Source organism: Lepidochelys kempii, chromosome 2 (assembly GCF_965140285.1).
Source record: "Lepidochelys kempii isolate rLepKem1 chromosome 2, rLepKem1.hap1, whole genome shotgun sequence".
In the NCBI taxonomy this organism is placed as follows: domain Eukaryota; kingdom Metazoa; phylum Chordata; order Testudines; family Cheloniidae; genus Lepidochelys; species Lepidochelys kempii.
Genome location: NC_136381.1, coordinates 84041016 through 84113104, shown reverse-complemented (window position 1 = coordinate 84113104; position 72089 = coordinate 84041016).

Genomic DNA, 72089 nt, shown 5'->3' with positions numbered 1-72089 from the left:
AGTGGATGTTTTCAAAGAACTGTCCACAATGACTCCAAGATCTCTTTCTTGAGTGGTAACACCTAATTTAGACCCCATCATTTTATAGGTATAGTTGGGATTATGTTTTCCAATGTGCATTACTTTGCATTTATCAACACTGAATTTCATCTGCCATTTTGTTGCCCAGTCAACAGGATAAAAGATTAAAGATAAAACCTGCCAAAAAACCACCACCAAAACACACATGCTTCTTAAACCAAAAGTAATGACCATTACTAAACATCTGTGCATGCATAAAGCACCAAGGGCCAGTGCAGATCACACCACATGTAGAGAGACATGTAGGCCATATGCTCTGGCCTAGAAAGTTTCTTGCAGCCAATTATGTGAATATGGGGGGGTGAGAATGTTTGTTTCCCCCCCCCCCCCACATCTCTGCAGGAGTGTGATTATGGCTGGGGCTATTGTGCACAGAGTTTTCAGTGTGTACTAGAGCAAAACCCAATATATTTGTAAAGTATAAGTATGGGCTCATAAGTAATTTCCATCAATGCCTTACTCTGGCTAACAGTGACATGAATGAGAAATACATGGATAGAGCACAGAGTATGATCGTACATATTGTGAACTGTTATGATTTGGAAACATCCCACCATTAAAGCATGTTGTTATCTATAACAGGTGCAAGGGAAAGCCCCATGGTGCTCCATTTACACTCCAGCTGGCTGCCTGAGGCACACCAGAATTGAATATGTGATTTCCCCATGAATAAAATATATTTATAAGTGTTATTTTGTTCTGAAGTTTTTCATTTGTGATTTGATGTGAGAGAAGTCAAGTAGCACAGTTTGGACTCCTAGCATATGCTATAATATTTAAAATATATTAAATATCTGTATTACTAGTGCTTAAGATCCCCAAGAGGCTTTTTTAAACATCTGAGCACAAGTCTTGGAGTATTAATATTTGTTAGTGTGACATGATGTTCTCAGGTACTACTAATACTGATCATGTAAAAAGTTTGACTATTCAAAATTAGAGCTGAGTGTAGGTGGCATTATTTTCTTTCTATCTTTGCTTAACTTTAAGTCCCTGTGGGGAGATAAGCATACCCCCCATGGGCTATCCCATGTTGTAATCCTGGTTAGGGATGTTTTGCTGAAGAAGGACATTAGTAGTCTATGTAAGCAAGGTCCTAACTCTAAGGGCATGAGTAGTCCCAATGGCACAACTCTTATTCTTAAAGATATACAACTTTCTGAATCAGGACCATAAGGAGAATACTCTGAATAGCTTATTCTCAGTCCATGTTTTTCAGGCCAATAAGTTGAATTCCAGTAAGTATAAGAAGAAAAGGAGGACTTGTCACCTTAGAGAATAACCAATTTTGTTAGTCTCTAAGGTGCCACAAGTCCTCCTTTTCTTTTTGTGGATACAGACTAACACGGCTGCTACTCTGAAACCAGTAAAGGTGTGTGTGTGTATGTCTCACACACGTAGAAAGCATGGAGGAAGAGAAAGAAACAGCGGTAGGAGGTTAGACTGTGCTGCTGCTTATCTGTAAGCTTGACAAAACTACACACAAACACCTTTGCCAAATTATGTCCCCAAGTATGAATGCAAAAAGGATAAAGTGGCCTCAAATAATTTCATTTACTTATATTTCCATTTTACAGACTCATTCCTGAATTGATTTATACAGACGTAAAATTCAAGTATGATCCTCCCAGAATTTTGTTTTCCTTAAAATATTTTCAAGATGTTGTGTCCCTTTATGGGCTATGAATAAATCCTGTGTTCAGAGACAGTGCAGCTGTTCAAATTGAAGCTGATTTCTGAATGGTTTTGCCAGGACATTTTTTCCCCCTTTCAGAAGTAAATTCTAGATAAGCAAAACTGCAAAATATAGAAATCTAATCAATGGTTTGTTTTGTTTTTTTAATTAAAAGACATGCTTGCTTCAACTAAATTATGGTGTACGTCAGTCACAGTTTAGATGCTAATAACTGATTATGGCACATTGAGACAAGAGGTTGCTTTTGGAAACATATTGGAGCTCCTGTTATTATTAGGAATAGTAGTATTACCATGGCACTTAGGAGCCCTAGTCACAGATGCCATTGTACTAGCTGAAGTACAAACATAGAACAAAGGAAGATGGCCCCTGCCCCAAAGAGTTTACAATCTAATTAAGGATCCTGTCTCTACAAGTGTTCCCCCCTTTCACTAGTGAATAAAGGCTTCAGGCTCCGCGTGCTCCAGCTTTGGCATTTTAAATAAATAGTGAATAGAGAAGTTGTAGAAGTCTGAGCATTTACAAGCTTTGCTATGATTGATCAAAACAACCTGTCTGACTGACCCTCTATTTTATTCCTTAGAATCTATCACCAGCTGGGAACTCCCTGCCCATCACCAGATCACATGGAAAGACCATCCCACCCAGGACATTAGGTCTGAAATGGCCCCCTGTGGGCAGGAGAGGGGGTGGCTAAGAGCAGGGCAGAGTAAGCCCTGGCATTAGTGGTTGGGGAGCGCTAGGACCCTGCAGCAGCAGTTGATGCTGGGAGCCAGCAGAGAGAAGCACAGCATGGAGCTGTAGGGGTCAGCAATGGGCTTGAGGCAGGGATGCTCCGCGGGGCACCAGGGAGGTGCACGGGAGGTGGCTGGCGGTGCTGGGGGAAAGACCTGGCCCCAAACATTGGTGCATCTGGACCCCAAGGTGCTGAATATTGCTGGAGGCCAGGCACCACAGGCCTATATAACTTGCCTCCCCTGCCTTTGAGCCTATTTCTATCTTCAGATGGTGGGAGTGGGGAAGGGATGTAGCAGAGTCATCTCAGTAATCTGTGGCAAACTCCATCTTTATATATAAACCCACCTTAAGAAATACAGTTTGTTCTATATGATGATTTTGAATGCACTATGAGGGAAGGGAGTGAGAGGGGGAAGCAGACGATTACTACAACATACCCTCTCTTGATAATGGGGACAGTTAGCACTTCAGAGCAGGGATATTTCTTTTGATAAGTTTGTACAGGGTCTAGCACAATGGAGCCCCAAGGCTGGTTGGTGCCTTTCGGGGCTATGGCAATACAGATAGAAAATAATAACCACTGCTAAAGCTAAAGGATCATTTTTGTTTAAAGGAAATTTGTACCTCAAACTTTTAAACAAGGAAAAATATTTAAATGTACAAATCAAGCTACAGCCTTCTTATGAGAGGCCAGAGAGAAACAGTTCTAACTCAGAAAATCTTTGCAAGTTTCATCAGCTTCTGAGCAGAATTCCTTAAATGTGCCCTGCCTTGCATACACAGTGCATGTAATATGTCATTTAAATGATTCACTCTCACACAACCATCTGTTACTGGGTCAGCAAAGAAATGCTTTCAACTATATTGTGCTAACAATTCCCGCATGACCCTTCACAGATGTCTGATTTATTTAGGGTTTTTTGTTTGTTTTTAAGACAGTGGGCCAAATCCTCTTATCTTACTCATGGAGGTAGCTCCCTCTAGTCAGATTATTTGTGTGAGTAAGGCAAATGAGATTTGGCCCCTTAGATTTAACAGTCTGCTGAATAACTGGACTGACATGAAATCTCAGTTAAGGATAGTCTGGTGACTGTACCTTATTAGTATGCTTCTGTAAATACAAGAAGAAAATTCAAACCTCATTCAACAGAAGGACCTCCTGAGGATTTTTCATCTTAGTAACTAGTTACACAGATGTACTGCAAGTTTCCCCCCGCCCATCTGAACAGAGCCCAAAATGAGATTTCAGTTACACAACTTGAGTCTGTTTTGTGAAATCTCTTCCCCTCTTAACGTTTACATATTGATTTTCTGAGGGAAAAAAAAAATCAATTAAAAAATATTTTTCTATCAAAAGCAAAGATGGTGATAGGCAAACAAGAAAGAATGTAAGAGAACCTTGTTCTGTTATAATTGTTCTATTCTTTAGGCCAGGGCCTTTGAATTTTATAAGTGGCATGCACAGCTATTGCACTGTATCAATAATTAGAATCATGGAATATTAGGGTTGGAAGAGAGCTCAGGAGGTCATGTAGTCCAACCCCCTGCTCAAAGCAGGACCAACAGCAACTAAATCAGATTTAGGGATTTAACTAAAAATCTAAGATGCTAAAATAAATACCAAACTATATAATGTATTTTTAAAAGTTAGCATGTTAAGAATTCAGAGCCACATACCCACTTCATCATTTGAAAAGCTTGGCAACAGAGACTATTATTTTTATTATCCATGGCCAGCTGGTGAGCAATGTTATCTTGAGTTAATACATTTTTGACCCATATTTGTTCAGTGTTGTTCTCCATGGGGAAGACTCAGGAAATAGAGAGGGTCCTTATTAATACAGCTATGTTTAGGGTGATGGTTAATTTGTATTATTTAGAATTGTGCCATGGATGTTATGATAGTTTCCCCATAGGGGGGCATTATAGTATACTTATGTGTAGGGTAATGTCTAGGAATTTTGAAAATCTACTTTCAGGAAGAGCTTGACAAGAGAGGATTGCACATGTGGAGGAAGAAATAATGCCTAAGTGTTGCATTGTCTTGGCTCACTCTTTTTTAATGTTTGAACATGGTGTCATGGGTGACTAAGTTCCTACAAATACATTAAATCAGAAACTAAAATATTGCAAAATGCAAATACACACCATCTTGGCAGCATACCAGATTCCTGTTTCTGCGCATGACAGGATGTGCTGAGCAACTGGACATTCTTAGATCACAATGGGAAAGCTACAAAATTGCAAAGGGCCTGGATTAAAAAAAAGCAAAACAAGCTAAGAGCAAGCATGCTATTATCTGATAAGGGCAAAGATTGCCATGTACTCCAGCACTATCTGGGTATGTTAGCAGCAGACCAGGAGGACCCATGGAAAATTCTATAAGGGCTTCAGAAGTATTTTCAACAACTGTTATCTGAGGAATGGAAAACCTACCTTATGAAAGGAGACTCAAAGAGCTTGGCTTGTTTAGCCTGACCAAAAGAAGGCTGAGGGGAGATATGATTGCTCTCTATAAATACATCAGATGGATAAATACAAGGGAGGGAGAGTAGTTATTTAAGTTAAGCGCCAGTGTGGACGCAAGAACAAATGGATATAAACTGACCATCAGAAATTTAGGCTTGAAATTAGACAAAGGTTTCTAACCATCAGAGGAGTGAAGTTCTGGAACAGCCTTCCAAGAGGAACAGTGCAGGCCAAAAAACTTAACTGGCTTCAAGATTGAACTTGATAAGTTTATGGAGGAGATAGTATGATGAGATTGATTACAATGGCATGTCGCACATTGGTGACTGCCAGTAGCAAAAATCCCCAATGGCTGGAGACAGGACACTAGATGGGGAGAGCTCTGAGTTACTACAGAGAATTCTTTCCCACATGTCTGCCTGGTGGGTCTTGCCCACGTGCTCAGGGTCTAACTGATCACCATATTTGGGGTCAGGACGGAATTTTCCCCTGGGTCAGATTGGTAGAGACCCTGGTGGCTTTTTGCCTTCCTCTGCAGCATGGGGCATGAGTCACTTACACATTTAAACAAGTGTAAATGGTTAATTCTCTGTAACTTGTAGTTTTTAAACCAGGATTTGAGGACCTCAGTAACTCAGCCAGAGGTTAGGGATCTATTTCAGGAGTGGGGGAGGTTCTGTGGCCTGCAACGTGCAGGAGGCCAGACTAGATGATCATGGCAGTCCCTTCTGACTAAAGTCTGTGAGTTTATGATCAAAACTCTAGATAACCAGTATATCAGTCTATTGGCAAACTATTAGCAATATGTCTGACTCATGTGATTATCAAATCGTAAAAGAGGAACAAATTTGTGATAGATTAGTAATAGGGATCAAAGATGCAGGACCTTGACTGAGAACGCTCAGGAGAGTCCACACTAACCAAGAGTTGTGGACATGTGCAATGCTAGTGAACAATTTCACACCCAAATGAAGAGAACAAATGAAACAGACAAAAAGATAATTCACCAAGTACCATGAAAATGAGGTAAAATATATCAAGAATTGTGCAAAAGAAAATGTATAAATACAAAGCAGAAGAAAAACAAAATACAGAGGATGACTTGTGGGCACTGTGGAGAAAAACATGATAATGGAAAAAGGCCTGCACATGGGGTCATATACAATAACTATGGCAAGAGAAATCATGCCAAAGCTTACAGATAAGAAGAGCAAAGAAAAAATGCACCAGATTCAGGAAGCAAGCAGTGACTCAGAGGAGGAGAATTTGCATGTGTATGACGACATTAATGAAGTGCAAAACATCAAAAATAAATGGTTTAAAAAGTTCTGATTAGCTCCAGATGCTAAGACAAGCAGCAGCACATAAATAGGAAATTGAATGCTAACTAGACAGTGAGGCATCAGTGAATGTGCTAGGCTACAAAAGGCTTCCTCCCCATTAAGAAAAAGCAAAAGCAAAATTACAACCAATCAAAGCCAAACTAAAAATATACAATGGCATGATCATAATGCAACTAGGATAATATAAATTACAAGCAGAATACCAAAGGAGATTATGCAGGTTGAAATTTCAGGTAGTGCAGATAACACAGAAGCCATTGCTTTCCGCTACAGCAAGTGAATTACGAAACCTAAACCTGAGACAGGACCTGATGCTATTTTTGTCTCTATACCTCCAGAATGACATGGCAGAAGTTGTGGGCAGATACCAACCACAACCTCATCTATCTTCTAGAAAGACTCAAAGTTTAAAATATAATAAAAATGACCTGAAATTGCAACTGCTGGGGACACTGGGGCATGGCCACTAGGTAACTCGAGGAGATGGAAGACCACAAGTGTCGATGAAGCCCCCTCGCACTAGGCCCAGGTGTCCTTGGCCCCCCCTCCCGCCTGGAGGCACTCGCAGCAGCTATGCTGAGGATCTGCAACAGTATGTTGCAGAGTCAGACTGCTGAAACTAAACAAGGCCAAACGGCAGACATGGAAGAACAATGCTCAATAAAGCAGCTTTATGTATAGTTTAACAAATGATAAAAAAAAACAAGGGAACTAGCTGCTAACTGGATTGGCTGGCTATATGGATACTTAGGGCAGCTTGCTATTGGATAAGTATGCTGAAGAAAGGATGTATAAAAGCCTGTGTAACTTCCTGCTCTGGGTGCAAGATTTGAGATTCTATTCTCCCTGTACCTTGTTTGCAGCTGCAAATAAACTTTTCTGCTTCTCCACCCCGTTATGATTATTGGGTGACGCACACCGGGTAACGAACCCCCGCTGTTTTGCTTCTCGGCACTGCGTGCCGGCAACACGACTGACCGCAGTACCATATATGGGACTCTTGCTGACCTCCCCAGGGTGTGACCTGACCCTGAAAAGGTAAAAGCAATTAGAAGCTGTAATGGGCGCTGGGCTTAGCATCACCTAGTGGTTAGGCCACTGGGCCTCCACTTTTTGTTGTCACAAAACAGACCCGCAATAACTCAAACCTTCTGCAAGATATACACAATACATTGTACTATATTAAGGTGTGAAAGAACAATCCTCCAAAACCCAAAAGAAAATGCCTTGGTTCTCAAGTAAGTTAAGAGTTAGCACCAACATTTTTTTAAGTTATGTTAAATTATGTATGCCGATATAAGGTAGTATAATAGAATCCTAAATATGTAAGCAAGTTATGGTATGTGTGTTTAATTTTGCTACCTCAAATAAATGACAAAAAGAGAGGTTATGATATAGTTAACTTCACAATAGGGGGTGTTATAGTATGCTTATGTATATAGGGCAACATCTAGGAGCTCTGGGTCCATCTACCTGTGGCAGCAAGCTTCCCAGTCCACATAGATAGACTTGGGCTCGCAGGGCTCACACTAGTGCTCTAAAAATAGCTGTGTAGACAGCACTTTGAAGTTGCAACTTGGGTTCTGAAGCCTAGGGATGGAGCTTCTGCTCAAGCCACAACTTCATGTGCTATCTACACAACTATTTTTAAGAGTGCTAGCACAAGTCCAAATCTGTCAATCCAGGCTGGGAGACTTGCTCCCACAGGCTGCGTAATACCCTTTGACAACTCAACTTTTAGGAGGCGTTTGATGACAGAGGACTGTCTATGTGAAGGAAGTTATAAAGCCTGAACGTTGCACTAGCTTTTCTCTCTCTTCTAATACTTGAACATGGAAGAGAACAGGGTCCTGAAGTCCTTTCTTAAAAGAGGACATGCCTCCCCTTCCCCATTGCAGAGCCATGTGACTGTCACATTTGGGAGTGCAATCCAGACTGTTCCAGAGAAGTTGTGTCACAGAACGCCCATACCCCTAGGTGCCTTAAATGCTCTGCGGCTGTGGCTCACAGCCTGGACCCCAGCAGCCTGCCTACAACACAACAGCCCCACCCTAGTCTCCACTAGCCTTGGTTACTATATACAGAGTGACTCTAGTACACCCTCAGACCCAGATTTTCCCAAAACTGACTGCCCAGAAGCATCTAGCCCTCACCAGGAACACTCAGAGAATTAATATGGTTTGTTGCTCCTTTAAAGAGACAAAAAACTCCACAGTTTATCACTTTAACTAGAGTTAATAATATTTTCAATTCAAACATGGCACTGAGTTCAATTATAGTAAAAATAAAACAAGTTTATTAACAAAAGGACATAGGTTAAGTGATACCAAGTAGAAAGGATTGACAGTAGAATGGGTTACCAACAAACAAAAGGAGAAATATACTTCCTAGTGACTATGACTTAACAAGTTACAGCCTTGGTTCAAGGTAGATTTCTTACCAATCTTTTTCTTTCCAGCCATGGCTGACTTTCTCTTAGTCAGAACCTTCCACAGAAGTAGAAGCTGCTGGTTTCCCTGGTCTTCACAAGTGAAAGATCTTTGCCTAAGCTGGTTACACACCTATATTCAGTTCCCAAAGACTTCAAACCCCTTAGTTGAAGGGCCTATCTTTTTCAGCTTGAAAGTACTCTGGCCCCTTATGGCTGCCCAGTGATAGATGCCAAGATGGCTTCTTCTCCCTCCTTATATCTTCCCAAGTTCACTATTGTGTCCCCAGACTCAGGATAACCTCATGCTGTTCTTCCCTGACTGTGGACTTCCTTCTCCCTTGCTGATTCCTGTTTAAATGAGACTTTCATTGTTCATGGTCACACCCTGATTAATTTCATTGGAGACAGTTAGATAACTGCTTTCCCTCCTGTCTGCTGGAAAATCTTTTTCTCCCTGTGTTTGGACACAGACTTTAATATCATTAAGTATCCATAATTCCTCAGGTAGTGTTAATAAATACACTTTACAATTATATTAATCACCAGCGTGTCACAGGCTTTCATAAAATACCTTACTTGATACACTTCTAGAACACAGTAATATTGCATACAATCAGTTGATTCAATTGCTTATCATTTGAGGTTAGGACCCTGCAAGACAATATCTTCCCACTTGCTAGGCTCATGGCTTTGTTTACCTTTTATATAAATAGACATTCATTGTCTAGGGCAGGTCAGGCAAACAAATATACCTTCCTTTGTCTAGGGCAGACTGGGCTTTTATGCATTGCTTACCAAACACATTTTAAAAACATAAGTCTAGCATATATTCATAACTCTGTACATACCCCATACGTACATGAAGCAAGAATATTAATGATCAGTGAATTATTAGTTTTCCAAAGATATATTGCATGCCACGTTTTGGGTGTATATCATGACAGGAGTGTGTTAGGTGCAGTGAGTATGTCAGGCCTGACTAGAGTTGCTGACACAGAATAGTGAACCACCAATGGGCCTCAAAAATAACTGAGAGTGAGAGCACACAATGAGAAACCCCTTTACATTTCCTGATGGAATGAAAGGGCAGCAAGAGCCATGTTATCTGGAGCCAATGGGAGTTCTATCCTACAGAATCATGTTCTAAGATTTTATACCTGATAAATTAAGAGACTATTACAGACTGGCTGGCCCCTTAAGGCAAGCCAAGCTCAGCCTTGTCTGTGACATAGCAGCTAGCCCCAAGCTGATGGTGATATGGCAACTTAGTGATAACTAAGAACCCCACCTGTGAAAGAGTTAGAACAAAGACTGTACAATCAGAGTAGAAAACTCAGGGAGGAGGTATGAACAGATAGGAAGTCAGACAGGAGGTCCTACAAGGGGCAGTATAGCCTCCTGTAGGGGAAACCCTGCGCTGGGGCCTACAAGAAGCAGGGATATCCTAATAGAAGTTGCCAGAGTCCCTGGGGAAGGTAGGCAGTAAGGAAAGCCTACTAAGACAAGGAGCAACACAGGAAAAATTCTGCAGGAGCCGGTAAGGCTCTAAGGTAGAGTCAGAAAAAGCACTTTGATGTAGCCTGAGAGGGGTGGAAGATTTATTAGTGGAGCAGAGAAGGGGGAAGCCAGAAGCCTGAGGCTATGGCTACACTAGAGAGCTTACAGCAGTTCACCGATGCAGCTGGACCACTATAAGCCCTTTAGTGTAGCTCGCTAAGCCAAAGGGAGAGAGCTCTCTCATCAACTTAATTAATCCAGCTCTCCTGCTGATACAGACCTGTCCTGTCCACACTAGTGCTTAGGTCGGTGTAATTTATGTCCTGCAGGGGTGTGTCTTATTCACACCCCTAGCTCTATAAGTTGTACCAACATAAGTAGGGCTCTACCAAATTCAACGCCATGAAAAACGTGTCACAGACCATGAAATCTGGTGTCCCCCGATGAAATCTGGTCTTTTGTGTACTTTTACCCTGTACTATACAGATTTCACAGGGGATGACCAGTGTTTCCCAAATTGGGGGTCCTGACCCAAAAAGGAGAGGCAGGGGAGTCGTAGCCAGCAGCCACTGCTCTCCTGCTGCGCAGCTCTGAAGGCAGCGCTGCCATGAACATTGACACAGAAGTAAGGGTGGCAATACTGCAACCCTCCTACAGTAACCTTGTGACTCTCCCAAGGCCCCCTTTTGAGTCAGAACCCCTACAATTACAACCACGTGAAATTTCAGATTTTAATAGCTGGACTCATGAAATTTACAATTTTGAAAATCCTATGACTGTGAAATTGACCAAAATGGACTGTGAATTCGGTAGGGCCCTAAATCTAAGTGATAGTGTAGACATAGCCTGAAACTCAAAGAAGGGCTCTGTTAAGCACAGGCTCTGAGGAAGCAGCATAAGGGGGTTTAGAGGTAGGAAGGTGCCCAGGGAAATAACAGCATATCTGAAAAAAAGCAGACCTAGCTGTTTAATCCTGGGCAGAAGGCCAGACCCCAGAGTAGAGTGTGGGCCTAGGTTCCCCTCCCAGCCTCTGAGGAAGGGATATGCAAACCCAGCTGCAGGAGTAGATCAGGCCCTGAGGTAGAGCCTGCCAAAATACTTCAGTGTAGCCTGAGAGGGATGGAAGAATTATTATTTGGATGGTTAGCTTAGTCTTTCAGATAGACCTTTCGTTACCCTGGAAGGAGACTGTACTTGGCCAGAGGGCTAAGCAATGGAAGACATAGCAGGAGGCGCCAGAAATGAGACCCCCTTGCAGCATTGCCCCCTGACACCAGGGGATGCTCCAGGTAGTGAGTACACCACCTTACAGAGACATAACCCTAATGAAAAACACAATACAGCAGAGCCACACCCTCAAACACAAAAGTATTATATGAAATTGTAACCTTTGGAGAGGATATAGATACAAATTTAGTCCACTGAATTTTGGTCCTTGTGTCTTTCTGCCAAACAAAATTAGAATCAATGAGGGAAAAGGCAATGGCATTCTTTAGTTTTCTGCGCATAGGTCTCCTATATGGCTTTTTTAATGTCAAAAAGCACTCTTCCATTAATGACTAACTTATTCTTACAGTTTCACACTGTATGTAGTGAGAGAGAGAGAGTTAGTTCTGTTATTACCATTAGATATGCAGACTACTTGACTGTACGCAATGTTTCAGGATGTGGGGGAGGGGTGCTTGATTTCAAGTTGAATTCACAGTACTCCTGGTGTTAATTAGTGATGTCTGAGCCACAGAATAACGATTCATCCTGCCAGACTCTTGCATCTGTTTGTAAACGTAATTGCCAAGATATAGTTATGTATTTCATTATCATGTACTGCCTGAAAACAGTTTAAGCAAAAAACAATAAGTGGGGGAAGAGGCTGAAAACACTATTGCTCAAAGATGTGTGAAGTCTGCTGGGAAAATCACCATAAAGACAGATTGTCAGTAGATCAAATCACATCAAACAGAACCTAAGACCTGTAACTATCCTGAATTTTGCACATTTCTCCATACCAATATAAAGATACAGAGAAAAAATATTTTTATTCTGCTGATATTTTTTCAACTTCATTTAAAACCACAACCCTTCCTCTCTGTCTGTATTGCAAATACATTGGTCTGTTATGTCCAACTTTGTCTAATTCTCTTGCCTGCCCAATTCCCATCTTCAACCCCTACTTTGCTCCATTCAGAAAGTGTTGCTGAACTCATCATCTTTATCTGCCATTTGGCCCATGTCAGACAGGTCCCTCATCAAATCCATCCACTGGTTTCTTCTCACCTCTTATATTAAATTCAAGTTTTTCATCTTCCACTTCTAATTCTCTGCACAACTCTGCTGCTTCTCTCTGCATCTCACACCTCTGCTTTGTAACAAGGTGGCAGACTCTGGGAGGGCTTTTCTGTTGAATCATGCAGTGTTCAGTTACTAAAACGCTGCATGAAAATGCAGTGCAACGACTGCTGAGCCATGCTTAGGGGCAGACTTGTTTGCAACCTTGGCTGTAGTGATGGCTACCCCAGCAACCACTCTATTGTATATTTACTTTTCTGAACTGTTGAAAATCTTTACAAATGTTCAATGCAGAAAGTAAAAAGAGATTAACAATCTTAAACATAATAATGAAAACTACAAAGGCCACTTCTGTGACACATGAATAACATCTCAGATTCTCAGAGACAAATAGACTTTAAGGTCAGAAGGGACCATCATAATCATCTAGTCTGACCTCCTGCACATTGCAGGCCACAGAACCTCACCCACCCACCCACTCCTGCGATAGCTGGTTTGTCTAAAACTGACTACTCTAAATCTATCTTTCTGAAGCTTGCTGCAGCCAGTTTTGCTGACAAATGCTAGCTTGATGTCCTCAGAAAATAGAACGTGGAATTGTCATCTAATAATCACCTATGTTTTAAGCAAGTTTAATTTAATTTAAATATCATTTCTACTTGAATTCCCTTAACAGGTAGAATGATTAAGAAAGTCATGCCCTTTTATTAAAGAGTTTTAAAGCCTATTTTTTAAAATAATTTTGTTAGTTCCTGGAGATATTTTCTAGGTCTGATTTTCTTAAGAAGTTCAAAGTACAGTCATAATGTGAATGGGAAAGCTAACATGGATTCTGCTCAAGCCAACAAAATGGGACATTACAGGATGTCTGTAGCAGGGACCAAGTATCAAGATAAGTTAGGCGGAAACACTTCTGTATGCATTTCTCTACAAACTAGTTAATTTATATTACTCTCTTTACTGTGCAGTGCAAAGAAGAATATATTAGCTGGCGGTTAAACCTAAAATAGATATATCCTCAACTTGCATATTGTATATCTGTCACAGAATATTTAAAGGCAACATTTTAGTTTAGGAACATCAAAGGTCAAACCTTGCTAACTTTACTCATGCAACTGAAATCTTGTGTAAGGCAAGCAGGATTTGACCTCAGAAAGAACACACAAAAAATACTCCCTCACAAGGAAGAAATGCTTTTCTAGCTTTACAATTCAACTTTATGATCATCAAAACAGCAGAAGTCTGAACACAATTTGATTCCCCTAAGAAAAGCTTTAGTATTGTGTTCTTAAAAGAGTAGGAGGAACCAAAGATCAGATTCTGGTTTTGCTAGAGTAAAATCAAATGATATAAAATCCAGTAAACTGCTGTAGAAGAGGTTAGGCATCCACTGTAAGAACTTTGCAATCAGTTTGCAAAGCCACTAATCTTGAGCAACCAAGCAACATGCTATAAAAAGAAAAAAGGTAAAAGCTGGATAATACTGTTTCCCTCTGGCACTGAATATTTTGACTGTCAATTTTGATTGCACCACTTTCTTTTAACTGAACTGTTTACAAGGAGAAAATTGTACTGTATGCATTTGTGCTGGAGTGCAATGTTTACTGACACGTTCAGTGAGGTCAGGTGTGTTTTCCCCCATTGGAATGCAAATATATCTGTCTGCATTCAGGAAGGACCACTGTTTCTCATGCCTTCCTTTCACGTGTGGCACCACAGCCTCAAAACCATGGCAATTTTTCCTCTTATTTACCACTAGTACAAAATAATAATCTAAAAACACTTAAAGTTATAAGATACTCCATTTACCAGAAAGAAAATATCTGTTTTAAAGTGAATGAGTGTTATTTTACTCAGCAGAGTGACTATTTCATGTGTTAATGCAGTCACTGGAATTCATTCATTATTTTCAAGTGCTTTCATTGCTGGTGAACGGTCCCCTGTTGCCTGCTCTGGAAATGGTGGTCTTAGAACAGGTATCATAGAGCACAGCTGGTAGTAAGCAGTGCACGTTTACCCACACTGCCACACCAAGGCCCCTTAACCTACCAAAGGGGAAAGATGAGGTTTCAGTTTCTATGTTCATCCAATACTTGAGCTCTCTGCTAAGACAACATTAGTCCTATTGTTATATGGGACTTTTAAAAGCCTGTTAATGACTGGACTGCCACCACACATTTGTCTCACACAGGGTGGGATACCCAATATTTGTCTGATGGTAATGGTCATTGTCAACAGCGACACAAATCTAGATTCAGATCCAAAGCGTAGAGGCTGTTAGTATCCCTTCAAACCCCCTTCAGAAATAAATGCTCTGTGCTCCAATGGTAACTTTAGTGGGGGAAACGTGTGCATCCCACCCATAATGACCTGACCTATATGGCCACAATAGGGAACCCCTGGGAAGTAGTCTCCTTAGTTTAGTAATCTTCTTAGTCCGTGCCCCACTCACATCTATCTTTTTGTTTTGTTTTTACATCACCTAGCACAGTGGGGGTCCCAGCCCATGACTGGGGATCCTAAGTCCAGTAGATGTATTAAAATTACTATTTTGAAAGGTCATGTTCACACAAGGCATCACAATGACACGGAGGGACAATCAGAAACTAAAGATGTAATTAAGATTGTAAGGCAAGATGTAAAAAAACTGTGATTACTTAGCATGTAGGGGGAAGATAGCTTTGCATATAAAACGAAGCATTTAAGAAAGAGGGCTCTGTGGAGAGATGCATGGAGGGTAGAGAGAAATCCAAGGCTGAAGGAGCAGAGTGGTTGGCCAAGAGAGGCTTGTGAAACTTGCTGGGTTGATGAGTTCATAGGAGTTAGAGCATATTCTGTCTACAATATTATTGGCCTTCTGAAGTTTCTTGAAATTGCATTTGCTCTCCAGGAGACTTGAACTCTTTAAATCAGGATCAGATGCCTTTCTGAAAGATCTTCTCTAGCTCAGCTACAAGTTATTGGGCTTGATACAGGAATTACTGGGTATCGCAGGAGGTCAGACTAGATGATCACAGTGGTCCCACCTGAATTTAAAGCAATAAATCTGAGACCCAGCTGGCTTCTAAGGGTTGGTTCAATTCTTTCTGTACACGTAAAAGGTTCATAAACTAAAATGCACTAGGATTTTGATATGGGAATGTACCTGAGGGAATGCCCTGAGCAATGGGAAGGTACTTAACAGCATAAGTGGAGCATTTTCTTTTCTATACAGAATAAGACATGATTTAGAGGACAAGCTGCTACACGTGCCATCTTTCAGCAGTGCACATGCTTTTCTGTTCAATACGTGCTACGTGCAGTTCTCACATATTTTACCTGTCATGTTGAATCTTTTTCTCATTTCTGCCCAGCATGAGACCACAAGAGGGGTTTCAGCCTCACCTTTCTGACTGAAAAAACAGGAAATCTTGAAAGACAACAGAAGGTTTCTCACTACTTGCGCTTCTGTATAAAATGCTTTTACGAGCTGAACAGGAGAATGATAGATTATTAAATGAAGGTAAGAGACAGGTTAGTCGGGGGGAGAGGAGGAAAAGACAAAGTAAGAAATAGATGCCCCAGACTTACATTTCTATTACGTCTCCCCCTGCAGGAGGTGCTTATGGAAGCCTGTCTCATCTTCATCCTGCATATCAGAAAGTGGTCAGAGAATATGGACAAGCAGCATAAGAGATTTATTCCCATTTTAATGGGAATTGGGCACCCAAATCTCTTAGTGTCTTTGAAAATCTTAGCCTACCAGTGATTTGCCTACACACCCCTGAATTTCCCCAACATCCCCCCCCCAGTTTTGTGAACTAGTTACATGGCAATTTACTGACTGGAAATTTTAATTGAAATTGAAACATTAATACACACTTTAAAAGCATATACAGTGTATGATAAAATATGTGTATCTGCAAAAGTATAATAGATTTGAAAAGTATGTGTCATAAATATAAAGGGAAGAGTAAACCCCTTTAAAATCCCTCCTGGCCAGAGGAAAAATCCTCTCACCTGTAAAGGGCTAAGAAGCTAAAGGTAACCTCGCTGGCACCTGACCAAAATGACCAATGAGGAGACAAGATACTTTCAAAAGCTGGGAGGAGGGAGAAAAACAAAGGGTCTGAGTCTGTCTGTATGATGCTTTTGCTGGGGACAGAACAGGAATGGAGTCTTAGAACTTAGTAAGTAATCTAGCTAGGTATGTGTTAGATTATGATTTCTTTAAATGGCTGAGAAAATAGCTGTGCTGAATAGAATGAATATTCTTGTCTGTGTGTCTTTTTTGTAACTTAAGGTTTTTGCCTAGAGGGATTCTCTATGTTTTGAATCTAATTACCCTGTAAGGTATTCACCATCCGGATTTTACAGAGGTGATTCTTTTTTTACTTCTATTAAAAGTCTTCTTGCAAGGAAAGTGAATGCTTTTTCATTGTTCTAAGATCCAAGGGTTTGGGTCTGTGGTCACCTATGCAAATTGGTGGGGATTTTTACCAAACCTTCCCCAGAAAGTGGGGTGCAAGGGTTGGGAGGATTTTGGGGGGAAAGACTTGTCCAAACTATGTTTTTTTCAGGAACCCAGATAAAGTTTGGTGATGGCAGTGGAAATCCAAGGGTAAAATTAGTTTGTACCTTGGGGAAGTTTTAACATAAGCTGGTAAAAGTAAGCTTAGGAGGTTTTCATGCAGGTCCCCACATCTGTACTCCAGAGTTCAGAGTGGGGAAGGAACCTTGACATGGTGGCAGAGTAGTGGGATCAACCTGAAATCATTTTGAGATCAATTTGAGATTTTTTTTGAACCAGAAACACAGACTTTAAAAAGGAAGTATTTTTTTCCTTTGGGGCTGCTGGAAAGGAGGTCCAACTGAAAGCAGCTAGTTTTTTTTTTTTTTTTTTTGCTTTGCTTTGCTTTGGGGCCAGAGCAGAGACAAAAGGGAATTGTCTTTGGGAGCTGCAGTTTCTCTTCCTAAAGGCAGAGTAGTTAACCTCCTGCAGGGAAATTCACAAGTCTTCACAGACCTAAGAGCAACTAGAGGGGATTTCTACCTATTTGCCTGAAGACAAAAGTGTTAGGTTTTGGGTTTTTTAGGATTTTTATTTTTATTTTTGAACAAGGAGCACAGATTTGAAAAGGAATTTTTTTCCTTTGGACTGCTGGAAAGCAGGTCTCCAACTGGAAATAGTTGAAAGCTTTTTTGCTTTGCTTTGGGGCCAGAGCAGAGACAGGTTTTCTCTACCAAAGGCAGAGTAGTTAACCTCCTGCAGGGAAATTCACCAGTCTTCACAGACCTGAAAGTTTTTTTTTTCTTTTTTTTTTTTTACCTGAGAGTAACTTGAGGGGATTTCTGCCAATTTGCCTGGAGACAAAAGGTGTTAGGTTTTGAATTTCTTTTTTTTTTTTTTTTTTGATTTTTCTGTAGGCTGACAAACACTATCAGAGAATAGATATCCTATTCCAGCACAGCAAAATTTTACAAGCTAAGTTTTGTTTGTTTTATTTCTAACCCTCGGGTGTAAAGTTTGTTAAAAACAGACAGGTGAAGATGACAGACACCAAGGCACAACACAAATTGGAGTTAGCCAAACTGGAGACAATGAAAGAAGCTGAAAAAGCTCTAGAAGCTGCTCACAGGAGAGCAATGGAGGCAAAGGACAAAGTACTGGAGGAGAAGAAAAAAGAGAGGAAGCATGTGGAGAAGATGGAGAAGATAAAGGCTCAGCAGAATATACCAACAAACCCTAGCATTCCTTCTCCAGGTACCACTTCCCATCCCAGAAAGTTCCCCACCTACAAGGCAGGCGAGAATACTGAGGCCTTCCTAGAAAACTTTGAAAGGGCCTGCCTTGGGTACGGCATCTCTACAGACCAATACGTGGTAGAGCTGAGGCCACAGCTCAGTGGACCATTAGCTGAGGTGGCAGCTGAAATGCCTAAAGAACACATGAACAAGTATGAACTGTTTAAATCCAAGGCGAGAGTCAGAATGGGGATAACATCCGAACATTCTCATTGGAGGTTCAGAGCCCTAAGGTGGAAACTAGATGTGTCATTTACCTGACATGCCTACCACATTGTGAAACATTGGGATGCCTGGATATCAGGAGCAGGTGTTGAATCTCCAGTAAATTTGCCCTTCCTAATGCAAATGGAACAATTCTTAGAGGCTGTTCCTGAGGAAATAGAAAGATACATCCTAGATGGGAAGCCCAAAACTGTAATCGAGGCAGGAGAGATTGGAGCCAGATGGGTGGAGGTGGCAGAGAAGAAGAAAACTGGTTGCAGTTGGAGCGGAGACAGAAGGGACAACCCCAGACCACACCCTATTACCAGGGGCTGCCCAAGGCCCCACCTTCCTCCCAAAGAACCCTCCAGACACCTTATCGTCCCACCACCCTGTTCTCCAGCAGCCCACCTCACCCCAGTGACCCGTCAGCTGGACGATGTTTTAAATGTAATGAGCTGGGGCAAGTAAAGGCCAACTGCCCCAAGAACCCCAACAGATTACAGTTCATTGCACCAGAATCACACCAGAGATCCGCAGGCCCAGATACCCTTGAAGTGGAGGGAAACTGTGAGTGTGGGTGGGAAGAAGGTCACCGTGTGGAGGGACACTGGAGCACAAGTGTCAGTTATCCATGCTTCCTTAGTGGACCCCAATTTAATCAACCCAGAGATCCAAGTGACGATTCAACCCTTCATGTCCAACTCTTTCAATTTGCCTATAGCCAAGTTGCCTATCCAGTACCAGGGCTGGTCAGGAACGTGGACTTTTGCAGTCTATGATGATTATCCCATCTCCATGCTGTTGGGGGAAGACTTGGCCAATCATGTGAAGCAGGCAAAGAGGGTGGGAATGGTCACCCGCAGCCAGGCTAAACAAGCCGTGACGCCTAGCTCTGTTCCAGAAACTTCTATCAAGACCCGGTCAGAGGTAATGGACCTGGACCCCAGGCCAATGTCTGCAACAGCAGTAGTGGATCCAGTCCCAGACACCCAGACGGAACCAGTCCCAGAACCGGAACCAGCGGAACAACCAGCACCAGACCCATTACCAGCACTTAATCCAGGACTTGCAACCTCAACACCAGAGGGCCCCACCGAACCTGAACCATCAGCAGCCCATCACCCTACACAAGAGGCTCAGTCAGAGCCTGAACCCCAACATAGTGTCACAGCAGAGAGCGGTTCACAGTCCACGGAAACAGCCCCATCCCCTACATCGCTTCCAGAGGGACCAAGCATTGGTCCACAATCCAATGAGGAACTGATGTCTCCAGCATCAAGGGAACAGTTCCAGACCGAACAGGAAGCAGATGAAAGCCTCCAGAGAGCTTGGATGGCAGCACGGAGCAACCCACCATCTCTCAGCTCTTCTACAACAAACCTGGATCGATTAGAAAAAGGACTTTTATACAAGGAAACTCTTTCTGGTGGACACCAGGAAGACTGGCATCCTCAGAGACAGTTGGTAGTTCCAACTAAATACCGGGCCAAGCTCTTGAGCTTAGCCCAAGATCATCCTAGTGGCCATGCTGCGGTGAACAGGACCAAAGACCGTTTGGGGGGGGGGTCATTCCACTGGGAGGGAATGTGCAAGGATGTTTCTACCTATGTCCGGTCTTGTGAAGTATGCCAAAGAGTGGGAAAACCCCAAGACGAGGTCAAAGCCCCTCTCCAGCCACTCCCCATCATTGAAGTTCCATTTCAGCGAGTAGCTGTGGATATTCTGGGTCCTTTTCTGAAAAAGACACCCAGAGGAAAGCAGTACATACTGACTTTCATGGATTTTGCCACCCGATGGCCGGAAGCAGTAGCTCTAAGCAACACCAGGGCTAAAAGTGTGTGCCAGGCACTTGCAGACATTTTTGCCAGGGTAGGTTGGCCCTCCAACATCCTCACAGATGCAGGGACTAATTTCCTGGCAGGAACTATGGAAAACCTCTGGGAAGCTCATGGGGTAAATCACTTGGTTGCCACTCCTTACCACAATCAAACAAATGGCATAGTGGAGAAGTTTAATGGAACTTTGGGGCCCATGATACGTCAATTCGTAAATGAGCACTCCAATGATTGAGACCTAGTGTTGCAGCAGTTGCTCTTTGCCTATAGAGCTGTACCACACCCCAGTTTAGGGTTTTCCCCATTTGAACTTGTATATGGCCATGAGGTTTAGGGGCCATTACAGTTGGTGAAGCAGCAATGGGAGGGATTTACACCTTCTCCAGGAACCAACATTCTGGACTTTATAACCAACCTACAAAACACCCTCCGAACCTCTTTAGCCCTTGCTAAAGAAAACTTACAGGATGCTCAAAAAGAGCAAAAAGCCTGGTATGATAAACATGCCAGAGAGCGTTCCTTCAAAGTAGGGGACCAGGTCATGGTCTTAAAGGTGCTCCAGGCCCATAAAATGGAAGCATCGTGGGAAGGGCCATTCACGGTCCAGGAGCGCCTGGGAGCTGTTAATTATCTCATAGCATTCCCCACCTCCAACCAAAAGCCTAAGGTGTACCATATTAATTCTCTAAATCCCTTTTATTCCAGAGAATTAAAGGTTTGTCAGTTTACAGCCCAGGGAGGAGACGATGCTGAGTGGCCTGAAGGTGTCTACTACGAAGGGAAAAGTGCTGGTGGTGTGGAAGAGGTGAACCTCTCCATGACCCTTGGGCGTATGCAGCGACAGCAGATCAAGGAGCTGTGCATTAGCTACGTGCCAACGTTCTCAGCCACCCCAGGACTGACTGAACAGGCAAACCACTCCATTGACACAGGTAATGCTCACCCAATTAAAGTCCAACCTAACCGGGTGTCTCCTCGAGCTAAAACTGCTATAGACCAGGAGATCCAGGATATGTTACAGATCGGTGTAATCTGCCCCTCTGGAAGTGTATGGGCATCTCCAGTGGTTCTGGTTCCCAAACCAGATGGGGAGATACGTTTTTGCGTGGACTACCGTAAGCTAAATGCTGTAACTCGCCCAGACAACTATACAATGCCATGCACATATGAACTATTAGAGAAACTGGGATGGGCCCAGATCATCTCTACCTTGTACTTAACCAAGGGGTACTGGCAGGTACCGCTAGATGAATCCGCCAAGGAAAGGTCAGCCTTCACCACACATGTCGGGCTATATGAATTTAATGTCCTCCCTTTCAGGCTGCAAAATGCACCCGCCACCTTCCAAAGACGTGTAGATGGTCTCCTAGCGGGATTAGGAGAATATGCAGTCACCTACCTTGACGATGTGGCCATATTTTCGGATTCCTGGGCAGAACACCTGGAACATCTACAAAAAGTCCTTCAGTGCATAAGGGAGGCAGGACTAACTGTTAAGGCTAAGTGTCAAATAGGCCTAAACAGAGTGACTTACCTTGGATACCAGGTGGGTCAAGGAACTATCAGACCCCTACAGGCCAAAGTGGCTGCTATCCAAAAGTGGCCTCTCCCAAAGTCAAAGAAACAGGTTCAATCCTTCTTAGGCTTGGCCAGTTATTACAGACGATTTGTACCGCAATACAGCCAAATCGCCGCCCCACTGACAGACCTAATGAAAAAGAAACAGCCAAATGCCGTTCAGTGGACTGAAGAGTGTCAGAAGGCCTTTAACCAGCTTAAAGCGACACTCATGTCTGACCCTGTACTAAGGGCCCCAGACTTTGACAAACCGTTCCTAGTAACCACAGATGCGTCCGAGCGTGGTGTGGGAGCAGTTTTAATGCAGAAAGGACCTGATCAAGAATTCCTCCCTGTAGTGTTTCTCAGCAAAAAAACTGTCTGAGAGGGAAAGCAACTGGTCAGTCAGTGAAAAAGAATGTTACGCCATTGTCTACGCCCTGGAAAAGCTACACCTATATGTTTGGAGACGGCGTTTCCACCTGCAAACTGCCCATGCTGTGCTACAGTGGCTTCATACCACCATGGGAAATAACAAAAAACTTATTCAGTGGAGTTTAGCTCTCCAAGAATTTGATTTTGACATCCAACACATCTCAGGAGCTTCTAACAAAGTGGCTGATGCACTCTCCCCTGAAAGTTTCCCAGAATCAACTGATTAAAATCATCCTTGAGATGTGGAAAATATTGTTAGTCTTTATGTACTTGGTAGTATATTTAGAGATGCATGTGTCTTATTAACTCTGTTTTTCCTAGAGCTCCAGGAAGAAATCCCAGCCAGTGTTTCACTCTAGCTGAGATTTGGGTGGCGTGTCATAAATATAAAGGGAAGAGTAAACCCCTTTAAAATCCCTCCTGGCCAGAGGAAAAATCCTCTCACCTGTAAAGGGTTAAGAAGCTAAAGGTAACCTCGCTGGCACCTGACCAAAATGACCAATGAGGAGACAAGATACTTTCAAAAGCTGGGAGGAGGGAGAAAAACAAAGGGTCTGAGTCTGTCTGTATGATGCTTTTGCCGGGGACAGAACAGGAATGGAGTCTTAGAACTTAGTAAGTAATCTAGCTAGGTATGTGTTAGATTATGATTTCTTTAAATGGCTGAGAAAATAGCTGTGCTGAATAGAATGAATATTCCTGTCTGTGTGTCTTTTTTGTAACTTAAGGTTTTTGCCTAGAGGGATTCTCTATGTTTTGAATCTAATTACCCTGTAAGGTATTCACCATCCGGATTTTACATAGGTGATTCTTTTTTACTTCTATTAAAAGTCTTCTCGTAAGGAAAGTGAATGCTTTTTCATTGTTCTAAGATCCAAGGGTTTGGGTCTGTGGTCACCTATACAAATTGGTGAGGATTTTTACCAAACCTTCCCCAGGAAGTGGGGTGCAAGGATTGGGAGGATTTTGGGGGGAAAGACTTGTCCAAACTATGTTTTTTTCAGGAACCCAGATAAAGTTTGGTGGTGGCAGTGGAAGTCCAAGGGTAAAATTAGTTTGTACCTTGGGGAAGTTTTAACCTAAGCTGTTAAAAGTAAGCTTAGGAGGTTTTCATGCAGGTCCCCATATCTGTACCCTAGAGTTCAGAGTGGGGAAGGAACCTTGACAGTATGAACATAGACTAGCTTCCTTATACAGCTGTTGTTTTTATGACAGTGTCAGTGCATTCATTTCGGTGATGTTGGCCAACCTAATAATTTCAAATTATATTTTGTAAGCAAAGTCTAAATGAGCTCTCCCTGGCAGCTAGTGATGGGCTAGGGGGAAAGGCTTCAGAACCAGTTTGGATTTACATTCACACCTAATCTACCTAGGTATCCAGCAAACAGAGCCTATCTTGCCCAAGATAGATTTTGGCTGGGGTTGGGTTACAAATCACTTGAATGCAGGGGGTAATGAAATGTTGTTGTTCTTATTGTATGAATAAAGGGCAGTAGAACTGTACTTAGCCTGTGTTGATTGAGGGCATCAAGAGAGAGGGTAGGGACAGGTGTTTTGCTTGATTGTCTGTCTGAGTCACAAGCACTATTTGACCTGCCCCTCTCCACTGTTTAAAGACAGAGCTGATTAGGCTCCATAGATAGTCTTTTGTTTTGTTAAGTGACCACTACAGCTGAAATACTGATAATCAGGTCTAAGTGCTTAGACCTGCTGTGGGACAGTGTTTCTGTGGAAGAGATGGCCCAGTCTGCACTAGCACCGAGGTTCCCCCACTGAGAGCCCAGCTGAAATCACTGAGAGCTGGGTGGTACCTCCAGAGACTAACTCATAGAGACCACAGTGGCAGGTGGCAGCAGAAGGTGACTGTGTAGGGCCATTGGCAACAGAGCGGTGGAGTGAACGGTGGCACACCGAACAACAGTGGCCAGAGCAAACAGTGAGCAGCTGGAGGAATGAGCAAGGTGCCTTCTTGCACCCCACCTGGGAGGTGTACTCATGTGAAAGCACCTCTGAACTCTGAGTCTCCACTGACCAAGGACAAAACCGGTGAGTGGGGTGCAGTGGAGGGAAAAGTGAGGGGCACGTTAAATAAACATTTGTTTGTTGGGCTATATTTTAGTGACTTTGCTCCAGAATGCTAGGTTTGTGACTGGGAATAGAAACTTTTATAAATGTTTCCTAGTAGGCCAAGATTTTTAAAATGCATTATTTGCCAAGGTTGTTGTCTCACATCATTGCTAACTTGAGAGGTCATTATGTTGGGGGAGTTTCTGTACTAAACATTTTTATTATTATAATTAATTTTGACAAAAGAATGGTCCTACTAGGTCAGACCAATGGTCCATATAGCCCAGTATCTTGTCATCCGACAGTGGTCAAGGCCAGGTGCTTCAGAGTGAATGAACAGAACAGGTAATCAGCAAGTGATCCATCCTCTGTCACCCATTCCCAGCTTCTGGCAAACAGGCTAAGGACACTCCGAGCATGGTGTTGCATCCCTCTCCATCTTGGCTAAAAGCCACTGATGGACCTATTCTCTGGGAATTTATCTAGTTCTTTTTTTAATCCTGTTATAGTTTTGGTCTTCACAGTATCCCCTGGCAAAGAGTTTGACGGGTTGACTTTATGTTGTGTGAAGAAGAACTTCCTTTTGTTTTTTGTAAAACCTGCTGCCTATTAATTTCATTGGGTTACTGTTAGTTCTTGTGTTATGTGAAGGATTAAATAATATTTCCTTATTCACTTTCTTCACACCAGTCAAGATTTTATAGATCTCTATCATATCCCCACTTAGTCGTCTCTTTTCTAAGATGAAAATTCCTATCATTTTAAGCTCTCCTCCTGTTTCATACCCCTAATCATTTTAGTTGCCCAGCTCTGTACCTTTTCCAATTCCAGTATATCTTTTTTGGGATGGGGTGACCAGGTCTGCAGGGTTCAAGGTGTGCATGTACCATGGATTTATATAGAGGCAATATGATATTATCTGTCTTATTATCTATCCCTTTCTTAATGATTTCCAACATTATGTTTGCTCCGTTGACTGCCGCTGCACACTGAGTGGATATTTTCAGAGAACCATCCACAGTGACTCCAATATCTTTCTTGAGTGTTAATAGCTAATTTAGACCCCATCATTTTGTATGTATAGTTGAGATTGTTTTCCAATGTGCATTACTTTGCATTTATCAATATTGAATTTCATCTGCCATTTTGTTGCCCAGTCACCCAGTTTTGTGAGATCCCTTTGTAACTCTTTGCAGTCTGCTTTGGACTTAACTATCTGAATAGTTTTGTATCATCTGCAAATTTTGCCACCTCATTGTTCACCCATTTTTCCAGATCATTTATGAATACGTTGAACAGTAATGGTTCCAGTACTGACCCCTCAGGGATACCACTATTTATCTCTCTCCATTCTGAAAACTGATAATTTATTCCTACCCTTTGTTTCCCATCTTTTAACCAGTTACTGATTCATGAGAGGACTTCCCTCTTATCCCATGATGGCTTACTTTTCAAAAGTCAATTTAAATTAAATACATTTTTTTAAAAAAATTATATATTTTTTAGAAATCTAGACGGGTTATGTGTTTTGGTGTATTTTGCATTATCCTTATGTTAAATTTACATTATCCTAACAAAACATTTAATTTATTCATATCTCTTTTACATGTTGCAGGTCAAAGTGAAAATGAAAAGACAAAGGCCTCAAAAACTAACCAAGGTGAAGAACACATCAAGAACCAAGAATATAGCAACATTTCATCTGAAGGTTCAAGTGGTGTATCTATATCCGACCAGTCCGAAGCACAAATACAGCTACCTACTGAAGAAAAGTGTCTCCAAAACCTAAAGGCAGTTCCCAATGTTTGTCAGTCAAAGTGTTCCCATTTTATTGAAGTTACAAAAGATGACTACTGGTGCACCTCTTGCAAAAAAGCTTACACAGAAGGAACACTTTCCAATGCTATAATTGGTAAAAGTTGAGGAGCTTCGTTTGTCAGACCGATCAGCAAAACCAATGCTGACAAACTATGTGAAAAGGCAGCAAAACACCAGGCATCTTGATTGCATCAACATGCAGAAAGTCTTATAAGCCCACTTTCAAAGCCAATTTTAGAAGTACTTAATGAGGCTGTTAAGAATGCTGGAGACACAACACAGTTCATGTGAACAAACATGGCTGTGGCATCGGACTTCCTATTTAAGCAAGAGATACCACACATTACAAACTGGAGGCCAATGTTAAGAGCATTGTCACTTGTTCATCCTGTAGTTGAACACTGGTTCCGAACAAGACGAGCAAATGCTCACTATTTTTCTGCAAGAAACTCAGCTGACTGGCTAGAAGCATGCAGTGCAACAGTGAAAGACTCAACAGTTGAAAAAGTGAAGAACTCTCTCACCACAATCAAAAAATTTACATACATGGCTGATGAATGCACTGATGCAAATGGGCATCAAGTATTAAGTCATTGTGTATGTTATCTTGATGTCAGTGGTAGGCCAGTAGATGCATTTCTAGATGTTCAAGTTATAGAAGACACATTGGCTGCATCTGTGACAACCCACGTCTTAGAAGAATTAAATGCTTGTCAATTGGACCCCAAACAGATGGCTGCTTGTGCATTTAAGAGAGCTGCAAACTTCTCTGGAAGACATGGTGGAGTACAAGCTTTGCTCAGAGAAAAGTGTAACCCTAATCTCTCCTATACAACTAGCACTAGTAGGAGCTGCAGAATCTTCAAAACACATTTAAAAAGCTATAAATTTAATGTCTTCATTATATTCTTTTTTCAGCAAGAGTCCAAAAAGACTGAATATCTTGGAAAATATAGAAGATACACTGGGACTGAAGTTCATATTAGTCCAACCTGGGAAAACCCTCTGGCTTTCTCATGAGCGATCCTTGGCTGTTGTCTTAAAATTACTCCAACCATTATTACTGGCTTTGGAAAGCATCTACCAAGATGGGATGGATCTAAGTAGTGAGGCTGGTGGATTACTTTTGCTACTACATTCAGAAAAGACTATTGCCATTATCTGTCTTGTAAGTCTACTGTTGAAACCACTTGGGACATTAAACAATGTCATCCAGTCATCTGCTACAACAGTAGTAGATCTTTGTCCAGCAATAGCTCTCTGATTGATCCAAATGTAGCTTCTATCCATTGAAAAAGTACTGGAAGAAGCAAAGACTTCAGTCCAGAAGTTGACTAATGAAGGCATTTATACTGAATCCTTAAGTGAAGAGGACAAGAAGTGTTTATTAAGACAACTGAAAAAGTATACTGACTTCATTCTTAAAAATCTACAACAGAGACTTCTAGATTCTACTCAACCTCTACGTAGCTTTTACAGATGCCTGTCCTATAGAACACGGACAGTTGAGTGGAGTGAGGCACAACCAGGAATGGGTCTGCCATGTGATCAGGACAGAATAGAGAATTTGAACACAGAATGGAATATCATACGACAAATGAATGAAGATTTGACTTCAACTTCTTTTTTTATCATCACTAGTGGCTCGACCAGATCTTTATGGTATGTTTCCTGGGATGAAAGAAGTAGGAATTCATCTCTTGCTACTCCCAGTCACACCAGCTACGGTTGAGCGTTCTTTTTCATCATTGAATAGAATTTTGTGTTCTGAAAAGTTGTCTTCCGCCTGATCATGTGAATGAACTAATGAGCATATCAATTGAAGGAATGGAAGTACTGGACACACAAGAAGCCACCAAAGATGAACGCATTGCATTCAAGAAGTTCATTAACAGAGTTGTACAAAATTATAACAAGAAACCAAGAAGGATGTAGATGTAGTGCTTCATAGAAGGCTTGAGTAGCCAACTTTAATTTGTGTGATTTTAAAACGTGAGTTAAATCTAACAAAATGGTCATGAAACATTTTTCAGTTTTTACTATGGTGCCATACAGCCCAACTTCACCGTCACAATCTCATCCCTCATCGGCCCTGACACCCCCTCTCCCCTGTAAATTTGAACACCCCCCCCCAATTTCAATTCCTGGGGAAACCACTGTCACATACAGCAGGCATATCACCAGTTCAAAGAGTCCACCATCCACTGCATAACCTTACTATGAATGGTTCCCACACATGACTGGGAGCTGCATGATCTACGGCAGCACACAGCTCTTCCCACTTAGCCGAAAGGTAGCCTTTTCCTGGTTAACCATGTAGGCATTTCTCAAGGGTTCATTTGAAAACTTATGGTCCTAGTTTTTATTGGTGCTGAGCACCCTCAGCTCCCACTGAGGTCATATATTCTCACATGAGAACATATATGAAGTCAATAGGAAGTTAGTATTCAAGACCTCTTAGTTCTACAGTGTGTTCCATCTTCAAAGCCATTTGCAAGCTTGGACTAACAGCTCCTTGCAACATCTTTATGGGCTATGTTTACTATCCCCATCTTTCCAGCTAGGGAAACTGAAGCAGAAAGGTTAAGTGACATACCCAAGCCACAGAAAAAATTGATGTCAGACTCCGGATTGAATTACAGGAAGCCCTGAACTCTAATATTGTACTTGTGCCATAACCTCTTCCATAACTAGAGTAAGAAAAATCCCTATTGTACTGTACTTCATTTTTAAAGTTCTGCAAATAACTCTGAGGAGGGTCTTGAACTCCTTAGCACAAAGGCTGTTCAGTTTGCCACATAGTGCCAGCTTTGCCCTGCTGAGAAGGGTGGGGCAATACATGGCCAAGCCTCCTTCCTGATGTCTTTGGGCTGTTCTGCATCCCCAGTGCTGCATATGGGGGGAAAAGTCTCCTGTGCTACCAGGAGCACTGAGTCTGAGATGGTCCCAGCCTCAGCAAGGGGTGTGCAAGTGGGAAGAAATCTCTTGTTTCAGCCTTTGCAGTGCTGAGTTGTTGTTTCTAAAATAATCACAAATCTGAAAAATAGCATCTTCCCCTAGGTTGCAAGCAGAGTTGTCTTTTTAAATAGGGTGAATGCTGTGACAATATATATACAGTGTTCTAAATAGCTGATTTATTTAGCTGATTAATACATCCTTTTCTCTTTGCTGCCATTCTGAGGTAAGAGTATTTGCTTCTCCCAGATTTGTATCTAAACTATGAGAGGACACAACAGACGTATGTTGCATTGAGTAACTAACATACACTTTTAAACCACATTTCTTTGTATGATGCAGTAAGGAATAATGTTCTTTCCTTATTTGTAAGTAGAGAATTAGAGGATGTAACAAATGGTGAAGGCTTACTGTCATTTGGTGGTGTCCATTAAAGTAACCCTGGCTGCCAACTGATTGTTCATTACACCAACCGTATTAAGGTGCACTGAAAAGAAGGATTTCAGAAAATATTCTTTAGCATGGCAATTTCCTGCTAGACTGACAATTACCTTTATTCTTATTTAATTTGTTTTCCTTTCAGTAGTGTCCAGATCCAGGTCTATTGTCATAGGTACTGTGAAAAGAGAGGTAGACATTGTCCCTGCCTCAAAGAGTATACACTTGAAGAACAATGGCTATAGCATGTTGGGGGAGGATTTACAAGGATAAAAAATGATGTGTACACAAAACTTGGTACAGTGAGGCAAAAATATGCTCTGTAGACATTCAGCAAAAATACAAATTACTTTCCTCCTAAATGTAGGTTACCTATCTGTCACCCATATACAGTGCTCTGACTGATATCAGCAGAAGTCATTTCACGTATCAAGGACCAGATATAGCTTATAAAGACTCCTCTTTTCAAATATCTTGCAATGATGTGTGTCTATTTATTTTGGATGCAAAGGCCTGTCACATACAGTAAAAATATATACTAGCAAACCAACCCCAGCAACTTCTCCAAACCAGAAAGAGATGAGAAAGGACCACTACTGCTGCCTCTGATCTCAAAGCCCCAACTCTTCAAATCCAACTGTTGCTCACTTAACTCTATCAATCAGTAAGGGCAGTTTTTCTTACCTGCAATCAAATTTGTAGCCAATACTTGTATACCGCTTTATTTTAAAAAAACTTTCTTATAATTTTCTTACATGGAGTGGTTTGAAATCCATTCAATGTTATAGTTTAAACTAGCTGTCAATATTATTTAACCTTTGTGACATGACTGTATTTCCAAATCAGAACTTGCTGCAGAGATAAACTATAATTTACTGCATCATTGATTCTTCTATCCTAATGGATCAACAGTGACTTTTAACCTTATTTTTATTGCAATAACATCCTGAGGCCTCCAGCCCAGACTGACACAATATGTCCAAATAGATTCAGTCACTGCCCCAAAGAGTTTACAGTATAACTAGGCAAGGCAGACAAAGAATGGGCAAAAGAAAGTTGTATTGTCCTCATTTTACTGATGTAGAATTAAGCTAGAGACACTGTAAGACTTGCTAGGTAATAAATGGGGATTCTGTAGTACATCTTGGGTATAGAACCCACATCCTATCTCAGTGCCTTATGCAGAGGATCATGCCCCCTCTCAGTTGTTTCTTTAACCAAATGCTTTTAGATTCATCATTTTTAAACAGATATGACCCTTTTTGAGAAGATGATTCTATTTTCCACTTTCATATTATATAATACTCTCTTTCAGAGGGGCTTCATCAGATTACGCAGAGAGCACACAGAGACATAAAATGAATGGTGGCTACTGCCTGCCATGTTCCTTGCTTGGAATAAATAAGAAATTCATGTCAAGGGGTGAAAAATAGTCCCTTCTGACCTTAGTATCTATGACTCTATTTTCTTCTGTATGTGAGTCATCCAATTTACTATTCCAGGTATACTTCCATGCTCAGTAAAAAGGGGGTTATAACTGGAGGATTTTCAATATTTCTGGCTAGGCTCCCATATAAGTGCACACTGTTTCTCAGGGGTGATGGAAAGCAGAAACCAATATTAATCTTCCCTCTTTAATCCAGTCATCATAGCACTCTGCTCATAATTTTTCCCATAATATAAGAGGAAAAGCAATTCTCTCCTCATTTGACGTGTATACAGAATAAAATAAAGCCTCACAGATATAATGTAGTGCATTCTCTGAATCTGGTGGCCATTTCACTATGCTTTAGTGAACTTTGCTCAAAGAGACACAAGTTCTGTGATCACATTTGCACTCAATCCCTCCCCAAAGAATAGGGACAAATATACACGTGCATGTTACATTATTACATATTGATTTTCCTGTGGAACAACTCTGAATCTCTTATTCCTGATTACCCTCCCATCCCTTCAGAAAAAGAACACTAGCATAAAAATCATTTATAGTGGATGCCTGACATGTCTGAGGTAAACATGCTAAAGAAGTAGCTAATGAAGGAATTTACATATTAAACCAATGTAAAGGTTCACAATTTGAAATGACACAATATTTCAGTTCAGCTTGATTAAATTAACATAACAGTTAAAATGTTTCAGTGTCTTCTGGGCACCAAGTCAAGCTAACATTATACATACAGCAGAATTATTACCGCACTAAAGGAATACTTTGAATAAACAGCTGGACTGTGTTTTAAAAATCAAGCCTGATACATACAGTATTCAGAGTGATAAAAGGAAGGTGGTGTTTTTAACATCATTATAATGAAAAATACCTGACCTCACTGCCTTCATTAACTATTCCTTACTGGCTAATAACAGCTTAGATCAGAAGACACTACACAAGGAGAGGAAGAGAAAAAAATGTAGTTTTAGATTGCCTTTCAGTACCAGGAAAGCATCAGTTGTCTGTTTTGTGGGGCCTTTCCTACCCAGCAACATGTTTTCATTAAAAGAAAGTCACGATGCCAAATTAAAGGTTGACTACAGAGAAAGCTGGAGGTTAACATTCTGGAAGCAATGCTGATGGATGTCTAGAGCAAAGTGCTAGGAGTCAGGACACTTTGTTTCTCTCACAGCTCTGCTACAGATACTTTATGTGATCCTGGAATCAGTGTGCTGTGTTGGTGGCCTAGAATACCAACAGAGGCTTATGAAATGTGAAGGTTATATGGTTGGGTAGGTTATGTGAAAGTATATTATAAATTTGTGTTTTAACTATATTGCGTAGCAACTAATGTGTAGAGTTCTTTTGCTTTGTTTTTTATTTCATAATTAGTATATGTTAGCGTTATAGTGTACTGAAAATGGATCTCTATATAAGAAATGGAATTTTGTAATCGAGTAATTTGATATTTTGATAGTTTATTTTTCCAGAATTTGGAGGTAAGATTAACAATTAATTAATGGTATAAAAATTGGGTGAAGTGATAGTGAGTGACGGATTCTATGGCAGTGGGTGCTGCTTGGATGCCTTAAATGTTTGTTTCTAAAACTACTGAGCCTGATCCAAAGTTCATTGATTTCATTAGGCCTTGGATCAGGTACTTTAAAATATAAGGTTATTTGGAAGTGACAGCACTTTTATAAATAACTGTGGCATTGTTGCATTGTTAGCTGGAGTCCATTGAGATACTCTTTCAACCTTAATCTTAATTAAATGAAGTTTTCTATGTAGTAATAACTATCCATTATTTTCTTCCAACATTCCCTTATTTGCTACTGGATTAATTCATGCAAATTCAGAATAATCACAATCTTTTCTACATTTTCAACAATAGTGGTGCTTGTTGTTTCTACTCTTGCTACAATGCATTATTAACAATGATAAGCTTCCATCCATTTTCATTCAATTATTCAACTGTGAAAAAACACATTACCATGAATTAAGATACTTCAATTATTTGGAAACTAAGATCATCCTTATGGCCAATTACAGCAAATAGTAAAAAGTCTAAAAAACAATCATCAGTATCAGGGGATTATAGTAAAATACTAGATAACTTTTGTTTTTGCATTTCAGTCAAAACATTTTAGTTTTCTGAGAATCTCTCAGAATTGCTGCTGTTTACAAAGCTCTGAAATGATTTCATCACCAGTTTGGGGTTTGTTTGGGTTTTTTTTCCCATTTAGAAAAGTCAAGGATATTTAATGTTATATAAATCACAATATTCCATATTTTCTCTCTAAGGGATGTGTAGCACAGATACGCCTTGAATGATTAATAACTACTGATTCATTCTGGCCCTCAAAAATTAGAAAATCTATTCACCTCTATTTATCTCAAAATAGGATCCACCTAAGAAGTAAAGACAATAAGAAAATGGGTCACATCATGTGATTTATGTAACATTAAATATCCTTGACTTTTCTAAATGGGAAAAAGCCCCAAACAAACCCCAAACTGGTGATGCAATCATACTTTGTCTTAGGACCTACAGATCAGCCCAAATCAAGAGTTCCTCTGATTGAATACAGAAACTAAAATGGATTAATGAGACGGTCATTAACCCCCATAGGCAAGAATCTCTCATATTTTGCTTAGGGATAAAACCTCTTTCTCCCTCCTAGATAAAAAGAACTCTATGTAACCAGCCAGGGTCACATGCTACTTTCCTATGCAAAGTGGTTCATTGCACATTCAGTCCATCAAGAGATGGGTGGGCAGCTGGAAGTTAAGCAAGACATGTGGCTATAGAACTGAAGGTCAAATAGGGTAAACTATGTGTTATCCCAAGAAATACATGCCACACCCCAAATTATAAACTATACGTGGTTTTTTTTGTAAATCAAATATACCATAGATAATTTGTCTTTCACCACCCCAAATTAGAAGTTATATGTTTGATTGGCTTGTGAGTCAAATCTGTATCCTCCTATATTTGGGAAATCTCTCGTTCTACTGTAAATCCTAAATAATATGAAATGCTTATATACAGTGTGAACTCCAAATTTAGAAGATTATAAAAGGTTTTTGTTAGTTTTCATTGTAAATAATTGTTGTATCCTAGAAGTAATAGGAATTGTCTGGCACAAGGAAGAAGGAATGTTGAAAGTTATAAACCAGGGTATAATTTTGGCATATTATTGGAAATCACTTTAGATAAGCTATTACCAGCAGGACAGTGGGGTGGGAATAGGTATTGTTTCATATTCTCTGTGTATATATAAAGCCTGCTGCAGTTTCCACGATATGCATCTGAGGAAGTGAGCTGTAGCTCACGAAAGCTTATGCTCTAATAAATTGGTTAGTCTCTAAGGTGCCACAAGTCCTCCTTTTCTTTTTGCGAATACAGACTAACACGGCTGTTACTCTGAAACCTGGCATATTAAGAGAAACTGATTAAAAGGGGTCAATCCCAGTTAGTAGTAAGGGCTAATAATGAAATACAATCCTTGAAATGACTCAAGCTTAAAAAGCCTCTGATAAGAAAAGATTAACAAAATTTGTTATAAGCCCATGCTGTCTACTGGATGCCAATGAAAGCAGTAGAGAAACTAAGATGAAATCTGCGGCTATGCCTACACTTAAAATGCTGTAGCAGCACAGGACACCACGGTAGAGCTTCAATGTAGACACTTGCTGTTCTGATGGGAGGGGTAGCTAGGTCAACAGACGAATTCTTCCACTGACCGACTGCTGTCTGCACACTGGGTTAGGTCTGATTAATTATGTCTCTCAAGGGTGCGGATTTTTCACACCCCTGAGTGACACAGATATGCTGATGTAACTTTTCAGTGTAAACCAGCCCTGAGCATCCACTTGGCACATGTGCAATAGGAAGCAGCAGGAGACTCCCTCCAACAAGCCCTGAAACTAGGGTATATAAAACTGAGGTCGCCATGTGCTCAGCAGAGTTGACTGAATCCAACAAGCTGAAGAATCCTAAGGGTGACCAACTCCTGGACCAGCCATGTGGAAAGGCATATCCCCCATCCCGGGGTTAAGAGGATAAAAAATGGTAAGATTTCATTTCAGAGATCATATTTTCCCTTCTATTTCTTTAATATAAATAACTGAAGGTTATCATGCTAAGCCTACACTCTCTAGTGAGACCTCAGTGGGTCAAGAGGTGGGAGTAATCATCTTTTATATCAGGGATCAGCAATCTTTAGCACGCAGCCCATCAGGGAAATCCGCTGGTGGGCTGGGACAGTTTGTTTACTTGCAACTTCCACAGGTTCGGCCAGACGCAGCTCCCACTGGCCACCGTTCGCCGTTCCAGCCCAATGGAGGCTGCAGGAAGCGGTGCGAGCTGAGGGATGTACTGGCCTGTGCTTCCCGCAACCCCCATTATATACCATGTACCACATTATATATTTCCATATACCCCATGGAAAATTATAACAGTATAAGTGTTGGCACTTGTTATCTATTAGATTTATGCATTTATAAAACGGTACCAGATTGACAATATTGGTTAGAGATTTTTGATTCAGTTACTTCAGAAGATACCTTTCCTAAGGCTGATAGGCCAGTGCAGGACATCTAGTCTATAGCACTTGCAAGTACTTCAATATTTTCAACAGAGAGCAACTATTAGCAGAGAATCTATTATGAATGAAATCATAAGGACAACGGAGTAGGCCTCCCGGGGTCCTGGCCATCTACCATTATCAGGACATTTCCAGCAGTTACTCTCTAATTCTATGCCTAAATTTAGCTAATGCATTTTTTATAGCATCACATAGTGACAATCTAGGTACAGCTGAGATGGCACTCACAGTCAAAATACCTAAAGACCCTCATAACTTTCTAAAATACATTACTTTTTAAGGTGAGACTTCTTATGCTTTGATCTCAGCTAGAAGTGGAGTTTTAATGGTGAAGTGCAGTTGTCATTTCTTCTCCAAGAGCCCCAATTCTGCTACCGTTACGCACATTGTATAGTACCTTATTCTGGGCCAGATTGTCAACTCCTTACTCACATGGGTGAGCAGTTAATTGCATGAGGAGTCCTACTAAGTCCAGTGGGACCACTGCTGTGAGTAACTGCTCACCAGTGTGAGTAAGGAGTTCACAATCTGCCCATCTGTGAGCAGTCCCACTGATATCCAGAGGACAATTTTTATATTAAATTGCTGCTTCAACGAGAGTAAAAAGGGTACCCCCAACTGGGGCCTACGTTTGGGTGGATTGGTTTGGGTTTTTTGCTCATCTGTTGCCTAAAGCTACAATCCTGGGAGCTTTAAAAGTCCACCTGGTCAGCAGAAGGAGGATATGTTCTTAACAGGAACTTAATGACATTCCATGCAGTTCACCTGGCAGAGTGGAAAATATCCTACAGGACAGGTGAAATTTTGATACTTAGCACTGTTGTTGTCAAACTGTATGTAGATTGTGAACTCTCACTTGCCTCTCTGATGAGTATTTTACTAGTGATATATTTACAAGGTAGATGCACTTTATTTTGTTAAGTCAACTGAGTCTGTACTCCACAGTGAAGTGGCTGCAACGAAGACAAAGCACATCAACATCTCTTCTCCATGTATGCCTGTTATAAATTATCCATCATACAGAATGATTTGTGGAGTCTCTCTTAACAAGAGCTCACACATTCTCTAGCTCTTGTAAAGACTCATATTTTTTAAGAATTCTGCTATTGTAAGACTGTTTCCATAGTCTCATTATTAAAGTGTGGTGTCTTGTAAGTCATGCTATGTGAGAGATTTCACATATAGTTTGTAACTGAAACATTTGGCTTTTCACTGGTTTCGCAAAACAAAAAGGAAAATCAATCTGTAGGGTTTGAAAAGTTTTTACCATATACTCTTAGGAACAACTCTTAAATTATAGACTCATAGGACTGGAAAGGACCTTGAGAGGTCATCTAGTCCAGTCCCCTACACTCATGACAGAACTAAGTATTATCTAGACCGTCCCTGACAGGTGTTTTTCTAGCCTGCTTTTAAAAATTTCCAATGATGGAGATTCCACAACCTCCCTAGGCAACCACCCTAACAGTTAGGATGTTTTTCCTAATGTCCAACCTACGCCTCCCTTCTTGAAATTTAAGCCCAGTGCTTCTTGTCCTATCCTCAGCAGTTAAGAAGAATAATTTTTCTCCCTCCTCCTTGTAACAACCTTTTATGTACTTGAAAACTGTTACCATGTCCCTTCTCAGTCTTCTCTTCTCCAGATTAAACAAACCCAGTTTTTTCAATCTTCCCTCATAGGTCATGTTTTCTAGACCTTTAATAATTTGTGTTGCTCTTCTCTGGACTTTCTCCAGTTTGTCCACATCTTTCCTGAAATGTGGTGCCCAGAACTGGACACAATACTCCAGTTGAGGCCTAATCAGCGTTGAGTAGAGCAGCAGAATTACTTCTTGTGTCTTGCTTACAACACTCCTGTTAATACATCCCAAAATGATGATTGCTTTTTTTGCAACAGTGTTACACTGTCATATTTAGCTTGTGGTAAACTGTGACCCCCAGATCCCTTTCCACAGTACTCCTTCCTAGGAGGTCATTTCCCATTTTGTATGTGTGCAACTGATTGTTCCTTCCTAAGTGGAGTACTTTGCATTTGTCCTTATTGAATTTCATCCTATTTACTTCAGACCATTTCTGTAGTTTGTCCCAATCATTTTGAATTATAATCCTATCCTCAAAAGCACTTGCAACCCCTCCCATTAGAGATATTTTAATTAAATTTTAAACAACTAGGTGATAATGCAGATCTAATTATTATCTAGCTGTTAAATCAAAGTAAATAAGAGTTCATTTGTAGGAAGAAAGTGCAAAATGTTCATTTTCTCTGCCTGTAGATTCTGGTCTCATTCTCTAAACACCTTCTGAATTTTAGGGAGCCTGTGGCAGGAGTCATACAGACAAATGTTTTATTCCTTCTATAAGCATGGTTTATTCATTAAACACTGTCCATACTGTGCACTGAATGAGGCGGGAGTCCCGTAGGAAAATCGTATGTCATCATTTAATGAAAGAGTATAAAGTATTGTATATGCATCATGGGGCTGAATTAAAGATGCATAGGCATAACCGGTGTATAATCTTACACTATAAACATTAAAACCCACTGCAGAAGTCTGTGCAATTAAATTGCTTTAAAAATTATCAAATATTTTCTTTGTTGCCTTTTCCCAAAACCAAAATGCCTCCTCTTGCCCCCATTTCACCTCCAGTCCCAAAGTCTTAACATTTTACTTGTCCTTCGGAAGAGAGCATGTTTTTAACAGATACTTAATGTTAGTCAGTGAAATTCACCCTGCAGGGCATGGAGTCCCCTACAGGATAGGAAGAATATTAAGGCTTCCGGACTGTACTTCTCATATTCAGCAACAGGTACAGTCTTGGAAGGGATTGTTCTCGCCCAGCATGACCTCTGCATTACTAATTAGTTTTATAAAGCCTAGACTTTGCAATAAAACGTAGGAGTGGTAGAAGGACCTAAGCCAAAAAAGACTAGCTCACCAGAGAAAGCAAAGTGCTGCTTCTAGACACATTCTGAGTTTCCCATTGCTACGGCAGTTAGAAGAAATGACATGGATCAAAACTATGTATACTAGTGCCACCTCTTACAAAATGTATCCGCTTGTTTGGATACAGGGCCATGTTCTGCCCCCTTTGATAATATGTGCAATGTCATTAAAGTTGCATGGAGTGTAAACTGGGCAGAATTTGGCCCTGTGTCCAAACAAGCTGAGTCTAACCTCTCTTTGGAATACAACAAGAAGTCAAAATCCAAAGCAAAAGAGGCTCATGATTAACCCAACTTTGGAGATTCTGAAGAGATTCTTTGGAGATTCTCATTCTGAAGGTCTGAGACAATTGCTCCCTCCAGTACTTGTCCCGCTGGCATTACATGCAGCAAAGTGTGGAAATGTATTATATGGGGAGGCCAGTTGCAGAGAGATGCTTATCCACAAATATCTGTCTGTCCTGAAACTCTGCTGCAGTCATTCAGCTATGTACCAAAACAATAGACTTTCCCACTCTGGCAGCCTCACCTGGTCATCTTTAGGCATTTAAACCATATATGTTAGTCAATACAGCAACACTGTGATAATGCTAAAAAAAAGTGCTAATACCAGAGAGATCAGAATTGTCATGAACAGGTCCAAACAGATCTTGTATAAGTTTCATCTCAGCCGTGGAGAATATGATGTATAATTGCAAAACAAAATATCTGCATGCTGTCAATTACAGAAAATACCAGGCACCAACGTACAGTGAGTTATATATCAGGAAATATCCACCTTAATTTATTGCTCTAATGGACAAAATTCCTAGCTCTAAATATCTAAGCATATGGCATGGGGGAGAAAGGAAGACCCTCTACTTGTATGCCTGTCTCCTCTTTCCTCCAAGACCTCTTCCTCCTAAGTCTGAGGTGATGTGGGCTCAGCCTGTCATAAAAAAGGTCCATGGAAAGGGGCAATATATCCATCTTAAAAATCCCAATAAGCATCCTGTCTCCCATCTATTTGCCCCAATGTCCACACTACTCCTGACTGACCTGTACTGTTTTCATTTCACCAAAGATTGCCAAGGCCTAGTACAACACTACATGCATGCTTGGCCAGGAAATTTGAATTAAACACAGACTCCCTAAAAAAGAAATGGGGGGAGGAACCAGGCCAATTATTCTCTGCCGACCAATGGAAACAAATTTTAGCCGGTGCTCTGAACTGATCCTTCAACCTCCATTTAAAATTAATCCATCATAAAATTATATGAAGGATGCATTGGACCCCACTCTGATTGATCAAAACAGGTGCAACTAAGTTAGACAAATGCTGGCACTGTGATTTAGCCGGTGATAAACTTAACCCATATGCTCTGGGAATGCTTCTATACCCATATGTTTTGGGCAAAGCTTAATTGCAGAGTTATTTTTTCTTATAAAATAAAATTGTGTTACAAGCTAGACATGGAATTTTAAATGTAATGGATGTTAACTGGAAGCAGAATGAATCTGGAAAACTTTGGCTAAACAGAGCACTAATAATTGCAATAATTATAAATAATAATAAACTAATAATAAAAGACTAGTACTACAAAAATAGAAATCCAAAAAGTGACCAACAATTGAAGACTGGAGCATAGACATCATAAACTTGGCCACCATGGAAAGAATTGTATATCGTAGCAGAAATATCCAAGAAAAAATACGAGATTGCTTTCCTGGAGTACCTGAATGATCCTGTTAAGTACATGCTCTCTCCTCTCCCTCCTCGTCCCCGTCCCCGCCGCACCTCCCCATCCTCTGAATTTTGTTTCTATTCTTTATCTTATCTTAATTTTTCTTTAACTAGTTGGATTTTTATAAACAAATTTTTGTGTAAATTGTCTAATACAAATAATTGATTTATATTTTAACCATTTATTTATATAAATATATATATTAGTGTGTGTTTGTGTGTTTCAAGTATAGAGTATAGCTAAGATTAGGTAGCAAATGGTTAATATATTATGAGAAGTTTCTGTTTTATGAGAAGTTTTATTTATAGTTTATAGTTCGCTTGCTCTCTCTCTCTCTCTATATATATATATATATATATAAATTAAGGCTGTCGATTAATCAGTTAACTCACGCGATTAACTCAAAAAGATTAATCGCGATTAAAAATTTATCACAATTAATCGCACTGTTAAACAATAGAATACCAATTGAAATTTATTAAATAATATCAATTTCAATTACAACACAGAATGCAAAGTGTACAGTGCTCAGTTTATATTATTTTTATTACAAATATTTTCACTGTAAAAATAATAAAAGAAATAGTATTTTTCAATTGACCTCATAAAAGTACTATAATGCAATCTCTATATCATGATAGTGCAACTCACAAATGTAGGGGTTTTTTGTTACATAACTGCACTCAAAAACAAAACAATGTAAAATTTTAGAGCCTACAAGTCCACTCAGTCCTACTTCTTGTTCAGCCAATCACTAAGAACAGGTTTGTTTACATTTGCGGGAGATAATGCTGCCTGCTTCTTAATTACAGTGTCACCAGAAAGTGAGAACAGGCATTCACATGGCACTGTTGTAGCTGGCGTCATAGGATATTCACATGCCAGATGCTCTAAAGACTCATATGCCTCTTCATGCTTTGGCCGTTGTTCCAGAGGACATGCTTCCATGCTGATGACGCTCGTTAAAGAAATAATGCGTTAATTAAATTTGTGAATGAACTCCATGGGGGAAGAACTGTATGTCTCCTGCTCTGTTTTACCCGCGTTCTGCCATATATTTCATGTTATTACAGTCTCAGATGATGACCCAACACATGTTGTTCATTTTAAGAACACTTTCACTGCAAATTTGACAAAAGGCAAAGAATATACAAATGTGAAATTTCTAAAGATAGCTATAGCACTCGACCCAAGATTTAAGAATCTGAAGTGCCTTCCAAAAATCTGAGCAGGATGAGGTGTGGAGCACGCTTTCCAAAGTCTTAAAAGAGCGACACTCTGATGCGGAAACTACAGAACCCGAACCACCAAAAAAAGAAAATCAACCTTCTGTTGGTGGCATCTGACGCAGATGATGAAAATGAACATGCGTCAGTCCACAGTGCTTTGAATCATTATCGAGCATAACCTGTCATCAGCATGGACACAAGTCCTCTGGAATACCAACATATGAATCTTTAGCGCATCTGGCATGTAAATATTTTGCAATGCCCTCTACAACTGTGCCATGCAAACTCCTGTTCTCATTTTCAGGTGACATTGTAAACAAGAAGCAGGCAGCATTATCTTCTGCAAATGTAAACAAACTTTTAGTCTGAGTGATTGGCTGAACAAGAATTAGGAATGACTGAACTTGTAGGCTCTAAAATTTTAATACAGGGTTTTTTTTAATATAATTCTACTTTTGTAAGTTCAATTTTTGTGATAAAGAGATTGCACTATAGTACTATAGTACTTGTATTAGGTGAATTGAAAAATACAATTTCTTTTCTTTTTTACAGTGCAAATATTTGTAATAAAAATAAATATAAAGTGTGCAATGTACACTATGTATTCTATGTTGTAACTGAAATCAATATATTTGAAAATGTAGAAAAACATCCAAAAATATTTAAATAAATGGTATTTTATTGTTTAATAGCATGATTGATCGCAACTAATTTTTTTAATCGCTTGACAGCCCTAATATAAATATATAAAAATTTAATAAGTTAATAGAAAAAAATTGTCCATGGAGAGGAGGATTCATCAGGTACTCATCAGTAGCCTTATAATAGGAAAAGTATGTCTGCTTACCCAATACTAATAAGAGAGAGGCATAAAAATGTGATTTAGTTGGTCAGCTTACTCTAGTAAACGATCAACAGTGCTAACAGGCTTATCTATGGCTGCAAGAGCAAACAGGAAATCCATTCAGCCACTTTGGATGTATGTCCCTGAGATACTCACTGCACCTCTAAACAGGACAAGACAGATAAATGTTGGAAGAGGGAGTCGTTAGCAGGGGAGACAAATGGAGAACAATGACTGGCCGACAACATGACACAGGCACATACTGGATAAATATTCAGAGAGGGTGGAGGTTCAGCATAACGTTCTGGCTCTGCTTGTGATCAGATGTTAGACTGTTCTCATTAGTGTCAATTCAAGTTTCCCAGTTCTGACATTGTGGCTGTGAAAAGAGGCAGAAGTTTCTGACTAAAAAAAAAAGTTTTGATTTTCCTCAATAAAATCAAAAACATTTTGATTTGTTTCTCTCCATGTTTTATCTTTCTTTTTTGTTAATGTTTTTGTACAAATTGAGAATGAAGAGCAAAGACAACCTATTCTTCAGTCTACCAATGGCGCAAGAGGTTATGATCACCCAAAGCTATTAGAGTATTGTATAAAATGCCACATAACTACAGTAACTTTGCTATGAGAATTTTCTTAAATGTATCTACTTAGAAGTGAAAAGGCAGCAACTAATTAATTCGATTTGCAACGTCATTTAATTCCATTTGCTCAGTTATAGAAATAGCCATGTGAAGGTCTGTTATTTAAGTTTTCTAGGGAAAAAAGCTTGATTCGTAAATATGTGAATTGTATACTAATTTTAAATGAAAATTGTTTCCAGTGTGATTATTAAATGCAATACAACTGTTAAAGAGATTGTACAAAAAAGAATTTGAGTGGTTGTTTACACCAGAACACCTAATTTTTGTAATAACATGGATTTACTCTGTCATGAAACCAGTTGTGTTTTGGTGAATGAGAAATATGTTAATATACTATAGGAGATTTACTTTTATCAGGTTAAGTTTTTATGGGATTTTACCTCTACTAGACTGCACATATATTCCCTTATCATATATATTAAAGTATCCTTAAAAAGCTGCACTGCACTTTAAATGGTTAAAAATGGTACTAAGTCCATCTGTGCTTTCATAAGACAGTCTAGGACATGGATATCACATAATGGAGTTTGTAGCCCTTACCCCAGTTTTCAGGAAGAGAACTATGTCCACATTTTCTATATGGCTTCAAACTGCAGAGATACCCCAGCCACATGTGAATATAGCCAGGTTAATTAGTTTGCCAGGACCTGAGTGGAGCTGGCTCCACAGTCATGAGCAGTGGGAATATAATTAAACCAACTGGAAATGAATTAGCTTGGGCTGAGTAAGCTAGTGTAGAAGTCGGAAGAATTAACCAGCCTACTATCCATTGAGGCTTGCCACAAAGAACTGAGGAAAGGAGAATAGGCTGGGGAAAGAGTGATTTTGGGGCCACTGAGTTATTGTTGGCGGGCGGGGGGAAGTGGGAAGGGCAGAGAGAGGAAGGCTTATTTTACAAGTCTTTTTTTGGGGGTTTTGATAGTAAACACCTAAGGAGTCATTTAAAATGGAGATTTTTACAGAGCATTGCTTACCAGCATGTGTTGCAGAGTCTGCCTCTGTCAGATCCAGGAAGCCTGAACTGCAGAAATGTCTTTTCTTTGTGACATTTGAAAGTAGAAGTTAGTGGCCTTGTTTTGTATAACTTTTAATGGCTTTCAAAACTACGGGTTTGAAAAATCTGACTCCCACTGAGGAGAAGACGGAGTGTAAAAATAAACAAATACAAATTTTAAAATGAACATAATACTAAAATCCCATGGACAGAACAAAAAGAAAAGGAGTACTTGTGGCACCTTAGAGACTAACCAATTTATTTGAGCATAAGCTTTCGTGAGCTACAGCTCACTTCATCGGATGCATACTGTGGAAACTGCAGAAGACATTATATACACAGAGACCATGAAACAATACTTCCTCCCACCCCACTCTCCTGCTGGTAATAGCTTATCTAAAGTGATCACTCCTTACAATGTGTATGATAATCAAGTTGGGCCATTTCCAGCACAAATCCAGGTTTTCTCACCCTCCGCCCCGCCACACACAAACTCACTCTCCTGCTGGTAATAGTTCATCCAAAGTGACCACTCTCCCTACAATGTGCATGAAAATCAAGGTGGGCCATTTCCAGCACAAATCCAGGTTTTCTCACCCCCCCCCCCCCACACACACACAAACTCACTCTCCTGCTGGTAATAGCTCATCCAAACTGACCACTCTCCTTACAATGTGTATGATAATCAAGGTGGGCCATTTCCAGCATAAATCCAAGTTTAACCAGAACGTCGGGGGGGGGGGGTAGGAAAAAACAAGGGGAAATAGGCTACCTTGCATAATGATTTAGCCACTCCCAGTCTCTATTTAAGCCTAAATTAATAGTATCCAATTTGCAAATGAATTCCAATTCAGCAGTTTCTCGCTGGAGTCTGGATTTGAAGTTTTTTTGTTTTAAGATAGCGACCTGCATGTCTGTAATTGCGTGACCAGAGAGATTGAAGTGTTCTCCGACTGGTTTATGAATGTTATAATTCTTGACATCTGATTTGTGTCCATTTATTCTTTTACATAGAGACTGTCCAGTTTGACCAATGTACATGGCAGAGGGGCATTGCTGGCACATGATGGCATATATCACATTGGTGGATGTGCAGGTGAACGAGCCTCTGATAGCGTGGCTGATGTTATTAGGGCCTGTGATGGTGTCCCTGAATAGATATGTGGGCACAGTTGGCAACGGGCTTTGTTGCAAGGATAGGTTCCTGGGTTAGTGGTTCTGTTGTGTGGTATGTGGTTGTTGGTGAGTATTTGCTTCAGGTTGGATAGAACAATGACTATGGAGCAGAGAGCATCAGACAGTGAGCAAGCAGAAAATGTTGTCATGGGTCTGAGAGAGGGCAGACAGAGAGAAACAAATGCTAGTGAATAAGTAGGATTAAAAATATGCACTGCACAGAGACCATGCACTTTGTGCCAGTTGAGGCCCTGATCGTACAATAAATTCTGTTCGGGCAGACTCCTGTGGGTTCCAATACAGCTTCGCATGGCTCCAGGGATTGCATCTGATCAGGCTTTTCCTTTGTATAGGAAGAGTTCTTTCTCTCACACTTAGCACAGGCTTCTCTTTAGTTAGAATAATCTCTCTCTCTCTAATTAAATCTCCTTGATAAATACCAGAGATTTACATTTCTGGGGCATGAGGGGAAATCTATCATCTCTAACTAGTTTTAAACCCCAAATTGGTGTAAGAGATTTACCAAATTGAGCTTCAAAAGGTTTCTGTGAATTTCTTTCTCATCTGGTCATTAAAAGGTATTCTTTTTCTGCCTGGACACAAAGAGAAGGGAAGAAATACAGTGGAAATACAGAGAAAGTTACATACCGCTAGTACAGTAATAAGAGCATATTTAAAATTGTCTCGATTTTGTAACTGTTTTCTTTTTTCCCAGTGCCCGATCTGCAAGCAGGGATTCCATACAATTTCCTCTTATGAGGGAGAGTTCTAAAAGTGCAAGAATTGTTAAAAACTCAAACCTTCTTTCAGAGTAGCAGCTGTGTTAGTCTGTATTCGCAAAAAGAAAAGGAGGACTTGTGGCACCTTAGAGACTAACAAATTTATTTGAGCATAAGCTTTTGTGAGCTACATGAAGTGAGCTGTAGCTCACGAAAGCTCATGCTCAAATAATTTGGTTAGTCTCTAAGGTACCACAAGTCCTCCTTTACTTTTTTCAAACCTTCTTGCAGCTGCTGTGCTTTTCGCTAATGCAAGGCAAATAAATACAATAAATGGTATAAAATTATATGTAGATTTAGTTGGTAAATCTAATTAATATTTCTTCCAGTTTGCACTGACAAGGTTGCTTACGGTAGAGAACGGGACTTTGTGAAAGAGGAACAAAAACATAAAAACGTCTCTTCCAATCCCCTGGCCAATGATGCATGTTGAAGCAGGAGATCTGCTTAAGTTCAGAAGCCTTGAGACCTACATCAATCTGTAGATTTGTACCTATTTCATTTAAAAAGTAGAAGTAAGGCAGGGTTCAATACCAAAGAAAAAGGTGTGTTAGAGGCCAGGTATAGCAACAGCAAGACGACTCTGGATCTGTTGTATTTAAAAAACGCATAACTACTGAGCTTGCCTCAAAGATACTTTTCACAATGTCTGTTAGTCACTTGCACTACATTAGCACATCTCCAACAATGTCAATGTCAGATGGAAGACCAAGGATGCCCTTTGATAATGATTCATTAAATTGTACTGCAAAATGCGACTGAAAATGTTGCTGTAACATGACCTTCTTCCTGTTGAATAATGACAGCATTGGAGAAATGTACTTGTTCTAGTCGCTAAATGCATCAAATACAAGCAAATTTTCCTAATCCTGACATTATGCAACAGCAGAGAGATCATGTAACCAAGCACTTTATCACAGTACTTCTTTGCAGTACACTGTAGCAGATTTTCTTAAGTAGAACAAGTCAGAAACTGAAATTTTAGTTCCACAGGAAATTCCAACATTCTCCACCCATTTAAGCTCCCCAAAAAGTCATTCTAAATCAGAATGAAAAGCCAAAGTTACCTGTGAAATGAAAATTCAAAAAATATTGAATTTGGAATTACGGAAACATCTCATTTCAATAACTTGATAGTTTTCATTTTGATAGTTGAAATGAAATATTTTACCTTATATGCAAAATGAAATTAATTGAAATGAAAATATATAGTCAAAACAAGATGAATAAAACTGATAAAGTCAAAATAAAATATTTACCTTATCAAAACAAGAAAGTTTAAATGATTTGTTTGAACTCCCCTCCCATAATTTTATCAAAACTGATACTTTTAAGATACATTTTTACGTAGCTGAAACTCCATTTTTTGACAGAAAAGTGTTCTGTCAAAAAAAAATTGACCAGCGGTATTCATAAGCATTATCACAGGACACTTACCTAAGCTTGCATTGTAATGGTTTTAGGTCTGATTCAGATCTCACATACACCCATTTCCCACTGCCAAAATTCCATTGAATTCAGTGGAGTTACTTTGATTTACACCAGCTAAAGTGAGATAAAATGAGGCCCAGTGACCAATCCAAAGTTTGCTAACAACTTTGCCATCTAATCCCTAGGAGAGAAAATCAGGAATTTATTTTTTTTTAATCAGACCAGGGTAAACATGATCAAAAGTCTTCAATGATCCCAAGAAACCTTAGCTCAAAAACAGCTGTAAATCAAAGAAAATATTAGATATTTTAACTGATCCTGGATTTAGCAGACATCCATGAAAAAAACCAACAACATTTAAGCCAATTACTATCTTGACATTTTCACTGGATTTATCAAAAAGAAAAAGGTGTTTAACCATTCCTTTATACAGGCATTTACCACACAGTTGTCAGCACACCCATAAGTGGTATGAAAATCTTCCTGTAGTTCCTGTAAAATGGAAGTCTTACATCATACCAACAACTAATCTGATTCAGAAAGATAGTAAATAGCAGAGTCAAAACTGGAACCCCATAAATGAGTACGCAGCTAGAAATGTAAAAGTTGTCCAGAGAAACAGTGCAGCCAGTTGCATAAATGATTTGAACCAATTAAAATCCTGAAATGGCTGGACTGGATCAGGAAAAATAGGAGTAAGCATTCTGGTTTTCACTCTGAAGCCTGTTCAAGACTCATAATCTTACAAAATGGTGTTTAAAAAAAGAAACCCCAAAACAACCACCCATGAGATAAGCAGACTTTATTATCACAATAAGTCACATCCGCATAGCATAGCCAATCAGCGTCAAGTTTCAAAATTATCATGTTTAAAAGTTCAAGGGTCAAGAATCTTTAAAATACTATACAATCTAAAGTATCAGCGGTATGTTCACAGCACACTGTCTCCTCATTCTGGTCGCTATCTGAATTTTCTTGTCCAACAACAAATATCTTCCTTTTAACTTTATATTGAATAGATTCCACTAGATAGTTTTAAAACTCCACAGAAAAGCTCTCTAAATGGCTAAAATGCTCCAAAAAAAGCTTAATGTTTTCGAAATGGTGATAAAATTCCTCCTTCCCAAATAAGTGGATTTTTTTAGACCAGTACCACCACAAGGCTTCATAAACATCAAAAGCTATGGTAGGTGACTGTATTTCAATGTATCATTGGCTCCCATTCGTCATGCACTGCTGGGGGGGAAAACAAGCAAAAGCTGCCCTCCAAGTCCTCTGCTTCTCAAATTGCAGGCATGCTGTTACAGACAGATTTCCAAAAAGACTCATCTCCCGATAGGAGAACTAGACTTTCATGTCTCCAGCATTCAGTGGTTTTCACTGGGATGCTTATGTACAGATTTTTTTAAATGATCAGCATCCAATGTACCCCTGGCACTATTCTAGTGCCTAAAGAAGAGCTAAGCTTTTTTGAAAATTCTTGCCTTGGAGAGCTTGTTGCAGGACAAAACACACTGAGCTAGATTTTGACACCTTTACTCATCTTGAAGTTACTCTTCTATCAATGGAATGGCTTGCAAAGAAAAACAGTACTCAGAGAGCCAGATCCTGATACCTTTAGTCTGGTTTAGCAGCACCTTAGATTCCAGTAAGGCTACATATGGAGTACGATTCCATTCAGCATGAGTCAGGGTATCAAAATCTGACCCACCAAGATTGCTCCCAAGCTTATTTTCAGGTAAGGTTTTGCAAGCAGCCCACACACTGTTGCGCACATTGATTTCAGTGGAGTTGCACCTTCAGAGAATGTTCTTGGGAAGTGGAAATACAGCAGCAGAGAATTTAGCTCCTGATGTACAAAAATGTCTTCTGGTTTAAGCCATTTCATATCAACCACAGAAGTCATGTTTTCTGTTAAAAATTCCATACACTTTTATTAGCCCCTCTCTTTGGAAGATAGCTTTTCACATTTATTTTCTGTGGCATCCTCACTTAATAAGAAACCCAGTAAATGTCCACAGACAAGCAATATGTCTACTGCTTTCAACACAGAAAACCATCTGGTTTTTTTGTTACAGTTGGTATGCTTTTGTTTTGCCCCCTATGGAGTGCACACACCATGAAATTTGTGCTGAGTTCACGAGTATGCTTAAATGGCATGTTGGAAAGCATAAGGAAGTCAAACATATTTTGAGAAGCTGGTGATGATTTCAGTGCTACCAGCCAGATTGGAACATGGACCATGTCATGCAAAAGATTTCCAATGCAGCTGGCTGAGTTACTGCAGACGAAAGTACATTCTTATTCATCTAACACTTTCTGCAGCATGCCCTCCATGTTGGTCATGATGGTTCATCTCCCCCAAGCCTATGTTTTATCCCAGAGATCACCCTGCTTTTGTTGAGTATGTCTGGACTATGAATGAGATTAAATAATATATTTGGCATCATTTGATAAATCCATAGTAGGCTTTTCTCATATATTTGCCTTGATTTGCAGAGTGTTTGGGCAGACAGTGAAAAATAGCCTGTCACTGGGGTGCCCAGTGGCCTTAGACTGACTCCCAGCTGAACCACGGCTCCTGCAAGTGAGTGCTACATTGCCTTTGTCCACCTGTTTTTGTCTGAATTAAATGATATCACCTGTGAGTGACGGGAGAAAAAGAAAATTAGTATAATTATTTTTCCACATGAGATCTCTCAATTTAATGTGCATTTTGGACAAAACATGTTCTTCTGCCTCTCTGGAAATAACCAGAGTAGTTACTCTGCAACGTCTACGGATCAAGTGCTGCTTACCGTGTTAGCTCTTCCACAGTGTTCCCCAGCACATATCGTGTTGCTGTTTTCAACCTCCAGGGCATTATAAGCCGTTACTCTTTTATTAGAGATGAGCCAAGGGCTGGTCTGTTTAGAGAGCATATATGGGAGGCCACAGTCAGAAGAAAAGCTTTAGAATCTGGGAACAAATTTCCAGATTTTATTGGTAACGACTGGAAAGACACAGCATGGTTTTATCGTCTTTTATCAGGGCCATATCACTTTAAAGTGAAAACTGGAATCTCTCCCCTTGCCTTTATCCACTACAAGTGTTCAGTTCCACATTTGGATTTAGGGATTGATTGACAATGTATTTATTTGCAGCTACTTTTGAATGTTCTTAATCCATTCACACATTAGTTTTTAGGAGTCCTATGGGAGAAATTAGTGATAGCTGGAAGCAGATATTCTGAGTAGCAGGGGGAAAAGAAGAAGCATCAGTGGAAAGGTGTTGGGAATGCACAGAAGCCAGAGAGGCAGGCTGTTTGGGGAGGTGAGAGGTGGAGGGGTGGGGAAGAAGGTCTGAGGTAGCTGGAAGGGCAGATGGTGGTAGGTAAATAATGGGAACAGAATTAGTTAGAAAGGTGGGTAAAGGAGGAGAATCAATACAGGCAGTCAGGAAGGATGGAAAGCAGGGAAAGTCAAATGATTTGGAAAGGACAAGCCTCAGCAATCACTGGCTGATCAGCATATTGTTAGCAACTGCAGAGGAAAGGAGTACTTGGGGCACCTTAGAGACTAACAAATTTATTTGAGCACAAGCTTTCGTGAGCTACAGCTCACTTCATCGGATGCATGCAGTGGAAAATACAGTAGGGCAATTTTATATACACAGAGAACATGAAACAATGGGTGTTACCATACACACTATAACGAGAGTGATCAGGTAAGGTGAGCTACTATCAGCAGGAGAGAAAAAAAAACCTTTTGTAATGATAAACAAGGTGGGCCATTTCCAACAGTTGACAAGAACACGTGAGGAACAGTGGGGGAATGGGGGGAAATAAACATGGGGAAATAGTTTTACTTTGTGTAATGACACATCCACTCACAGTCTTTATTCAAGCCTAATTTAATGGTGTCCAGCTTGCAAATTAATTTCAATTCAGCAGTCTCTCGTTGGAGTCTGTTTTTGAAGTTTTTTTGTTGAAGAATTGCCACTTTTAGGTCTGTAATCGAGTGACCAGAGAGTTTGAAGTGTTCTCCGACTGGTTTTTGAATGTTATAATTCTTGACGTCTGATTTGTGTCCATTTATTCTTTTACGTAGAGACTGTCCGGTTTGGCCAATGTACATGGCAAAGGGGCATTGCTGGCACATGATGGCTTTTTTTTTCTTTCCTGCTGGTAAGATAAGTATCTCTACAATGCAAATGTTGGAATATTACCAAATTCAGTTATCCTAATTGTATATATTAGGTACTACAAAAATATATTTTTCTAAAAGCTCAAATCAGGTACCAACATTATTGACTGTGCAACAATTCCCAGCATGGGTTATCAACAAGGTTTAAAATTTCAGCACTAAAAGCATGTGCCCCTACCACTTGAGGTAATGAAGTAACTCAATTTGTGGGTAGCAGTTGTAGGCTCTTAACTTCTTATCTTAACCAACCACTATACAGTACAATCACTGAATCAGTAGATTATAATCACGCCAGAAAAAATAGATTTTGCAAGTCAAGAGAAAGATAAAACCAACTGGGATGAATTGCCAGAAATTTGACTGCAACATAATCAAGGAAAATGGTGAAACATTTATTTAAGGAAGCAGTACACTGAAACACATCTTTTTACTTAAGTGTCATTTACAGAATAAATAAATACCTTGTTTGAAGCCTATTCCCTGACAGACAGACAATGGGTGAAATGGAGTATATGGTATTTGATTTATTCACAAAACTATAACTAAAGCATTTAAAATAAACATTACAAAAGGTCAGTTATAACCTTCCCTGTTTACAGGAAAATGGAAAGGAAGCGGAAGGGCTAAAATCTGTATGCTGTTTATGTTACAACCTGATATATAGACTGTGTCAGCTTTTTTTACAGGCCCAAAATCCAGAGTTTGGTCAAGAAGACAGAGGCTAAGCAAATAGTGAACAATATTAGCTAAGAAGGAGAACAAACAAAGGACAACCTTGCTTTTTGCTAAGATAAGCTTGGTCAGCAAGAAGCCAGGTGAAAATTATGATTGGGGGCTTTATCTCAAAGTTGCGAACAGACCATGGGAATGAAAGAGGCCCTGTTTCTTCTGTAGAAGAGGTGCCTTCATACACACCAGCCTTGAGTTTATGGAAGAGGTTCAAACATATCAGTATGAGATATGATATCCTCGCTCTCACAGATGTGGACCTCTCCTCCTCGCCATTGCCAGTATCTGCCTTAGAAACACAAATGAATAATTAAAAGACAACCTTTATTGCTATATACTTTTCATTTGTCCTTTTTCTTCAACTCCTAGGTGTGTACCTGTTTGACAATCAAGGGAGCTACTTCATTATCTATGGATCCCAAATCAGAATTCAACATATATATATTTTATACTAACACACTTTATATATTGTTTAATGGAAAACACCTGTGTACTAATTAAGTGTCATGTGTTAACCTGAAACCATGGGCGGAGACATTATGTAACCTTTTGACCATTGGCTACTGTGCTTATCTTGTCTTGCTGATAGACCTATCCAGGGGTTTGGGACTGCCTACCCCGTCATTTCCCTCCGCCCATGGAAAATCCATATAATCCGTTGTAATCAATTGTTTGGCAGTGTCTCTGAGCCTAATAAGCAAGGTGACACTCTGTCAGCGCTGTACGTAATAAACCCAAGTGCTTGATTCTACACGGTGTCCATATTTGTTCCTTCAGAAGCTTATGAACCATGTCAGCTAAAACGAAGTAAGGTTGTGTGACAGTTCTCAGGGTACCCAGGACTATGAGTCACTTTGTTACCCCCTACCATCAATGAGAGGGAGCTTTGCTTGTGCTTCACTGGGTGTCAGCTCTCTGAAATCACCAGCCTGTTAACTACTCACACGCTGTCCTCTGGGCTATGCCAGCCCTTACTTTGCTTTGCTTTCAGGCAAACAGTAGGTGCATCCTAATCTCTGAGTCCTTTTCAAGCATTTCCCCAGTAGTGTCCAGCTCCCCATCCACTGAACACTGACAGAAATACCAGCTCTGTTGGCCCCAAAGGGACAGTATACACTCCAGCATTGTATGAGTCAACTGAGGATCAACACTTTGCTTACTACCACAGCACTATGATATACTGACAGTGAAAACAAGGATAAGATTATTACCAAAAATTCAAGTGATAGTGAGTAAATATATTGGAAACAAAAGGTTACGTAGAAATCACAAAATTATAACATGCTTTCCAGAGACTAAACTGAACTATCATGTTAACCCCCTGTCTAAAGAAGTTTATCTCACTGATAGAGTTGCCAGCCTTCCCATTTTCATGAATGTAAATGTCCTGCCCATATACTTCCTAGGTGCAGGATGAGGGGGTGTCTTCTTCGCCTTTAATTTATATTCCCCAAAGTTAATTGTCTGTACACAGAGAAAGTATAACCACCGTTGGTTTGTTTTTCCTGTGTGCTTCTTCCCTGTTGGTTTTATATGTAAACGGGTATCCACTGTGTTAGCTTACAATGCTTAATTTATATCTGACAGAGAAGGGGGCAGGGCGTGACTAAACATCTCTTGTCTGACAGATAACCTGTTTCTGCTGGTGACTCATTCCTTGATATAGAATTTAAGAACATATTGTCAGTATATATACATAACACCCTACATAGTATCTGTGCATAGATTTCCCAATGATATTGATGAACAGTGACACTCCAGATTTCATTTAAGACCTCACATGACATTTTTTGGTGACCCAGTATGTACATACCAGAATCTGGACATTCCTGTAACTCCCTTACAAGTTGTCATTAAGGGGTTCTTGGGTCACAGGTCACAAGTGTTTTTGTGAGCATTACGGGAGAACATGTTAGAACTGGAAACAAAGGACTAAAGCTTTTTATTCATTGTATTGGAGAAAAGAATAATAAGGGTTGAATTAATAACAATAACTTATCAAATGCTTCTTGTTTTAGAACATCGTTATGCCTAAAGAGAGTTGTCATATTGTGTAGTGAGGATCGATAAACTTTGGAGTGAGATCTTCCATTGTGTGAACTGAAGTAACCTGAGATGTACAGGTTAAACAATATAGTAGAGTTTCTTGGAATAGACTCATACTGTATCTTGCAGGAATTCATGTGCTGCTTATATTCATTTACATTTCAATTACTCACTGACACACTGTAGTGTGTTACCATTTCCCCCCATGTATTGTTTTCCATAGTTAATGCAATCAATATTTCAGTCTGAGGAAATAAACTGTAGCCCAGGCTTCCCATTGTTTTGCTGTTGATTTGATTTCAGACTACAGGCCCATTAAACAATATTTTGTGTTCTGTTTCATGGATCAATTTCTGGGATTCTTATTACTTGTCATTGTATTTGGCTCATACTAAACTGTTGTTTATTTTCATTTCCTCATTAATGTTCAGCTGACCAAAATTCACTCTTTAAATCCAATGAGGATCATATCTGCATCCCCCTCTTTCACCCCAATTCCTGGTGAATTACATTGAAGCTATAATACTAGGTGTCAGCAAAAATGCACATAAGCATTCATAATTAGGAATCATTGAATAACAAGATTAATCATATGGCCTATTATTGATACTCTACCTGCAATTTAACTTGAACTTTTTTTAAACGTCAGTTGCATAAAAATATTATTCATCTTGCTTATGTGAAGGCTAGGACTATAACAGGGTTTAAAAGAGAACTGGATAAATTCATGGAGGTTAAGTCCATTAATGACTATTAGCCAGGATGGGTAAGGAATGGTGTCCCTAGCCTCTGTTTGTCAGAGGGTGGAGATGGATGGCAGGAGAGAGATCACTAGATCATTACCTGTTAGGTTCACTCCCTCTGGGGCACCTGGCATTGGCCACTGTCAGTAGACAGGATACTGGGCTGGATGGACCTTTGGTCTGACCCAGTATGGACATTCTTATGTTCTGATGTTCTTTGTGGTCTTGCTTTAGTTTCCAGGGATCAATAGCCAACAGCACCACAATTGGAAGCCTGTTGTTGGCAGCCTCAGCAATTTAAACAGGTAACTGCGTTAAGAGAGAACACCTTTGTGAAGTATTAGACAATTGATTGAAAACTCATCTCATTTTGATTCTGATGCCCACACCTATGTATTGAAACAATGTCTAATTCACATAGCAGAGATGGATGATGCCTGTGTAAACATCTGCAAAGACAGCACACCATGGATGCGGGGGTGGGGGGGGAAGGTGTATTGTGCTTTGTAGGCTGTATGTATATATAGTGACTAATCTAATTGCCTTCTATGACAAGATAACTGGCTCTGTGGATGAGGGGAAAGCAGTGGACATGGTGTTCCTTGACTTTAGCAAAGCTTTTGACATGGTCTCCCACAGTATTCTTGCCAGTAAGTTAAAGAAGTATGGGCTGGATGAATGGACTATAAGGTGGATAGAAAGCTGGCTAGATTGTTGGGCTCAACGGGTAGTGATCAATGGCTCCATGTCTGGTTGGCAGCCGGTATCAAGTGGAGAGCCCCAAGGGTCGGTCCTGGGGCTGGTTTTGTTCAACATCGTCATTAATGATCTGGAGGATGGTATGGATTGCACCCTCAGCAAGTTTGCAGATGACACTAAACTGGGAGGAGAGGTAGATACGCTGGAGGGTAGGGATAGGATACAGAGGGACCTAGACAAATTAGAGAATTGGGCCAAAAGAAATCTGATGAGGTTCAACAAGGACAAGTGCAGAGTCCCGCACTTAGGACAGAAGAATCCCATGCACCGCTACAGACTAGGGACCGAATGGCTCGGTAGCAGTTCTGCAGAAAAGGACCTAGGGGTGACAGTGGACGAGAAGCTGGATATGAGTCAATAGTGTGCCTTTGTTGCCAAGAAGGCCAATGGCATTTTGGGCTGTATAAGTAGAGGCATTGCCAGCAGATCAAGGGACGTGATTGTTCCCCTCTATTCGACATTGGTGAGGCCTCATCTGGAGTACTGTGTCCAGTTTTGGGCTCCACACTACAAGAAGGATATGAAAAAATTGGAAAACGTCCAGTGGAGGACAACAAAAATGATTAGGGGACTGGAACACATGACTTATGAGGAGAGGCTGAGGGAACTGGGATTGTTTAGTCTGCGGAAGAGAAGAATGAGGGGGGATTTGATAGCTGCTTTCAACTACCTGAAAGGGGGGTTCCAAAGAGGATGGATCTAGACTGTTCTCAATAGTAGCAGATGACAGAACGAGGAGTAATGGTCTCAAGTTGCAATGAGGGAGGTTTAGGTTGGATATTAGGAAAAAAATTTTCACGAGGAGGGTGGTGAAACACTGGAATGCGTTACCTAGGGAGGTGGTGGAATCTCCTTCTTTAGAAGTTTTTAAGGTCAGGCTTGACAAAGCCCTGGCTGGGATGATATAGTTCAGGATTGGTCCTGCTTTGAGCAGGGGGTTGGACTAGATGACCTCCTGAGGTCCCTTCCAACCCTGATATTCTATGATTCTATGATTGTTTTGTAAAGTTGCAGGTCTTTTTTGACCCATCTAAAAGGGAGGAATCACTGCAAAGCCAGACTGTATTGTCTTATACAATAAACCCCAAAATGGATCACCTCCTATAGGCTCGAGTTTAACCACAGTGGTAGTAATAGGCTGCTTTGCAACAACTGCAGGAATTCACAGAATTAAGGAGAGGTGCTGTCACAACCAGAATGAGGGCAGGCAGGTCTACCAGTCAGCGTAAGAGTCGGGCATTAGGCCAAGTCAGGTACCAGAAGGTCAGAGTCTGCGACAGGCCAAAGGGTGAACTGAGAGTCATGAAGCAGGCAGGGTCAGGTTACCAGGAGATCAGGGTTGGGCTCCAGCTTACAGACAGTAATCAAATAGCAAAGTCAAGGACAAGCCAGGGTCACAAGCAGGAGTCAAGGTTCTATTGCAAGCAGGGTCTGGAACAGAGACAAGCAGGCAGTGTGTGTTGTTGCTCAGACCGCTCTCCTTCATAGCCCCCTGCTTTATATATGGCTGTGAGGGGCTACCATTCCAATCCTACTGGACAGTACATCCTGTCAGGTCAAGCCTTACAGGGGCTTCCCAGGGGAACCCAGCCTAAGTCTCTGATGGCAACGCAGAGGCATCAGCAACCTGCATAGGTCCAGGTTCCAGCCCACAGGTTCTAACAGGAAAAATATCACCTGCTTCCCTACCCTTCTTATAATACATCAAAGCTAAATACTTCAGATGTTCAAAGTCACTGAAATCCACAGGAAAAGATTTGACTCAGGACTCTGTAGGAGAGAATCTTACTGTAAACAAACTGCAAGGTAGAAGAGTTCAGTTACAGAAATTTTCTTATACATGTTTGAGGGCATTATGATGTGGGAAAGAAAACAAGTCTTTGTTGGCTTGTCCTAGTGAATTGGAAGTGTTCTTCTTTGGAAGACCTAACAAAGATGTATGCAATCCGTATGCCAGTAAGTGTCTTTTTGCTCTGTAGCTTGCTCCTCCTTGCATTGAAGACCATGGGAATTTTTACTAGTGACTTCAGTGGGAGCAAGACTGGGCCCTGAATGTAAGATATTATACTGGTCTATATATATGAAAAGAAAGGAACATAAATAGGGGTTGCCAAAGTAGAAGCATCAACATCTCTTTGGATAGCCACAGCAGTCATACTACTGCTCTAAATAAGTCTTCTCATTGGTTCATATTTAAATAAAAGATTGGGATCAAACCTATAGAGTTTAGATTTTGAATTGAATCATAAATCTAAAGCTACAGAAAATTGGGTTGTTTCAGATCTGGTCTTCTGGGTCAGGAACCATCTTAATTTAAATATAGTATTTGAGACTGAAAATCTTTTAAAAAATAGTTGCAAGATGTTTTTAAAGAATGAAATAAAATACCACTGACGTCTGCGAAAAGTTCTGAAGGCTCAGGGCCAAATACCTATCTCCACTGATTTCAGTGGAGTCACACCAAAGCTGAATATGGCACAAAGGGTTTTTTTGGCCCAAATCTTTTTGTAGGTTTTTGGATGTGCGTTGTGGAATCCAAATTTGATACCAGCAGTAAAAGCTGTCTCATGTCACAGAGCCTGAAGCCTGAGATACAGCTGAGCAGTAGCATCAGCTTCAAAACATGTAGCAGCCATTGCAAATGTGAATTTATTGGAAATACAACTGTCTCCGTTGCTGTACTGAATGTAAAAAAAAACCTTATTTCCCATGGTAAGACACAACAGTGATGCTCTGCTTCTAATAGTGTGCAGTTCAGTAGTAATAGCTCAGCTCAGTTTAGTTTATTGAAAATATATGTTCAGTTAGATGTACAGTGAATGCATAGTTTCTGTGCTTCTTGTGTACATTCAAAATATATAGAGTGTACATTCAAAGTGTGCATTCAAAGTGAATATAAAAACTAGATGTGGCTATAATAATTATGAAAATCTAATGCTAGTAATTGAAATATCTTTGAAAACATTCTCCCCCCAAGCACCTCATGTGACTGTATATAAACAGTCACTGGGCCAAATTCATCCCATGTGGTCGATTGCATTTATTGGACTTAAAGTAGTGAAACAAGAATTGCAAAATGTTGTGTGGTACTGTAGTTACCTTTTGCTAACCTAGGTATACATTAAATGGTAACAAAATCACTGTCACCCCAGCCTTTCCAACTGGATTGCAACTCTGTTTTTCCGAGCAGGAATCCCCACAGCCTCCCTGCTGGGAGATCATCTTTACCAGGGGAGCAACCCTCACTCTCCCTGCTCCTCTCACAGTTCCCCTGAGTCCAACTCCCCAGCCCTGGAGACATCAACAGGTAAGCTCCTCCACTGTTCTGATGCCGTCAGCCTGCTCCAGCCTTTGACCCCGGCTCTCTAGCTTAGAGCCTACTGGTAACTCCCTTTGCTGCTACCTGACCTTCAGCCCTGGCTTGGGTATGCTAGCTGTGGCTGTTCTCCTGCCTTCAGCCTTCTCCCTGCAACCACAATCAGTCCCCTGGATCTGCCAGGTTTCACCTCATGCACCTTTCCAGACTGACTCACTGGATCTCTCCACTCCTATGCCCCAGGTGCCTCATTGAAGCCCAGTTAATTGGCCAGATTGCAGTGTTCTGATAAGGCACAGGTGCACTGGCTCTGGTCCCTCTTTAATCCATTGAGAGAGAAAACACAGCAACATTTCTTTTCTTGATTGTTGGCATCCATTAGTTTTATGATTATACTAAATCATGTCATTTTGGGTCTGTTTTTTTTATATTTAGTACATGTGTTTGATGCTTTTTGTGAAACCACTTTCACTTTGTGCTGTCTAATTTAATATCTGGAGTCATGCATCAATTGTTGCTGTTTGAGCATTCCATGGTAAATTCATATTCACAAGGAAAGGCTGTCATGTTCCAATGACAAATCCAATGAATGAAGCAATCATGTTCCTGAAGAAATTAAGATTTATGTAGCTATAAGAGATCTTTATTTACAGCAATTCTATTGAAAGCCATGTCAGGACAGCTGCTGCCAAAGCCTTCCTTTTTCATGTTTTCCCATTTTTCCATAGCTATTTTACTTTTAGTTAAAATTAAAATATTTTAGTTACCTGCATCTGTAATATATATGTATTAAAAGATACACTACACGCCTGATCCAAAGTCTATTACAAGCAATGGGAATCTTTCCATTTACTTCAATGGACATTGGATCAGGAGACCACCAGATTTTTAGCCCTAAACAAGTATTATACAATTGTGGTAGAAAGGTCTTCAGTCATATATTCTTTAGTAATTCACAGTCAAAAGTGTATTGACTGACAGTAGTTTGACTGTTCTCCTGTTATAAAGGCTGCATAGTCTTTCATTTTTGCTCTACATGGAGAATACAACAGTTTGCATATCATCTACCTAAGCCTAATGGTTAGTGAGTGGAAGGAGCTAGAATTTTTTAATATGTTTTAGGACTTGTTTACATGGAGATTTAGTGGTCAACAAAGCAGGGCGTGAATCTACACCACACCAGCTGCCACTCTGTTACTGTCCATGTAGACCTTGATGCTGCGCTCTAAAAAGTTCCACAGTGCTCTTTGGCATGTTGCTGTTTGAAACCACAGTACATCAAAGTGCACTAGGGAACTTTTAGTGTGTGGTAGCAGTGTCCACATGGCCACTTTGTGCATGGCCACTTGGTGCGCCGTAGATTTACCCCTGCTTGTCACACACTAAGTCTCCATGTACACATGCTCTTTAAAAAGCAGCAACACTTTCTTTCCAGCAGAAAGCTTCAACAGTAAAATATTTCCCAAGGCTAGAAGGTAAAATGTGGCAAAGAACAAAGAAGAAACAAAGAAGAAACAAAGAAGCTCACCTGTTTGTCTAACCCTAACTTCATAGACCCAGTTTCCTACTCAGCTGATTTAGTAAATCATGTTTATTGAATAATGATCTTTTCTAAATGAATGAGACATATTTAATGAGACACTAAGTGTTCGGTTCAGCCTCGTTCCATGTTTAGGTCTCTCTGGCCCTTTTGGCTTTCTTGTTTTGCTAAACTGCACATTTCAGCATCTGGCTCCCAAGAAGTTTTATATCTTCAATAAACTAAACTGAGCTGAGCTATTACTACTGAACTGCACACTATTAGAAGCAGAGCATCACTGTTGTGTCTTACCATGGGAAATAAGGGGTTTTTTTTACATTCAGTACAGCAACGGAGACAATTGTATTTCCAATAAATCCACATTTGCAATGGCTGCTACATGTTTTGAAGCTGATGCTACTGCTCAGCTGTATCTCAGGCTTCAGGCTCTGTGACATGAGACAGCTTTTACTGCTGGTATCAAATTTGGATTCCACAACGCACATCCAAAAACCTACAAAAAGATTTGGGCCAAAAAAACCCTTTGTGCCATATTCAGCTTTGGTGTGACTCCACTGAAATCAGTGGAGATAGGTATTTGGCCCTGAGCCTTCAGAACTTTTCGCAGACGTCAGTGGTATTTTATTTCATTCTTTAAAAACATCTTGCAACTATTTTTTAAAAATGCCTTTAATAGCTTGTGACAGGGTGCAGGGCATTTTCTGGTCTATAGTGAACAACGCGTTAACTGCACCTAAACTTCCCCCGGCCCCGAGTACAGGTGCTATGGGTAAGAGCTATGAGATCACATGCCTTTGGGACAGCAGAGCCCCACTGACAGCAGGGGGCATAGGGCTCCAGTTCAAGACTAGGCATATCCTGGTCATATTAAACTATTTCCTTTTCTTGTTGTAAATGCTACTCTAACCTGTAGGAATAATCCATGATGAAGAGACCTTGCTGATTAAGACTGCCTATTTCCTGTTGAACTGCTCGGCCAGCTGACAGAGATGTTGAGCTGCATCTGGCAAATAGCAATCCATCACATAATACAACAGATGCAATCTGACCTTCATATCACATATAGCCCATCGCCAGGAAAACTGAATGAAACAATTTTCAAGAGAAATAATGCTTTAAAAGGGCTTTGCTGGATGTTAAAGGATCTGAAGTTATTTGTTCTCCCTACAAATTCTCCTGGGCAAGTGGTATATAAATTTACAGGCTGCTTTTTTCTCCACAGCCCACAGATAGAAAGAAAGCTGCAAATGGACACCCAGCACGCATCTAAATCTAAAAGGCTTTGCAACAATCCCATGAGGCCTCCTCACCTCTCTTATTAGAAATTTTCTCCATCTTAGACAGCATTTTCCTTTACTCTAATGTTTGTTTTTAAATTGGTTGTCTTTAAATGAGTCCTGTGGGCAGAGTTATCATAAGACATCACAGAACACCAGTGGGATTTCTTCAGAGATCCTGTTAAAATGACTGACCCCAGAATCAATAGTTGGAGGGGCACTATAAATGTAGTCATACATTTTGATATGGAGACAGGGGATTGTAGAAAACAAGTTAAGTGGCTCTGCAGGACTCAGATTTTCTTAAATATCTTAGGGCAGAAGAAATAAGATTTGTGGATTTATCAAGCGCTTATCTGTGGTGAATGGGAGTTGCTGCTGAGGCTCATTCAGGTCTGTTTTATAGTTAGCTTGTCAGCTAGTTTTCTTCTCCTTGATGGAGTCAAGCCTTTCTGGACAAACTGAATGTAAAGGATTTGAAATATTATCTGGTTGGCCCAGAAGAAAATGCCAAAAAGTGGATCTGAATGATCCTCCAAATGGGCTTAGACATTTCTTCTTTTATGGCATTCATATAGCATTTCTTACATCCTACCACTTTGCATTGTTTGTGAATTGGGGCCGGGGGGGGGGGTTGACTGCTACCATTCTGCAACTGCCTTCAGACATCACTGTTCCTATTTGTTCTGTATCTTGCTGCACAGGGCATTCTAATATGTTGAATATAAAGCTGGTAGTAACTTGTGTAATGTTTGTAGCTCTCAAGGTGGTATTTACATAGCTGCCTGATTCATTTTCATTGGCTTGCACATTTATATCTACATTGAATGTGCATACCCTTAAATTGACTCAAATGAGTAAAGTGATTCACAATGTATTCTGACAGAAAATGAGGAAATCCTTCAAATGTTTCTCATCTCTTTGGGTGTGCCCCATAATATGTATAAAAATAGCCACATAACAAGATGCCAGAATCCATCGTTTTAATTCATAGTGACCATATACATTAAGGCAATAATGTCTTATTCATTGCCATGCCTTTTTCCATCATAGTTATGTGGAACTAAATAACACCTGCAGCTTAATTTGCATTCTAATATCCATTTTTACATAAAGAGAAGAAAATAAAATGGGTCAGTAAGTGGCTCAGACTAGGACTGGCATATGTTTGATATTTTTGCTGCTTTAAAATACATTCTTAAAATATCTAGGAAGTTAAAAAAAAAAAGTTTTGTCTGAAACATGGAAAACAAATGGAGCAGAAAGAGCTAACAACCGGGGCCAGGGAGTCAGCCGGTAAAAATCAGCATAGCTTCACTGACTTCCAAAGAGCTATGTCAGTTTACACCAGTTGCAGATCTGGATGAATTTTTTGATCAGCTGGATTAAAGAAATAAGAGTATATTATATGCATCTGACATGACTTGCGAAGTGAATGCAGGCTTTCAGTTTTGGATGTGTGAGAGTAGTAGTATAATGTGCGGGAGGGGGATATAAATCCATAAGATGGTGCACACACAATCAAAACAATAACAGAAGCAGTCTCAGAGGGGAATCATATTACAGTAGAAGCTCAGAGTTACAAACACCTCAGGAATGGAGGTCGTTCGTAACTCTGAGATATTTGTAACTGAACAAAACATTATGGTTGTTCTTTCAAAAGTTTACAGCTGAACATTGACTTTGAAACTTTACTATGCAGAAGAAAAATGCTGCTTTTAACCATCTTAAGGTAAATTAAACAAGCACAGAAACAGTTTCCTTACCTTGTCAAATCTTTATTAAAACTTTCCCTTTAGTTTTTTAGTAGTTTACATTTAACACAGTACTGTACTGTCTTCACTTCTTCTTCTTCTTTTTTTAATCTCTGCTGCTGCCTGATTCCATACTTCTAGTTCCAAATGAGGTGTGTGGTTGACCGGTCAGTTTGTAACTCTGGTGTTGTAACCCTGAGATTCTGCTGTACATTAATTTCTGGACATCGGTAAAGAGCAGGAACAACTGAAAACTGACAGTTCACTGGGGTGGGTAGAGATGTAGTTTATCTTTATACAGGGGAGAAGTGTAAGATGTGATCTATACATTTATACTGATGTGTAAATTGCAGGGGGGGGTACTTATTTTACTATTCTAGGTACATGAAAGTTTAGTGAAATTGTCAACAAGTTCGTCTTCTTTATTCACTTTTACTAGATACTAGTGTATTATAACTTGTACCATTTGAAATCTACACAAAGGCATTTTGTCTTTCATTAAAATGTTCCAATCCTGGGTCCTAAACGGAATTAAGGTTTCCTCACTCATAAAAGGTTTCTACTGTTAACAGCCATTGCTTCCTTCCTACCACTCATTTACCAGATTTTGTATCTGCATGAGGTATATTGTCAGCAGATGGATGTCTAATTTTTAAACCTGGGCACCTAATTAGGAGATGCAAATCTCCATTTGGACACTTTCATCAGCATTTAGATATATAGACTTCTATTTGTTTTCTACCTGCTCTGTCAGTGTCAGTCGAACCCGCCTTGGCAGTCTCAGCGAAGAGGCCAACGAGTAAATGGCCAGCAGGCTCCCTTAGAACTTTTTTCCCCACAGGCCCTGAAATGGAAGGTGTGCAGAAAAGTCATAGTGGCAGCTTTCTGCTTTTCTCCTCTCTCCCAGTCTGTCCCTTTATACTTATCCTTTCTTTCTCCTGCTCACTTTCATTTGGGCCCTTTTCATGCACATAGGTAGACTCATCATCCCCTTTCCTGAGCTCCCCCTTTTCTCATTACCTTCTCCTGCTCTGTCTCCAGGAAACAGGCTCTAATCTCTGACATCTTTATCTGCCACTCTGACTTGCCACAAGACAAGCAAATCACCTCATCAAGGAACACTTGAGGAAATGGGTGCGTCTTGCATTGTGCCCTAACGCATAAACGATGGCAGAGATATAAACAAAATGGTAAGCGCAAAGCTGAGTGCTTCTTATCATTATAAACACATAGAGTCCAATATACAGGTCCTATGCTGCAGTTCAGGGCATTTGAGTCATATAGAAGGCAGAGTTCAGCATCTTGGCTGTATTTTCCTTTAGCATTATCTGAACCTAAGTCACTAAATTGACATTGGTTGGAGGGACATCTTGAGGGGTACTCACAAAAGCAAGAGTACAGAAGTTGGTCAGTTGAGTGTCTCTGTAATAGGTCTCTCCGGAACCGGAGCACCCTGATGAGACCACATCAGAGAAACCATTTCAACTCTGTACAGGAGTAAAAGTAGTGTTTATAGTTTGAGCAGTGAATCCTTCTCTCTTGCCAGACAGTTTGCATGGGCTGGAACCACTGACTATGCAATGTCTCTCACAGAAGTAAGACACACCTGATGGGGTAAAAGGTCTTGAGTGCTGGAGAACTTTTTGAACAACCATCTAAGCAATGCACAATTTTAGTGGAATTAAATGCTATGTTTATAAAATCAGGGTTATCTCCTGATGCTTTTAGGCTGAAAATATAATTCTGCCAAGAATATTTTGGAACTACTGAAATTTGTTTAAAGATTTAATTATAAAATAATAAAATAATAATAATAAAAGGCCAAGAGAGTTAAATTGAGCCAAAAACTCTATGCAATCTGACAATATTCCTTAAAAGTTTGCAAAAGCAACTTAAAAAAGAAGGAAATAATGAGCTAATCATTAAGAATCTTTAGTGAGTCCCAAGTTTCTAAAGTTTAGAACTGCCTGTAAGCAAGCTGCCAGAGAAGTAAGCAATAGAAGCCAATAGGAGTTTCAGCATTAGGGTTTTATTTACACTGGAAGACATCATGCTCTGATTACATTCTAATCCCAGCCTGCCACCAACTCATTGTGTGGCTCAAGGCAAATTTCTTAGGCCAAAATTTTAACACACTGTATCTCGGCACCTACAGTAAATGAGTGCCCTGATTTTCAGAAGCATTAAGCACCCAAAGCTTGACTACAGTGAACTTCCATTAACTACAGTACAAGCTCAGCATCTTGGAAAATTAGACCACAAATTTATAGAGCCCTGCAGATATCCACTGATATAAATTGGTATCTGTGGAGCTGCAGGGCTCTACCAGGAACCTCAGCAGAGAAAGCAGCAGCCTATCGGGCCACAGTTCCCAGGAGCCAGCACCCCGCGCCAGCAGATCCTCCAGCATGGCTGTGCTGCCCCAGCCCCACCCACTAGGGTGGGCATCAGGCTTACCGGAAGCTGTCCCTGGTCACGCTTGTGCAATGGGTGGGGTAGGGGGCGGGCATTTGATCAGATGTTAGCTTATGCAACCTTTTGAAAATATAAACTGCGAGATATCATCTGAGCATTTCTAGCTGTTCAGTTACCAGTAGTGTTCATCCATAGGAGCAGTAAGGAGAGGTCTGGATGAACTCTCTGAGGAAGAAAACATCTTATTCTCATCATAATAATTGTCACGTCATTAAGTGAGGATTTGGGAAGTGGATTTCATCTTGTATGGTGGCACTCATCACTGTAGGGGTAATACTGAGCAGTCTCTTTGGAAATCTGTAGCCTTTTCTTTATTGGGGGTGGGTGTCCTGTTTTTCTTAAGTGTTTCTATTGGTCAATATTTTTTCTGTACATTTTTTAAGATCATACCAGTAACTAGGGCTTTGCAGATAAATTCTGTGTAGCTTTTATTTTAATACAACTACTTTTAATAGGCAACGGTTAAGTGATAAATACATTTATCTTTCTATTGTACATTTTTAAATTGTATTGTCAAAAACTGGTTAAGAGATAGGAAGCAAAGAGTAGCAATAAGTGGCTGCTTTTCATCATGGCAAATGGTTAAGAGTGGTGCATCACGATTCTGTATTGGGACTGGTGTTGTTTAATATATTTATTTACAGTCTGGAAAGCATGTGAGCAATGAGGTAGCAAACTTTGCAGGTGATACAAAGGTATTTAGGTTTCAGAGTAGCAGCCATGTTAGTCTGTATCCGGAAAAAAGAAAAGGAGTACTTGTGGCACCTTAGAAACTAACAAATTTATTTGAGCATAAGCTACAGCTTACGAAAGCTTATGCTCAGATAAATTTGTTCGTCTCTAAGGTGCCACAAGTCCTCCTTTTCTTTTTTTAAAGGTATTTAGGTAAGTCAAATCTCAAGAAGATTATGAGGAACTTCAGAGGGAACTTAACCAAGTTAACAAATGGGTAACACAATGTCAGATGAAGTTCAGTGTTGACAAATGCAAAGTAATCTACATTGGAGGGGAAAAAATTGATCTACTCACACACCTTAGAGGTCTAAATTAACTGTATCAGCTCAGGAAAGAGACTCGGATACCAAAGTGAACAGTAGAAAACAGCTAACAAGATATTAGAATGCATAAGGACAAGGAAGAAGAATAGTACAAAGACTATTCTACCATTATATAAATCAGTGGTTCAGCCTCATCTAGAACGCTGTGTGCAGCATCGGTCACACCTTCTCAAAAGAAGTTATTGCAGAAAGAATAGGTGGTTCCAAGGAACAGCACCAAAAACTATTTGAGGCATGGACAAGCCTCTCATGTGAAAAAAATCTGAAAACCAATAAGATTAGTTACCTTAGAAAGGTGAGGAATAAGGAAGGCATGATAAAAGGACATAAAATAATTAATGGTTTGGAGAAGGGAGATTGACAGCTTCTGTTCTTCCTGGGTGATAACATAAGAACAAGGGGACATTTAATGAAACCGAAAGGCAGCAAATTTAAAACCGATAAAAGGAAATGCTTCTTCATTCGCCGCAAAATTTGACCTTAGAACTCATTGTCACAGGAAGTTGTTGAGGAATGTAGCAAGATTCAAGAAAGACTGGCCATTTATATGGATAACAAGACTATCTAGAGTTATCAACGTGACTGCAAGTTATGGAAGGAATAAAAATCTCATGCTTCCAGGCTTAAAATGCTCTCTACCTAGTAGGGATTAGGATGAGACGAGACTATGCTACATCTGCCCTCATGTGAGGTTCTTGTACTTTCCTCTGAAGCAACTGGCACTGGCCACTCTCAGAGACAGAATACTGAACTAGATGGACCATGGCTCTAGTCCAGTATGGCAAGCCATATCTTCCTATGACTTAAATAGCAAACGAAGTACAATTCGTCTATTTATACCTCTGACGGCAGTTTCTATGCAGGATGTAAAAACAATTTTTTCCTTGAGTGTTTACCTTGAGCACTTTCTTGTTAATGGGCATGATAGTATATATTGATATTTGGAGTATTATGCTGTTTGGGATTTTTCAAAACTCTTTTTTTAATTCCCATTTTAAAATGGGAATTAGTGGAGATGCTTCTGCTATGATTATTTTTAGCTAAAGGAACAGGTGGAAATGCATATGAAAAAGCCAAATGCACTATCCCATGAACATTCCAATTGAATCAAAAGCTCTTTGGGGGCCACATTAGTCTAAAGAGATCTATGGACAGGGTAAATTGAAGTAGCCCCAAGAATGGTCCAGCCATTACATTAAAACCACTTCCACTCTCTATTGCCAGCTATAAATCTGGCAGTAAAACGGAACAGAGAACTCTTTGTTCTGAATACAAAGTGCCATTCTTTTCTATAAAGACCATCTCAGTACTAGGGCCAACTCATAAAAAACAGATGTTGAAAGTGGATCTTAGTCCCAGTTATTTTCTGAATCCTGTTCTGAAAAGCTTCACTAAGGGCAAGATTCTACTTGCCTTTATGCAGGTACACAAGGCAAGAAGAAGACGAGGGCATAATGAGCCTTCCATTCCTGGCTACGTGGAATTGTAGCCCAGGTGCTCAGAAAAGCCCTAGGACTGTGCTGTCTTTATTTTCTTGAGGGCATGAAGGGACAGAGGTGCAGCCAAGCCATTGATCTACCCCCTGCAGTGACCAGCTATGGGGTGCAGCTACTCAGCTTGGTGCATCAGCCCCTGTCCTGCCATGCCTAGATTAATATCAGAGTTAGAACAAACTAAATCTAGAATAAAAAAATTGAAGTATTAAACATTATGGGCCAGATCCTTAACTGATGTAATTCATCATAGCTCCACTGAATACCATTTACACTAGCTGTGGATTGGGCCAGTGATGAGCTGCCAAAATCTTAACAACTGGTTCCCTCCTCACCCCACAAGGAACTCCTGCCCCATCCAACCTGCCGAATTCCTTGACGCCCCCCTTCCCCCGGGACCCCTGCCCCATCCACCCCCCTCCCCTGTCACCTGACTGCCCCCAGAACTGGGCAGGAGGGTCTCGTGGGCCACCATAGTGGGTGCCCACCACGCCCCACCTCTAAGAGCCAGAGGGACCTGCCGGGGGGCGAGGTGGGGAGTCCCAGCGGTGCTTACCTGGGGCAGCTCCCAGGAATCATCCGGCAGGTCCCTCTGGCTCCTAGAGGTGGGGTAGCATAGCTAGGGGAGGAGCAGGGGGGGCGGCCGCTCTCCCCACTGATCACATCAAAAGTGGTACCTTAGGCACCGACTCCCTGGGTGCTCCGGGGCTGGAGCACCCATGGGGAAAATTTGATAGGTACAGAGCCCACACTGGCAGCTCCCTGCCCTGCGCCCAGCCCCAGCTCATCTCCACTCCACCTCCGCCTCCTCCCCTGAATGCGCCGCCCCGCTCTGCTTCTCTGCCCCCTGCCCCCTCCGGTTTCCTGCAAATCAGCTGTTCACGCGGGAAGCCTGGGAGGGCTGAGAAACAAACTGCAGCTTTGCGCTAAGGCCCAGGAAGGTGGAGGTGAGCTGGGACAGGGAGCGGTTCCCCTGGGCCCCCCCACCCCAGGTTACCTGCTGCAGCACGGGCAGCCCTCCTCGCACCACCACCCCCCCCCCCCGCCCCAGCTCACCTCCGCTCCTCCTCCCTGGGCCTGAAGCAGAGCGGGGCGGCACAGGGGAGGAGGTGGAGGCGGAGCGGAGGTGAGGTGAGGTGAGCTGGGGCCGGGCAAGGAGCTGCCGGTGGGTGCTCTGCACCCAACAAATTTTCCCCGTGGGTGCTCCAGCCCCTAATATCTGATTTACAGTGGAATGTGCAGGTCAAAAGCCAGCTTGTGACTCAAAGGATTTTTTCTGCTCTTCTTCTCATCCAGCTAAAAATTACTCTTTCAAACACCTTACTAGGAATGCTTATAAGACTTATTCCTCTGCATCCCTTGCAAACTGTCAGGTCACCTGTTTTAAAGAGTTGTACAATGATTGTTTCCAGTCTTCAGGGACTTCACCCTTCTTCCAAATAAGGTTATAGACTTTGCAAAGGAGTATGATCATGCCTCTTCCACTTCATTTTAACACTTCAGTTGATATACCATCTGAACAAAGTGCCTTGTTTGTTTTTCCAGGGACCTGCTTATGGCTTCAGTTTCTGCTTCCAATACGTATTCTTCTTCATTGTTGCCTTCACAGCTATCGCCTCAAGGACAGCTGGGTCAACTTGACTATTCAAATTCAATAGCATCTTTTAAGCTTTTGAACTTTATCTAGTATATAGGTCCCCTGAGCGCTGAGAAGCTGATTTGGTACAGGTGTTAAACTTCTTTGATACTAATCTGACTTACTGAAAAAGCTCTCACATTACTTTTTTTGAAAGCATTGTTCAAAAGTTCTTTGTCTTCTCTCAAACCAGGCTTACTTCACCTTTTTAGCCATTCTTTTTAGTTCCTTGTTGAGCTATCTGTATTTGTTTTTTCCACTCAGGGCACGCTTCAGCTTTCAAATGTTCGTGATATGCTTCTTTTTTCTTCATGATAGGTTATCTCTGGAGTCACCCAGTCTTTTCTTTTAGGATACAACCTCATCCCTAAAACTCCTTGCTCATGGCATGAATGGAGTCTTTCACTCTGCCCAGAGTCGTTCTACTGTTGTGTCCTCTAGGTCTAAGAGAGGGGACATAGCAGCCACCAGTGGTGTTCAGAAAGGTCATCATAGTGTCTGTATTTTTCAAAGCTTCAACATTATAGATTCTCTCGTTGTGGGTTTGGGGGGGTATGCAAATTTTAGAGTATTAAGTCTGATCCTGACTGTAGTGCTCACTGCCCAATGGTTTGAGTATGCATTTAGGCTTCTGAAGACCCTGTAGTCAAGTACACTTGTTTTCCAATGTTGTCTTATTCAGATGAAGTCTATCTTGTTTTTTCTAGTACCATCTGAGAAATTCAAGTTTTTTTGTTTGTTTTTACAAAATCTGTTCTTTCCTAGCCTTTTTTTTTTTTTGGGGGGGGGGGGGGCTAAGTGTTATCCAATCTACTATGGATGTTGTTTTGATTTTTGACATTTTATTGGGATTTTGGCGTACATAAGTATCTAGCCTTCCAGCCACCTCAAGTCTAGGCAGTCCCCTCCAATTAAGGGTACACCCTGGTTGCACCACAAGCAGGTTGGAGTGGAACATTGGGTTTGTGGTCTGGTTGGGTCCCTGCTCCCTGTTAAGGTACTATGGAGTTGGCAATGCCAGTGTTTGACCCACCAGCAAGATCAGCAAGAAGAAAATGCGTTCACCCTTTGCAACCCTTCTAATCATTATACTCAGATCCAAATATTTCTGTGATGTTTATAACACTACATACTATTTTTGTTTGATTTGCATGGGTGTGCAGCAGTTTTGCACACACCTGAGATGTGGTTCAGTCAGAAATAATCGGGGAACATAATTTTGCTACTGATAGGTACAGTTTCTAAAAAAGAACTGTACCACCACTAACACCAAATATTTTTCCAAAATATCTGCCCATACATTCAGTAAAACAGAACTACTAAGACTAACTATAACAACACTATCTAGTGATACCCAATAATAGCACGATCCCTGTTTTTCTTCCTGCCTGAGTCTCTGTTTGGAATCATTTTTATGTACAGAGTAATCACCTACAGGATATACCCACGCAAGTAAATAAAATATTGCATGGTGTCAAAACATTACAACTCCCAAACTTGGAGACTTCAATTCAACTCTAAATCTAATCTTCCCCACATGGTGGTGTTTGGAGTTGATCCATTTATTAAAGATATTGTACATTCAAGCTGTGAACTGATTTGTACATTGGATTCAGTTTCATCTGTAATGTTATTGTATTT